The 72,089-nt window shown below is 35.5% G+C and overlaps 1 long non-coding RNA gene and 1 pseudogene across 1 annotated transcript; both read left to right on the top strand.

Moving 5' to 3' along the window:
- The first annotated feature begins 15,057 nt into the window (after positions 1–15,057).
- LOC116274202 lies at positions 15,058–45,763 on the top strand. Its single transcript, XR_004182801.1, has 3 exons — positions 15,058–15,490; positions 37,878–38,026; positions 43,999–45,763. It is a non-coding gene; the product is annotated as an uncharacterized LOC116274202 (long non-coding RNA).
- A 12,046-nt stretch (positions 45,764–57,809) lies between these two features.
- Positions 57,810–70,332, top strand: LOC116274201 (annotated as a pseudogene).
- The last annotated feature ends 1,757 nt before the right edge of the window (positions 70,333–72,089 follow it).

The raw sequence follows: 72,089 nt of genomic DNA, 5'->3' as shown, positions 1-72,089 counted from the left end.
TTTGCAAATGACATGATTGTATATGGAGAAACCCCATTGTCTCAGCCCAAAATCTCCTGAAGCTGATAAGCAACTTCAGCAAAGTCTCAGGATACAAAATTAATATGCAAAAATCACAAGCATTCTTATACACCAGTAACAGACAAACAGAGAGCCAAATCATGAATGAACTCCCATTTACAATAGCTTCAAAGAGAATAAAATACCTAGGAATCCAACTTACAAGGGATGTGAAGGACGTCTTCAAGGAGAACTACAAACCACTGCTCAGCGAAATAAAAGAGGACACAAACAAATGGAAGAACATACCATACTCGTGGATAGGAAGAAACAATATCGTGAAAATGGCCATACTCCTCAAGGTAATTTATAGATTCAATGCCATCCCCATCAAGCTACCAACGACTCTCTTCACAGAATTGGAAAAAGCTGCTTTAAAGTTCATATGGAACCAAAAAAGAGCCCACATTGCCAAGACAATCCTAAGTCAAAAGAACAAACCTGGAGGCATCATGCTACCTGACTTCAAACTATACTACAAGGCTACAGTAACCAAAACAGCATGGTTCTGGTACCAAAACAGAGATATAGACCAGTGGAACAGAACTGTGTCCTCAGAAATACTACCACACATCTACAACCACGTGATCTTTGACAAACCTGAGAAAAACAAGAAATGGGGAAAGGATTCCCTATTTAATAAATGATGCTGGGAAAATTAGCTAGCCATAAGTAGAAAGCTGAAACTGGATCCTTTCCTTTCTCCTTATATGAAAATTAATTCAAGATGGATTAGAGATTTAAATGTTAGACCTAATACCATAAAAACCCTAGAAGAAAACCTAGGTAATACCATTCAGCACATAGGCATGGGCAAGGACTTCATGTCTAAAACACCAAAAGCAACAGCAACAAAAGCCAAAATTGACAAATGGGACCTAATTAAACTAAAGAGCTTCTGCACAGCAATAAAACTACCATCAGAGTGAACAGGCAACCTTCAGAATGGGAGAAAATTTTTGCAATCCACTCATCTGACAAAGGGCTAATATCCAGAACCTACAAAGAACTCAAACAAATTTACAAGAAAACAACAACCCCATCAAAAAGTGGGCAAAGGATATGAACAGACACTTCTCAAAAGAAGACATTTATGCAGCCAACAGACACATGAAAAAATGCTCATCATCACTTGCCATCAGAGAAATGCAAATCAAAACCACAATGAGATACCATCTCACACCAGTTAGAATGGCGATCATTAAAAAGTCAGGAAACAACAGGTGCTGGAGAGGATGTGGAGAAATAGGAACACTTTTACACTGTTGGTGGGATTGTAAACTAGTTCAACCATTGTGGAAAACAGTATGGCGATTCCTCAAGGATCTAGAACTAGAAATACCATTTGACCCAGCCATCCCATTACTGGGTATATACCCAAAGGATTATAAATCATGCTGCTATCATACACATGCACACGTATGTTTATTGCGGCACTATTCACAATAGCAAAGACGTGGAATCAACCCAAATGTCCATCAGTGACAGACTGGATTAAGAAAATGTGGCACATATACACCATGGAATACTATGCAGCCATAGAAAAGGATGAATTTGTGTCCTTTGTAGGGACATGGATGCAGCTGGAAACTATCATTCTCAGCAAACTATCGCAAACACAGAAAACCAAACACCGCATGTTCTCATTGATAGGTGGGAATTGAACAATGAGATCACTTAGACTCGGGAAGGGGAACATCACGCACCAGGGCCTATTATGGGGAGGGGGGAGGGTAGGGATGGCATTGGATGTTATACCTGAAGTTAATGACCAGTTGGTGGGTCCTGAAGTGTTGATGGGTGCAGCACACCAACATGGCACAAGTATATATATGTAGCAAACCTGCACATTGTGCAGATGTACCCTAGGACTTAAAGTATAATACTAACAAAAAAAAAAAAAAAAAAAAAAGAATTTTAGCCTCTATGTTCATCAGGGATATTGGTCTGTAATTTTCTTTTTTTGTTATATCCTTTCCTGATTTTGGTATTAAGTTGATGCTGACCTCATAGGATGAATTAGGGAGAGTTCCCTCTTTCTCTGTCTTGTGGAATAGTGTCAAAAGGATTGGCACCAATCTTCTTTGGATGTTTAGTAGAATTCTGCTGTGAATTCGTCTGGTCCTGGACTTTTTTTGTTGGTAATTTTTAAATTACCATTTCAATCCCACTACTTGTTATTGGTGTGTTCAGTGTATCTAATTCTTCCTGATTTAAGCTAGGAGAATTGTATTTTTACAGTAATTCATTTATCTTTTCTAGGTTTTTTATTTGATGTGCATAAAAGTTTACATAGTAGCCTTGAATGATCTTCTGTATTTCAGTGGTGTCAGTTGTAATATTTCCTGTTTCATTTCTTAATGAGGTTATTTGGATTTTCTCTCTTTTTCATTACTCTTGGTAATGGTCTTTCAATTTTATTTGTCTTTTCAAAGAACAGGCTTTTTGTTTCATTTATATTTTTGTTGTTGTTGTTGTTGTTGTTGTTGTTTCAATGTCATTTATTTCTGCTCTGATTTTCATATTTCCTTTTTGCTGCTGAGTTTGGATTTGACTTGCTCTTGTTCCTCTAGTTCTTTGATGTATAACCTTAGAAAGTCTGTTTGTGCTCTTTCAGTCTTTTTAATGAAGGCATTTAAGGCTATGAACTGTCCTCTTAGCACCACCTTTGCTGTATCCCAGAGGTTTTGATAGGTTCTGTCATTATTGTCATTCAGTTTGAAGAATGTTTTAATTTCCAACTTGATTTAGTTTTTGACCCAATGCTCATTCAGGAGCAGGTTATTTAATTTCCTTGTATTTGCATGGTTTTGAAGGTTCCTTTTGGAGCTGATTTCCAGTTTTATTCCACTATGGTCTGAGAGAGTGCTTGATATAATTTCAAATTTCTTAAACTTAATGAGGCTCATTTTGTGGCCTATCATATGATCTATCTTGGAGAAAGTTCCATGTGCTCTTGAATAGAATGTATATTCTACGGTTGTTGGATGGAAAGTTCTGTATATATCTGTTAAGGCCATTTGTTTTGTGGTATTTGTTTCATGGATTCAACAAAGAATCCATTGTTTCTTTGTTGACTGTATGTCTTGATGACCTGTCTAGTGCTGTAATTGTTTTGTAAATTTGGGAGCTCCAGTGTTATGTGCATACATGTTTAGGATTATGATATTTTCCTGTTAGACAAGGCCTTTTTACCATTATATAATGTCCCTCTTTGTCTTTTTTAACTACTGTTGCTTTAAAGTTTGTTTTGTCTTCCGTAAGAATAGCTACCCCTGCTTACTTTTAGTGTCCATTTGCATGAAATGTCCTTTTCTACCCCTTTAAATTTATGTGAGTTCTTATGTGTTAGCTGAGTTTCCTGAAGGCAGCAGACAATTGGTTGGTGAGTTCTTATCCGTTCTGCAGTTCTGTATCTTTTAAGTGGAGCATGTATGCCATGTGTATTCAATGTTAGTATTGAGATGGGAGGTACCATTGCATTCATCATGGTATTTGTTGTCTGTGTACCTTGGTTTTTTGCTTTCTGTTTTTGCTTTTCAAATTGTATTTTTGTTTTATAGGTCCTGCCTGACTTATGCTTTAAAGAGGTCCTGTTTTGATGTGTTTCCAGAATTTGTTTCAAGATTTAGAGCACCTTTTAGCAATTCTTGCAGTGGTGGCTTTGTCGTGGTAAATTTCTCAGCATTTATTTGTCTGAAAAAGACTGTATCTTTTCTTCATATATGATGCTCAGTTTTGCTGGATACAAAATTCTTGGCTAATAATTGTTTTGTTTGGGGAGGCTGAAGATAGGACCCCAATCCCTTCTAGCTTGTAGGGTTTCTGTTGATAAATCTGCTGTTAATTTAGGTTTTCTTTCATAGGTTACCTGGTGTTTCTGTCTCACAGCTCTTATGATACTTTCCTTTATTTTAACTTTAGATAACCTGATGACAGTGTACCTAGGTAATGATATTTTTGCAATGAATTCCCCAGATGTTCTTTGTACTTCTTGTATTTTGTTATCTAGGTCTCTAGCAAGGCCAGGGGAGTTTTCTTTGATTATTCCCCCAAATATGTTTGCCAAACTTTTAGATTTCTGTTCTTCTTCTGGAAAACCAATTATTCTTAGATTTGGTTGTTTAACATATCCCAGACTTCTTGGAGGCTTTGTTCATATTTTCTTATTCTTTTTTCTTTGTCTGTGTTGGATTGGGTTAATTAGAAGACTTTGTCTTTGAGCTCTGAATTTCTTTCTTCTACTCATTCAATTCTATTGCTTAGACATCCCAGAGTATTTTGCATTTCTAAGTGTGTCCAATGTTTCCTGAAGCTTTTATTGTTTTCTGTTTATACCATCTATTCCTTTGAATATTTCTCCCTTCACTTTTTGTATCGTTTTTTGCATTTCCTTCCATTTGGGCTTCACCATTCTCTGGTGCCTCCCTGATTAGCTTAATAACTAACATCCTGAATTCTTTTTCAGGTAAATCAGAAACTTCTTCATTGTTTGGATCCATTGCTGGTGAGCTAGTGTAATTTTTGGGGAGTGTTGAAGAGCCTTGTTTTGTCATATTACCAGAGTTGGTTTTCTGATTCCTTCTTATTTGGGTAGGCTCTGTTAGAGGGAAGGTCTAGGACTGAAGGCTATTGTTCAGATTCTTTTGTCCCATGGGGTGTGGTAGTGGGATGTAGTACTCTCCCCAATTTCCTATGGATGTAGCTTCCTGTGAGCCAAATTGCAGTGATTGTTATCTCTTTTCTGGGCCTAGCCACCCAGCAAGTCTAGCTAGCTCCAGGCTGGTGAACTATCTGTGGGTCTCTCAGCTGTGGATACTAGCACAGTATTTGGGGTGTCTCCCGGGTCCTGCTGTGGGTCCTCTTGGGATGCTTGGTTTGTTCTTTCAGTCATTCTGGAGCTAAAATTCATGATATGAGCCTCTGCACACAGCTCTGTCTGTCTGAATTGAAGCTGCAATCTAGTCCTGCCTCCCGTCCACCATGATGATCTTGCTTTGCTTTTTTTTTTTTCGTTTACTGTAATGGTTTTCAAATTTATCTATGTTGTTTCATTAATAGGTTGGTGTTTTTAATTGCCCAGTAGGATTACATTATATAACTATACGATATTATGTTAGTTAATTCAATAATTGATGAGGCATTAGATTGCTTTCAGTTTTAGACCATTGTGATTGAAGCAGTTATGAACATTTAAGTACAAGTCCTTATTTGAGCATATATCTCCATTTTTTTGGAGTAAATAAGTAAGAGTGGGCTTAGTGAGTGTATATTTAACTTCATAAAAGACTGGGAAAGAATTTTCCATGGTGTTTGAAACATTGTAAATTCCCACTAGAAATGTATGAGAGTATCAGTTGCTACATTTAATCATTAACACTGGATATTTTCTTTTTAATTTTAGCTGTTGTAGTAGGTGTGTAATGTGGTTTTAATTTTGCATTTCCCTGTGACTAATAATGTTAAATACCTTTCCATATGCCTATTTGTTGTTTATAGCCTTCTGTGAAACGCCTATTCAAATATTTTGCTTACTTTAATTGGTTTTTACCTTCTTATTATTGAGCTACAGGTATTTTTAATGTACTCTGGTTACAATCCTGAATAAGCTATATGTTGTTAAAACATTTTTTCCCAGGATAAGGTTTGTTGTATTATTTTCTCTAAGATTTCTTTTGAAGAGAATTTTTAAAAATTCAATGTGGTCAAAGTTATCAATTTTTTATTGTGTGGTTCATAATTTTGGCTTTACCTAAGGACACAAAGATTTCCTACCAGAATTTTATTTTCAATAAGTTTTATAGTTTTAGTACTTACATTTATATCTAAGAGCTATTTCAAGTTTAATTGTTTTACATGGCATGACATAGAGAAATAAGACATTTTTGGCATACCAATATATAAAGTTATTACAGCAATATTTGTTGAAAATATTTCCCATTTTCTATTGAATAACTTCAGCATCTATGTAAAAAATTAACAGACCATCTACAATAGTCAATTTTTGAACTCTGAATTCTGTTTCCCTTATCTACATATCTATCTTAATCAATATCCAAACTATTTTGATATGTGTAATTATAGTGTATAATCTTGAAATTAAGTCCTAAATCTTTGGAATTTTATTCACAATCATTTTGGCTATTTTGAGTAATGTATTTCCTTACAAATTTTAGAATCAGCTTGGAAATTTCTGAAAAAGAAGCTTGCTGGTATTTCTATTGTGTTTCATCGGTAGATCAATTTGGAGAGAATTCACATTGCATCTTCTAATCTATTAATAAAGATTTATTAGGAATGTTAAAGATTTTCTCACCAATGTTTTGTACTTTGCAGCATACAGCTCTAACATGCTTTGTTAAATGTATCATTAAGTTTTTTATACATTTTGATGCTATTATCAGTGGCACAATTTCAACCTCAAATTTCAACATTTCTTGGCGAGTATTTAGAAACACAATAAATTTTTGAACATTGACCTTACACCTGTGACATTGAAAAATTCACTTATTAATTCTCGTGTCTTTTTTGTAAGCTTGTTTTATTTTTCCACATAGATTTTTATTTTTGTCTGTGAAAAAAGTTTTACAACTTCTTTTACAATCAGTGTGCTTATATTTTTCTTGTCTTATTAAATTGGCTAGAAACTCCAGTGCTATGTTGAATAGGAAATGTAAACAAAGGCATCCTTGTCTTACTTCTCATTTTAGGGCAAGAACACTCAGTCTTTCATCAATAAATATATTAGTTGTAATCGTTTCTTATATGTCATTTATCAGCTTGAAAATAAGTCTTTCTATTTCTAGTTGGCTGCTAATTTTTATCATAAATGTATTGAAATTTGTCAGATTTGTTTTGGTATCTTTTAAGATAGTCTTTTTTTTTTTTCTTTTTTAATCTATGACTGTGGTAAATTACACTGAGTGATTTTTCAAATGTTAAACAATTCTTACATTCTTGGACAAACCCCATTTAGTCATAGTGTATTATTCTTTTTGTATGTTATTCAATTTGATTTAAACAGTTTTTGGAAAAGAAAGTTTTGGATCTACGTTAATGAAATATATTGGTCTCTAGTTTTCTTCAATTATGATGTTTTTATCTGATTTTGGTATTGAGGTATTGCAGGCCTCTTAAAATGAGGTAAGGAAGTCTGTCTCCTTCACTTTTCTAAAGAGTTTCAGTAGAATTGGCCTTATTTTCTCTTAAATGTCTGATAAAATTTATTGCTGAAGCAATCTGTGCCTCCCGTTTCTTTTTTTTTTTTCTTTTTTTTAATGGGAGAGACTTTTAAATGATATTCAATTTCTTTAGTAAACTGGGCTATTCATGTTAACTCAGTCGTATTGAGTGAACATTAGTGGTTTGTATCTTTCATGGAATTTGTCTATCTTTTATACATTGTCAAATGTATTAGCTTTGCATAATTTTCCCTTATTTGTCTAATATTTATAGATCCATATTGAGGTTCTCTTGCTTTATATTATTTTTTTGTCTTTCCTATATTTTTGATCAGTTTGAAGTTTGTCAATTATACTGATCTTTTCAAATAACCAGTTTCATTTAATTTGATAAGTATATTTTATTACAAGTGTGCAAAATAGTTTTTCAGCTCTATGCTTATTTGTGCAGCTTCCTGGATCTACAGAATTATAGTTTCAGCAAATATGGAAACAAATTATCCATTACTGCTTCAAAAGAATAAGCTGATTCAATTGTAGGAATCACTTTGTTTCCCTTTTCTTGAGTATCATAGTCCTGTGCCTTCTGTTCAATAGCTGAAGACTGTTGTTTCTTATATTTTACCTAGTTTTCTAGTAGTTGAATAAAAGAAGGTAAATTTTGTCTTTGTTATTCTGTCTTGATCTATAATGGAAACTTTAATCTATTTACATAAGTCATAAATATCCAATTCTAAAATCTTCCTAAAGACTCTAAAATCTGGTTAGTGTAGAATCTGTGGAACATCTTAAGGATTCCATTTGAGAAATCTAGATGCTAATCAATTCTACAGCTATTTCTATTATGCAATCTAATATTTAATATAGAATGTCAGATTCGAAAGGATATTTATAGTACACTAAATTATTTATCTTTATGTAGTATTCTATGAAGACTATTTTAATTGGGGATTTTGGATAGATTTTGAAAGCTTTGTATCTTTTCTTTTATACAGAAGAGTTTGTACTTTATACCATTTATAGTCTGGTGTGTTTTGGTGAAAATAAGGTTGTCATGCTAAGTGTAATCTGAAGGATATTCAGAATAATCTTTCTCCCTTAACCTTAGAGTTGATAAAAATCAACTATGTGTGTGTTTATATATATACATATATACATATATATACACACACACACACACACACATATATATATATATGAGATCAGTGATTTGGCAAATTAGCAATCTCCTTATTTATTTTAAGTATTTTAATTTCTGTTTGAATAATCATTATTTATGCCTGTGTGTGTGTGTGTGTGTATACACACGCATAAACACAAACATATTCTGCTTTCTGTATATCCTTCTAATAGTTTCAAATTTTTTGTTTTTATATATAATTATTTAATCAATCTAATATTTGAGTCTGTTTGTATGCTGTTGTTGTAGGGATCCAAGTATTATTAATGTGGATGAACAATTGTCTTTGCATCCATCATCCAATTACTTATGCCTGGTCTTTCACATATGAAGTCCACACACATGCAGACACACACACACTCATATATATTTGGCTTGATTTCTAGGGTTCATTTTGTGTTTATCATTGGGATACTTGTAAATCAATTTAACAAATTAGTAATGTATAGTAAGTCTAGAGATACGGTTGACAAGCCCTTCCTCATTTTTTTAGTCATTTGAATTATTAGGCAATCGTGATAGCATAATGAAATTAAAATTTTAACAAAAGAGAAAACCTAACAAATTTATCAGTTATTTAATTTCATTAAAGCTAAACTATAACTAAATGAGTACAAAAATAATTTAAAAGTAGCATTTAAAAAACAATCTACATAATTTAGAGACTATGTTGAAATAATTTAAGATTCAGGACAAAATAGTATAAACATAAAAACAAATACTGCCCTACTAATTGGTGGTCATCAAGGTTATCATAAGAAAATTACAGTGATCCTCTCTTATTAATTTTTCCAGTTCATGTTTCAAGTTGCTGCCCTTTTAGTCTATCAGAAGTAAAACAATCAGGTCACTGTAAAAAGTAAGAAGTCTCAATTTATTCCTAAACCCTCCATTTTTCTGATTCTAGTGTGCTTTTTAAACATGACTATTAGTTCATTTTATATTTATAATTTTAGCTTAATAAAAGTACTTGTGATTCCACATACTAGTTGACTCAGTATTTCTGCTTTATTTACTTTGCATATTCTGTTTACTCTGCTTTGTGTATCACTTACGTATCATTTCCAAAATCAATCCATGCTTCAAAACCCAGTTTAAATGTTAGCTTGCCTGTCACTCCATGCAAAAATATCAGCAATCTCCTTTGAGTCTCTGTTTAACATTTTCATCCTTTATATCATAAATGTATTAGTTTCTACCTTGTATTATTACTTATGTGATAGCTTAATCGCTTTAATTAGACTTCCTGTTCTTCAGAAGCCTTACTTATGTATGATGCTTTTTTATTTTGTTAACATGCTGGTTTTTATCATACCGTAGGTGATTTACAAGTATGTGTTGAATTAATATAAACTAGGGATAAGATTTGTCAAAGGATATAGAGAAGAAATAGTAAATAACGACAAAAACAAGGAAAGGAGGAGGTTTTAATCATTTAAAAGCGAAGACAAGCTATCATAAAGAACACCTGATGATTGAGGATAGATTAAAATGATATAAAATTTTTCTTTACATATTTTTCTAGGAGGATAAGGATAAATAAACCCCTAGAATTAATGGCATCCACTCAGGTGATTAGGAGTTCAGAACTGAAAACTGGAAACTGTTATACAAAATGATAAATTGTCATTATAAATGACCCCTGTGTCAGAGAACAAATGTGACTGGTATAAATTAATAGAAATAATGACAATTACTAAAAAAGCTATTGTAAAATAAAATAGTAACACCAAAAAAATACCCAATAATAGTTAACATTTACTGAGGGGTTACATACCAATATGGACATGCATGTGCGCAAACATATACACACACACTCAGAAGACTCTCATAGAGTAACTGTTCACAACCCAGTGACAGGACCTTGAAATTGTTATAGGTTGGTCTACTCCATGTTGGTGATTCCCTAATCATATCTCCAATCTGGCTGTAGTTTTGTCCCCAAACTCTGAAATTAATTATCCAACTGTCTGTTTGATATATCCATTTGAAGATGTCATTTGGAAAAGTGTCAGGTGTCTACTCATGATCAGTAAATATTTACTGAATCAAGAAATTAAAAGAATGATATTTGCAACCAAGTATCATTTATTGTTGGGATGAAGGAAAATATTCCAATGTAACTAATTGCAATAGTAACTTAAATGATAACAACAATGTAATGATTTTAAAGGATGCTGCAAATCTGCTTCCAAAATTCAGGGACCTGTCCTAATAATAAGCTCAACTAAAATATGATTTGATAGCACATTAAAACAATTTAAAGACTATATGGAAAATGTTTGTAGCAAGCATAATATTAAATGTTAAAACACTAATCTTATTTCCATTAAAATCTGGATGGAGACAGTGATATCCTCTTGAATCACTGTCATTCAGTTTTGTTTTAGAGATTCTAAACAATGCAATATGGAAAAATAATCAAATAAGGAGAAAAAATGTTAAAATGTGAGATATGAATAACATGTATATGGCAAAAAGAAAAAAAGAAATGGTATTAAAACCATTAGCATTATTAGGAGAATATTGCAAAGTCAGTGAAACAAGCTATATATAGAAAAATTTTTTTAAGTTAAAATAACAAATTAGGAAATTTTGATTATGAAAAAATAGCTAGGCATTATAATGTCCCAAATAAAACTAGATATATTAAGAAGTAAATTTACTAAGTTACTGGATACATATGAAGAAAACTATAGAAGTTTGTTTCAGGATACCAAATAAAACCTGCACATATATGGAAAACATGCCACAATGCTGTACAGGAAAACTGAATATTATTCAAATATTTACCACATTATAAATTAAATACAATATATTAATTCATACATTCATTGATTTAACAAATTTCCTAAGTGCCCACATGTCTTTGGCACTAGGTATACAGGCATGAGAGAGATGGACAAGATTTCTTCCTCCCAGAGCTTACATTCTAATGGTACAGAGAAAAAATAAACATATAAACAAGTTAACTTTTTTTTTAAGGTAGTAGTAAGTGTTGTAAAGAAAAAGAAACCAAAATCACGCAGGAATGAGCCTGATGGTGGTGGTTGGCTGGCCTTTTAGGTAAGCGGCCAGGGAAAGTCTCTGTGAAGACTACCTTTCAGGAGAGGCATCTAAGCAGTCAAGGGTCATTCCAGGCAGCAGTCTGAAGAAAAAGCCTCTGTTCAACAAGATCAACAAGTGCAAAGCTCTGAGGTCAAAGTATTCATGGTATGTTAGGGGAGAGCAGAGCAATAACAGTGAAGCAGTGTGAACAAGGGGGATAGTATGACAGGAGATGAATTTTATGGAATAATGAAAAGAAAACCCATGTAGGACCTGTACACACATATCAACCATACATATGTAATATGCAGTATACAATATTATATGGAATATAACATATATACTATATGGTACATATATAATACATACATATTTTACATATATGCATATGCATATATGTGTTCTATATAACATATATGCATATATGTTAGAATAAGTGAAAATTTTTTATAAACATTGTATACAATACACATTGTAGTTAAAGAGTGAAGATTTCTAAGAAATACCTAATATACAAATATACAGTTCATTATGGAGAAAGGGTAAATGGACTATAAACATAAGAAATTTAAATTATTTAGTAGAGAAATAGTAATCAAAACAATTATATACTGTTTTCAACAAAAGTTAGGCAAATTAAAGAATGAAAACATTAAGTGCTAAAGTCTTTTTGGAAAAACTATTTATTTGCCTCCAGCAAAATCTATGTTTTAGAAACTATCCCTAATAATTAAATTATATATGAGGATCTGTTTTCAAAGATGTTTATTCAATATTTTATAAACAACACCCTCTTATCCATTGGCAAGATTTGAATAAATTACAGTAGTATATTTTTAACAAAAAAATGCTAATTGAATGAATAAATTAATTAAGAGAATGAATTAATCCTATATGAATTAACTTGTAGAGAACCATATATATCACTAAGTAAACAAGCATGTTAAAGAATTATACATACTACATAATGCCATATATTTATGTAAGTTAAATCTTTATGTGTATATTTGTTTTAGTAAGAGAAAAGTATGGGTGAACCTACACAGAAAGTTATTTGCTACCTGCTAGGTAAGAATTTTGTATTTGAGGAGAGTTGGTGGTTTATTAACTTTTAAAAATACAGCTCTGTGGGGTTTTTTTCTACTGGTTCCAGTGAGCATTCTTTTTTATAATTTTATAAAAATTCAATAAAAGAAATTAAAAAGAAAGTACTGACATTAATATAGGCTTTTCTCTCTAAAAGTCATAAAGGATTCTGGCTAAACCTTCTCCTTCTCTGTAACCATCTTCCTTGTCCCTGATATATACCAAGGGATAGTATGGAAAATTTGCTGTTCATGCAAGCAATAAGTGAGTATATTGTAGAAAAACTTAAAATCATGTTCAAAGCCACTAAAAGTCAGTTGGAGTATTACCACCATGAGCTGGCAATTCTAAGCAATATTAGGGATAAAACGACCATCCCACAGGAATGCTTACTATCCGCCCCCCAACCTCCACAGTTACCACTTTTTTGTGTTTTCATTTCAGCCATGATCGTTGCTTTAAAAAATGGAATGGAAAATGCAAGAAAGCCAACATTTTTACTCTCTTCTGGTCTTTTTTGTTGTTGTTGTTAACATATTTTGTTTTCTAGAGCAATTTTATGTTCACAGAAAAATTGAACAAAATGTATGGAGAGTTCCCATAAACTCCAGTTCCCACAAAAAGACAACCGTTCAATCAACATCCTAGACCATAGTAGTACATTTGTTATAATCAATAAACCTGCACTGAGACAACAACATTATCATCTAAAGTCCAAAGTTTACATTAGGGTTCACTCTTGGTGTACATTCTATGGGTTTTGACAAATGTATAATGACATGTATCCACCATTGTTGTATAAAATAGTTTCAGTGATCAAAAAAACCCTCTGTTCTCCACCTCCTTCCTCCCTAACCTCTGGGACCAATGATCCTTTTATTGTCTCCATAGTTTTATCTTTTCCAGAATGCCATATAGGTTGAATCACACGTAGCCTCAACATTTGACTTCTTTCACTTAGTAACATGCATTTAGGGCTCCTCCATGTCTTTTCATGGCTTGATAGCCCATTTCATTTTCTTGTTGAATAGTATTCTATTATCTGTATGTACCACAGTTAATAATTAGGTAATAAAATAATTAATAATTAGTTTATCTACTGAAAGACATCTGGGTTGCTTTCAAGTTTTGGCAATTATGAACACAGCTGCTATAAACATCTGTGTGCAGGTTTTGTATGGACATATTTTCTTCCTGAGAGCAGGCCCTGCTAAGAACAGAATACTCTCACATGTTTTAAAATGGTTCCTTTTCCCCTTTCCCTGCTGAAAGCACTAGATGTTTCTCCAATATTCACTATGAGAACCAAGGCAAGCTCCTGGAGGTGAAACTCACCCAAGTTGGGGGATGCCCATGGACTGCGTCTCCCTGGAGTTTTTATCTCTTAGACTTGTCCACACTGAGCCTCCAGCAATTCATCAATTACAGATTGTCCTACCGTAGCACTGGTTCCCACGGAAATTTCAGAATGAATTTCTGCCCCACTAAATTGCATTTCTCTGTTTCTATTTATCCCTTCAGTTTTCTGGGCAGTGGTTTGTCCTGTGACTTCAATTCTCTGATGAAACTAAAAAAAGTTGTTGATTTTTTATTTTTCTTGTTGTTGTTAGGATGGAGGAGTGACTTATAAGCTTCTTACAAAATACTATTTACACTCAATATACACATAAATGTTCTCAAGTAAATCAGCCTTCATGTGATTTTGTGTGATGTATATTTAAAACTAATTTGTGAATTTGAAAGAAAGAAAAAGATTTCTTTACCATTGAGATGTACCTGCTGTGTAAAAATTTGTTTTTGAGTCATGTGAAACTGAAGGGATAGCATTACTCAGATAAATCTATAAACACTCAGAAAATGTTTTTTTCAAATTCCATTCATATCGTGTTTATAATATTAATCCTTAACTGATATAAACCTCTTCTTGGAATATTAAGTTTTATTTTTCCCAACATTAAAACATTGTGTTAAAATGAATTTTGGAATAAGAAGCCAATGGGATGAACACACAATTGCAGCTTTTCTAGGAGAAAGTTGAGTGCTGATCTTTTTTGCCACTTCTATTTAGTTCCTCCCCTAAGATGGTCCCTGAGGCACCTTTTCAGAATATCTATGGATCTCCAGAGAAGTATTTTGGTATTTTGCTGCAGATAAAATGTATACCATATACAAGAATCACTTCAGTTAAAGTATTCTAAGATTATTTGCAAAACACTGAAATATTAGCAATAGCATATTATTCTAATAATATGAATATGACTATTTTTATTGTTTCAACTAGAGATTGTGGTCAGGAGACATTTACTCAGATAACTGACACGGTTTAAACTCTGTGATAATCAATATATTGTACATGACAAAATAATATTTAACAAATTTATAAAGATGCATGTTTCACCATAAATCAAGTACAGTAGCTGCCCACCCCTTGTCTGTGGTTTCAGTTTCTGCAGTTTTAGTTACTTACCCACAGTAAACTGTGATCCAAATATACTAAGTGCTAAATTCCAAAAATAAATAATTAGTAAGTTTTAAATTGCCATTCTGAGTAGTGTGATGAAATCTCAGGCTGCCCTGCTCCATTCTGCCCAGGATGTCAATCATCCCTTTGTCCAGTGTATCTAGCTGTATACACTACCTACTTATTAGTCACTGACGTTGACATCGACACTGCTCCTAATACCCAACCATCGATATTGTCATGGCTTGATGATCCAGGATTACCCGAAACAGATGACCCTCAATCTGACAATCATCAGAAAGTCAATAGTAGCCTACTGCTACGGTGCAATGCCTATGTCATTCACCTCACTTCACCCATCACAATGCTTATGTCATTCACCTCACTTCATCTCATCACAATGCCTGTGTCAGTCATTCACCTCATTTCATCTCATCTCATTGCATTTTATCATCTCACATTATAACAAGAATTGTGAGTACAGTACAAAAAGATATATTGAGGGAAAGAGAAAGACCACATTCATATAATTTTTATTATAGTATTTTGTTATAATTGTTTTATTATTGTTGTTAATTTCTTATTGTGCCTAATTTATGAGTTAAACTTTATCATAAGAATGTGTGTAAAAACAACAACAACATAGTATATACAGTGTTTGGTGTCATCCAAGATTTCAGACATCCACTAGGGGTCTTGAAACATATTCCCTGCAGATGAAGGGGGACTACTATATATTAAAGATTGCATGTTATATAATATATGTTGAAAGATAATATAATGTATTTTAGGAAAAATATATACTGTACCAAATTCTTCCTTGCAAAATAATTTTTACCCCCACACTATAAAACACAGAAAATGTTTAGTGAAAATATTTGAAAATGTAGTACAAACCAGAAAGGCAAATGTTCCTCCAGTCTCAGTCTGTCAACTGTGTTTTAAAATCACCCGAGTCTCATTAAGAGGGTTCATCTATCATATTTCTCTAATCTCAATGCCTCCTTACTTTATTTTATTGTTAATTCTCTCTCTCCTGAGGGAGAAGGCTGGTATTAAAAATCAGAAAATAATTGTCCTGAATCTGACTTTCATTTTATTTTATAAGATGCAAATAAGCATAAACCATCTACAATCATAGCTCGTCATATGCAGTGGTTTCACTAGGATTCATTGTTACAGAAGGATATTTTTTAGTCATGTAAATTTCTATTTCTTTATATACACATAGCTCCTAGAAATAAGACATGCTCAAATTAAAATCTCTTTGTCTGTTCATTTGGTTACTGGTCCTTTATACTCTCTCCAGTCATTCTCTCACTATGTCCTAACCTGCACATAAAACAAAACCTTTTTTGGCCCACATGCTCCCACTTGCCTTTTTGACTTCTTGACATGGAGATTTCTGCCTCTATGTTTTAGTTTCTGTGTCTGTGTCTTACTGTGCCATTTCTTCAGATTCCCTTTTTGGCTCTATGAGCTTGGTCTTTCTACTTGGTTTTGCTTGGGTCTCTGGTTTTTGTCTTCCTTGAGGTCTTGGGTCAGAAACAACTAATTTTATATCTCATGAATCTTAGATTCAAATGTACAACTGCCGCTCTCTTCCTTATCCTAGCATCCCTCAGACATATTATACTCAGAATGTCCAGAACCAAATCTAATATCTTCCTCTCTGATTCTGCGCTCTCACTGTACTTTCTCTCGTGGCAACATCCTACCAGTTGTATTTGGTTCCTTCTTCTGCATTACTACCATTCATAATGGGGCAACCCCATGTTTCTGTCAAGCCAATCCTCAACATTTTCTTCCAGCTGTTACAGATTAGCTTGATCAATATTCCTTCATTTCTGGTTTTGGTTCATTTTATTTCAAAAAAGTAGAGATGACTACGGTTATTTCAAATCCAAATTATTTAGCATGAACTCAGTTCTTTAATATATTAACATGCATTTTTAAAAAAGTTGTAGATGTCTTTGGGTTGTTATTTTAGAAAACTGAGCATTCCCTTTAGCCAATAAACAGGTGGATTTTAATAGCACTACCCGAACATCATGATGGCACATGTTTGCCTGAGTTTAAAACAAAACGCTTCCAGATTGTGAGAGTATTACCAACCTTTGTTTTTCTCATCCATATTTCATAGAAAAGTTACAGCTAATTCAATTGTATAGACCAGCATACTATAATATTTTGAAGGCAGTAAAATTTGTTTGTATGTGGTTTTTAATTTGGTTCTGTTGTAGTTTTTACATCTGTGTGGAAAGAGAAGCCAGATGGTCAAGGTGGGAGAGCTCGTGTTTCTTAGTTATCTGTGAGAAACCTTAAAGTAGCCTGACTAAATAAAACTGCTTTTCTCAGATATCTTTTTCTTCGTTTTCCCGTTCCACTGCATAGGCCAAATCACTATGAGGCTATTTGACACATGGAAGAATTTTCTCTGACTAGGGGAAGGAAATAGTATTCATCTGAACTGGAAGGGAGTTGATTTGCTGTTCTATAGTGTTTATAGAGCATAGGAAAAATTTAATAGTCCAGGGATTCTATTTACCATGACCACCTCCAGAAAAGCTGCTCAGACTGGTTATTACCACTTTTAAGTACCTTTTCTTCTGAAAATCAAAGGTGCCAGATACAGAGCTTTATATGGTAGTGCATGCAATACATTTAGGAATGTGAGAAAGAAAATGGAATAAAGCACAAAAGGAGATGACTGATGCTTGTAGGGAGCTCCCATTTAGGTGACATCAGTTACAGCAATCTGTGCAATTAAGCTCATTTTCAGATAGCACAGAAGGCACTAGAGTTTTCCTTTCTTCTTGATGGTCAATCAGAAAAGAAAAGAATGTGCTTATTTTTGATTAATTAAAAAAGAAACAAACTTGGTTGGGCAGAGATATGGATTTTTAAAACCCAAAGAAATAACTTTCCGTCATTGCTTTCAAAGACTAGTAAAATGTAATATACAAGTTTGTCACTGTCACAGATTTTTGAAGAAACCATTACACTGGAAAAAAAGTTTGACAAATATTTTGTGTACTAACTAATCTCTTAGAGTCTTATAAACTTTAATCTAGATATAGAAGCTTTTCTTTTAGTTTTTGTTGTTTAAACAAGAAATTAATGATGGAATGTTAAAGTATAATTTAATCACTGGATTAATCTTTATAAGGATATGTATCAAAATCTTTAAACATGCTAATGCCTCTCTTTTTCCTATCAACTTACTCTCTTAGAGATAATATAATGTTTATTCTCTACAGTCTATGTATTATGCCACATAAGTACCTTACCTAGGAGCAAATCCATTCTTAATGCAGTAGGTAGAGTCCTATGCCATCTTTTTTTTTTAAAAAAAAAGGAAAAGCAGCTTTAAAAACTCTATCAGCCATATTCTTACTCAAACTATGAGATGACTTATAGAGTTCCTGGCAGTGTTCCTTGCTCTCTATCTAATTATTTTTCATTAGCCTACTCTGCATTTGCATTTATCTCCTGATCCAATCAACAAAACAATCTAAACTTTTTAGCCTATTTGCCTACTTTCTCATAATGGTGTTTTCTCCATTTCCATTTTGAGTATAGTCAGTTAACAGACTGGTTTCTTTTTAATAGGTTTTAAAAATCACTTTATTATTAATATGCCTTATGGTTCATATAACATGAATACTGTATGAATGTAAAATGAATTCTTGAACTCATTATATATGTAATTTATTTTAAAGTTGAAAACTTCGTTTGGTAAATCATCATCTGGTTATTCTGTTTTACTCTTGCCATTAGTATTGAATGATGATGCTTGGGATTTTTTTTCTATATGAATAAAGGAAGAAGAGTATTTGATTATGGTAATATATGATTAAGAATTTATATGCTTTTTACCTAATTTAAATATTAAAATCATCAAATTAAAATCATATACTTTTAACATTTTAATTTATGAAATGATAAACCTCTTTTATAATTGCCATGAAAATGAAAAATGTTCATTTAGTAAGGTTTTAAATATAATCAGATTTTGATTGTAATAATGTCAAAGTAATGTCTGGTTAAGGCTTCCCCAGAAGATAGGGTTAAATTCAGTGGCTATGCTATTCTTGTGACCTTTTTCAGATACTGGAGATAACTTAGTCATTTTCCATTTCTCAGCTATAGTATTTCTTTTGAATGTTGTGAACTTTTTAAAAATGTCACTAAAATGTTAACTATTTTTTTTCTTCACACATTTCTCGGTTTTGACTATAGTAGCTTGGGTACTAGAAAGTCTATTGCAAATATCTTTAACAAACTCTATAACTATTTCTCAACTTATAGGTAATCCTATTTCACACTTGAATGCATGATATATGGCTTCCAATAATCTATGATCCAGTTTCTGAAATGACATGGAGAAAGATCACTAGTTTCTTTTTCTAATATTCATTAATTTACCAAATTATTCAAATGACTTATTTTTTTGTTCTTACATTTCTGCTATGTTTACTTACGTTTTGGATGATTTTGATAAACTCTGTGAAGGTGTGAATAATATAACCATAAACGATGGAAGAAACTCACAAAAGAAAAATGTAATAGACTTAGTCATCTAAAAAGTTAAAACTTTTATATGAAAAATAAACACAACATCCACAGAAAGAAGTAGAAATAGGATATTAGTAAATGCCACAGATAACTAACAAGTGTTGATCAGTTGCTATGTCCCAAGCCCTCTTCTAAGAACTGCTCATTCCCATTAATGGAAAAGGAAGCTGAGTACCTAGCCCCATTCACAAAACTATTAAGAGGCAGTGCTTGACTCTAAATGTAGACAGTATAGTTCAAGAAAACATACTCATCTTAACCATTATCACTAAAAGTTAAGTGATTAGGGCATATCTAGATATTCAGAAACAAAACTGATGCAGATGTATCCTAACTTCTATTAATTACACACTCATTAAGGCTGTATAAACACAAACATTTCTATCTCAGACAAATAGCCTCTGTGGCCTTGGTGCTACGAGTTGGATGTGGCTGGATATTTGGAACAGGAAAAATTCAAATGATGGGCTTGAGTAAATCATAGGCATGGATATACTCTTTATTACCTTTTGGTGTTATAATACATAGATAGAAAGGATTTATTTAAAACCCTGGAATCTTATAGAAACAAACACAAAACTTCTCTGTAGGGCTATTTTTGGTTTTGAACAAATTTTTCTTTCCTAAACTCTGAAAATGAGTTAACAACAACAACAACCAAAAAGTTACAAACCACTGTGAGGAAGAATAAACACATGTAAACAACAGGAGATTTAATATACTCGAGAACATTACAGTGGACCTCCTGTTTCTGTGGGTTCCTTATCCACAGATTTAACCAACCACGGATCAAAAATATTGGAGAAAAACACCAAAAAGTACAATTCAACAGAAAAAATGATACAAATAAAATATACAGTATAATAACCATTTATGTAGCATTCACATTGTATTAGGTATTATAAGTAATCTAGAGATGATTTAAAGTATATGAGAGGATTTGCATAGGTTATATGCTCATATGATGCCATTTTATATCAAGAACCTGAGCATCTGAGGATTTTGGTATCCACTGGGGTTCCTGCAACCAATCCCCTATGGATACAAGAGAAGACTGTACATGATAAAAGAATCTGATAAGAGATTATGAAATACATGATTAATATGATTAAACAAATGATATAATAGAACACAGAATGAATAATCGGGAAAGCATATATACACAAAGAACAGATATATTTTTCAAATATCCAAATAGACTTCTGGATTCAGCTGTAATATATAAAGAGCTTGAAAGTCATCACTCTTGTCTTTACAATAAGAAAAATCTGGACAAAATGAAAAATAATGACTTCACTTGGACCCATCTAAAAACAAGTTGCAGTAACAGCCATGATTTTGAAATCTGAACAGAGACAAATGGAGATTGATACAGCAAATGAGATCAGGAGTTGAAACCACTGGATCCATCAACTGGGAGGAATACAATGGTAATTTTGACAAATTGCTGGAGGCTGATCCAGAACTAGCTTGGGAATTAGAAAGCTCCAGACTTTCTAACCCACATATTCACATGCTTCCTCTCTAGTAGCTCACCCACAAGTTCTTGTAGCGTGAATCCTGGAAACGTTCCTTCAAAGGAGAGAGGAGTAAGCATTATGAAGTAAGACTGTAACCTTTTCCAAAATAAAATTCTACTCTCTGGGGGAAAGAACTTAACCTAATACAATTCTGAAGCTATTCCAACTGAAGAAAACAGAGGCACAGAAAAAAATAATGACTTTTTTTAAGGGTGCATGTGTTGAGTACTATAACTGAGTGGACATAAATACGATTTTTTATGACTGTTGATATATACCTATGCAAGAATACATTTAGATTTCTTGCAAATATTCTGATAAATAATAATTCAATTCACCCACTATTTATCCCCACTATTATATGGTGACATGTACCAGGCAAGTACCAGTGATAGGGTAAATAAGCATGTAAAAATATAAGGAACATTTGGGAGGCCAAGGCAGGCAGATCACCTGAGGTCAGGAGTTGGAGACCAGCCTGGGAAACCTGTGTCTACTAAAAATACAAAAATTAGCCGGATATGGTGGTGTGCACCTGTAATTCCAGCTACTTGGGAGGCTGAGGTAAGAGAATCGCTTAAACCCAGGAGGAAGAGGTTTTAGTGAGCCAAGATCACACCACTGCACTCCAGCCTGGGTGACAGAACTGGGTGAATTGCTGGTGAGGTTGAAGAACAACACTGACTATAACAGAATTAATTCCAGCATGAACAGTGGCACCACTACTAGTTTGGAAGATAGTTTGGCATCTTCCAAAGTATTAAGTCATCTCTAGATTACTTATAATACCTAATGCAATGTAAATGCTATATAAGTAGTTGTTATACTGCATACTTTTATTTGTGTCATTTTTTACTGTTGTATTGCATTTTTATGTTTTTCCCCCACATATTTCACAAACTTTGTATAAAATTTCTTACAGAGCTAAATGTATCTTTACTGTACAATCCAATGACTATGTTCTTAGGTGTTTATCCAACTGACTAGAAAACTCATGTCCATATAAAAACCTTCATGCAAATATTTACAAAACTTTATGCAAAATTGCCATAGACTTGAAGAAACCAACATGTTGTTCAGTAGGTGAATGGAAAATCAAATTTTAGTCCATCTGTGTAATGGAATACTACACAGCAATAGAAAGGAGTGCAGTATAAAGTCACAGAAAGACCTGATCTACTAAATGTAATATGGTATCAAGATGGGATCTCAGAATAGAAAAAGAACATTAGATGAATACTAAGGAAATCTGAAAAAACATATGGTGTTACTAAACAGTAATGTATCAATATTGATTCATTAGTGATAACAAATATACTAATGTAAGATAATAACAATAGGAGAGGCCAAGTGTAGTGGCTCATGCCTATAATCCTGCCACTTTGGGAGGCCAAGGCAGGCAAATCACCTGAGGTCAGGAGTTCAAGACCAGCTTGGCCAACATGGTGAAACGCCATCTTTACTGAAAATACAAAAATTAGCCAGGCATGTTGGCAGACACCTCTAATCCCAGCTATTTGGGAGGCTGACGCAGGAGAATCACTTGGACCTGAGAGGAAGACGTTGCAGTGAGTCGAGATCACACCATTGCACTCCACCCTAAGTGGCAAGAGTGAAACTACTTCTCAAAAACAAAACAAAACAAAAAAAACAAAAAACAAAAAGCAAACAACAAAAACACAATACGAGAAAGTGGTATGGTACATACAGAAACTCTCTAATATCCTTGCTACTACTTTTCTATAAACCTAAAGCTATACCTAAATAAAATGTTTATTAAAAGCTAATAAAACATCTGAAATTTATATATAAATGTGTATAAATTCAGTTAAATAAAAAAATGTAGTGACTGGGCACAACTGAGCAAAGAAGTAAAGGTAAATGTGAGGTATCAGTTACAGTACAATTCAAAAAGATAAAGAGATGAAAAATGTAAAAGACTGCTTGAAAGCTGGAAAATATTTCAGAAGAACAAGGTTAACAAAAATAAAACATGAAAAAATTATAATTTACCACATTTGCATATAGAGTAATGGTGAAAAATTATGTGATCATCTTAATAGATTCAGAAATAAAAGAATAAAATTTATGCTCATTGTAAACAACAATTAACAAAGAAATATAAGGAAATATATAATCAGATAAAGAAATTTTTAAAAATTATAATGGTGAATTATTGAAAGCTTTTTCTGCCTGTGCCTGGGAAGTCAACAGGAATGCTAGTTATAACCACTGCTATTCAATTCTATACTGGAGGTCTTTGTCCATACAATAAGGAAGAAATAAAATTGCAAACATCTGTTGATAACACATTTTGAAATTTAAGAGTCCAAAATAATCTGCAGGTAAGTTATATGAAAATAAATGAGTTTAGCACAGTCGGTGAACAAAAATAAATTAAAATTTATAGCTATCAGCAACAAATTATTGGAAAATAAAAATTAAAAATTTCATGCCAATGATATAAAAAAGAATACCAAAAATCTAACAAAAGATGCACAAGACCTCTAAACTGACAACTACAAAAAATTATTGACCAAAACTAGGAATTACATCAATAAATAGAAGAAGGTATTATGATTATACATTCAATATTTTATGGATGCTAGTTTTTCAGAAATTAACCTTTAAATAAATTCAATGTAATCCCAATTAAAAATATCAGCGGATTGTATGTGTGTGTGAAAATTGACATGCTGGTTTAAAAATTTATATGAAAATTTATATAGAATTTGATCATGAAAGCAATTATGAATAAGAAAATAGCCTAGAGGATTTACATACCAAATATTAAGATTTATATAAAACTACTATAAGTTAGGTAATATGACATTGACATAAAAATAAAGAGACAAATGAGAGAGAAGAGCACAAGTAACAAATAGAGCCATAGATATGTAGGACAATGGAAAGTTGGTCTTATCAATAACCAGTGCTTATTCAACTGGGTTTCCATATGGGATAAAAAGAATCTTGAGTGCTATCTTATACTACATACAAAATTGATTCCAGATGTATTGTTGATCTAAGAATGAAAAAAAAATCAAGATTCTAGAAAAGAAGAAGTAGGAGACTATCTTCATGAGGTTGTTAGATACTTCAAGAGGACATAAAAAATGCTAACTAATAATACAAAGATGATATATTGGATGACATTAAATAAAGAGCATCTATTGATTAAAAGATACCATTAAAATGAATGGAAAAGCATGACACAGAGAAGAGTGAAGATATCTAATTACAGATATCTAGAAATGAATTTAGAAATGAACTTCTAAAAATAGATTTAAAAGAGGCAGATAGTCAATAAAAATGGACAAAGACTTGAACAGGCACATTAAAAAGAAAAGATATGCAAATGACAAGTCAATATATGAAAATGTTCTCAACTTCATTATAAGTGATAAATTAAAACTACAGTGTCTTTGTTAGTCAGTTTGGGCTGCTGTAACAGAATACCAAAGACTGGGTGGATTATAAACAACAGAATTCTTTTTCTCTCACAGTTTTGGAGGCTGGAAATCTGAGATCACTATGCCAGCATGGTTGGGTTCTGGTAAGGGCCCTCTTCTGGGTTGCAGACTGCTGACTTCTTGTTTTCTCACATGATGAAAAGAAAGCTAGCTAGCCCTCTGGCCTCTTCATATAAGGGCACTTATCCCATTCCTGAGGGCTCGACCTTCATGATCTAATTACCTCCCAAAGTTACCACCTCCTAGTAACATCAGATTGCAAGAGGTAGGATTTCAACATACGAATTTTGGGTGAAGAACAAACATTCTGCCCATAGCAGTGTTATACTACTTTATTCCCGTTAGCATGGCTAAAATGTAGAAAGAGAGAGAGAGAGAGAACGAACCAAATGTTGGAAAAGATGTGGGGAAAAAGGAAACTCTCATATGCTCTACTTGGTAGATTCTGTAAAACTAAATATATGAATAATTTATGACCCAACAGTTACTCTCTTTTGGGTATATAACAAAATGGAATGTGTAGATATGTGCACCAAAAGGCATGTGCAATGATGGATAGAAGCACTATTTTTAATAGCTAGAATTGGAAACAACCCAGAAATGGTCGTCAGAAGTAGAGTGGATAAAATACATTGTGGTGTATTTATAAAATGGAATGAAGAGGAGAACTGAGCATGAATGTTATATGCAACCACACGGATCCATATTACAAGCATAATGTTGGATGAACGAAACCAGACTCAAGAGGAAATTCTCTATGTGATTCCATTTATCTAAAGTTCAATGTTAGGCAATGGTGATCTAATAATAGTATTAGAAGTCAAGTTTCTTGTGGCTGTTGCAGGCTCAGGAGTGCATATGGGCAGTTGTGACTGGGTGTGGGAACGTAAGAGCGTTTTGGAGGACTGGTGACACTTTGTTTTTGATAGGGTGTTGGTTACATAGCAGTGTTCATTTTTTGAAAATTCATTAAATTATAGTTACTTGTGCAATTTTCTATATGTATGTTACGCTTTTAATAAATGTTTACTTGAAGAAATACATGAAGAATAGTTTAAGAAGGTTAAACATGCCTAATAGCAGTACCAAGTAAAAACAGAAGAAAATGGAGAAGAGATGCACAAAATAATCTTAGCTGAGATTGTCCAGAAATAAGCGAAGACCTAAAGTCTCCAGAATTACAAAAAAAAAAAAAAAAAAAGGAAAATAATTCAAGTGTCTGTGTCAAGAATAGATCTAAGTACTATATAACCAATAGACAAAAACAGCTTCCGGGAAGCTAGATAAGAAGCAAAGCAAAATACACAATAAAATATATAATATGCATATTGTAATAAATAGAAAAAATTAAAGCAGAGAAGGAAGCTATCACATGTTAGGTCTGAGGAGCAATGTTGAAATATTAAATGGGGCTTCCAGGGAAAACCCTACTGAGTATAAAGGGACATAATATAGGGGTGCAGATACAGGAAAGTGGGTTGATGTAGTGGCGGGGCTTGATGGAAGAAGAGAAAGTGAAACTTCCTTCTACAGGCATTGTGGCTAATTCTCTATAGTTAAACCATAATTCAATTACTAATTACCTGATTGTGAGGTGAATGCCCTGGTGTTATATAAAGACTCTGTAGAGCTTTCATAAGTGAAGCATAATGTTGCTTCCACTATCATTCTCTAATTATCTGAAAGAGTGAAATATCAAAGAAACATAACAAGACTGACAGACAGGAAACAGAAAATGCTTCTCTCTAGTATGTGCGGATAGAGTTTATACAAATAAACTCAGTGATTAGAAGGACCCAAGCAACACAGTAATATAGATTTTATAAAACTCAAAGTGAAAAATAAATCTGAAGCCATATAAAGTAGAAACTGACATTGTTCACAAGAAGCATCCTTTGAACTGCATGATACTGGATTGAGTAGAGGACTTTGGTTTCTAGGGAAGATGAATTGTAACCAGAATATTAGCTAAAGAGAAGATGAACACTTGAATGTCTAGAAAAGTGACTTCGTGTTTAGAGTTTAAATTTTGTTTCAACATTTATTTTGAAAAATTCAAATATTGAAACATTAATTGTTAATATGTTGTATCATTTGCACTCTTCCTCTCTGCCTCTTTATGTGGGTGTCTCTCTCTCTCTCAGTCTCACACACTGATACACACATTTATAAATTATTATTATTGTTGGAGAATATATTCTTAGGAGATATATCATGTAACCGTTTGAATCTAGCAGATATCTTTTACACTCAAATACTTTACCATGTATCTCCTAACAATGAAGATAATCTTCCTATATAACCACAAAAAATGATCAAATTCAGGAAATGTTTTATTGTTACAATATTATTATTATTATCTAGAATATAGTCTTTATTTTAAATTGTCCTTATGATATTCTTTTTTTTTTTTTTTTTTTTGAGACGGAGTCTCACTCTGTCACCCAGGCTGGAGTGCAGTGGCCGGATCTCAGCTCACTGCAAGCTCCGCCTCCCGGGTTCACGCCATTCTCCGGCCTCAGCCTCCCGAGTAGCTGGGACTACAGGCGCCCGCCACCTCGCCCGGCTAGTTTTTTGTATTTCTTAATAGAGACGGGGTTTCACCGTGTTAGCCAGGATGGTCTCGATCTCCTGACCTCGTGATCCGCCCGTCTCGGCCTCCCAAAGTGCTGGGATTACAGGCTTGAGCCACCGCGCCCGGCCGTCCTTATGATATTCTACACCCAGAATCATCCATTGAATTTAGTTATCATGTTCCTTTAATATCCTTTAATCTAGAACAATTGCTCAGTCTTTCTTTGTCTTTCAGGGACATCAACCTTTTTGAACCTATTTGGTAGGATTAGTTTCAGTATTCGTTGATTCTCTGTCCTAACATGTGTGTGTCTAATCAGAACTACAAAAGTTAACCGGTCGTTATCCTCTCATCCTTCTTTGACAGGGAACAATGTAATGATTTTTTTAAAAATTTCCCATTGTGCTTTGAAAAGGCATTAATCACTCCAGTGGAAAAATATATTTAGTTGCTATTCTATCAAACATATGAATTAAAACACTTTAATAACCTCTTGTGACTGAAACATTTTAAACAATGTGTTTTTCTTCACATAATTAATATATACTATATATTTATAATTTCAGTGAGAATTGTAAACCACGGAAAATTAGAATATATTCATTTTGCCTTTCATTTCATTATGAGTTTGAGAAAGAAAACATACAGCTTTTTAAACATGGTATTGATTTTACCTCAGTTATAATTCATATTTCAAACTCATTCATCATAATTTCAATGAAATGACAAATGAATTGTTCTTTAGTTCATATTAATTTTAAACCAATTTTGCATCCATAGAACACAGAATATAAAAATTCTAAGTGGACATTAGGCACTCTTTGCTGCAGACAAGTACTTTCAGATACTTTTGTATTCTGAAAGCTACAATTTGAACACGGTTTCAATGCAGATCAAATACACTTAGGACCCATCTTGTATTCATTCCTATTTTCAGGTGAAAAATGCTTTGAATACAAAATAACTGTTTTCATCTCTCTAGTAAGAATGCTAGTCTTTTTTCTTCTCCCACTTGCACATGATTTAAGAGAAAGTAAGTTGTTAATTGGAAAATGTTTTTGCACAGTTATGAACCTCTGATTATGTGCTGTCATCCATTTCACTTTATTTTTTTCACCTAACGGTGTAATGAGTGTTAAAGTTTAGTTCTTTCATCATTGGCACCTCTTCGTCATGGTTATTTAAGCCATTAATTTTTTCTCTAGGTTTCTTTTAACATCACCCCATTCCTCAAATGCTCTGCAGTTTAAAATTTCATGCTTAAGTTCCAGATTTTTAGTCTTTTCCAAACCCAAGCTGTCTCTTCATATACTTATCATTCTACTTCCACGTATTATTTGCAGCAATGGTGATTTTAACCCTTTATTTTTTGTTGCAAACTGTTAAAAGACAAACTTAGGCACATTAAAATGTTAGAGGTTTTTTTGTTGTTTGTTGTTTGTTTGTTTTGAGCAAACAGTAATTCGGGACTTGGACAGCACCAGACCAGAAGTAGTTCAGAACTCCACCTAGGGAGTGTGAGGTGAAAATTTATATAAGGTGTTCATGGACGCAAGACAATGAAAATACTTGCTTGGCTAAAGGGAAATGTTCCTAGTTAAATGTTAGTTGGTGGCCTATGCCTAGTTAAGCTTCAGTCTTGTTTCACTGTTTACACTGAGTTGGGTTTGGTTTGATTACATAGGCACTGGAGTTGCCTCAGCATAATGGCCTCCTAATTATTTTTAAGTTTTGGCAATTATGAACAAGATACCTGTAAGCATTCATGTGCAGGATTTTGAGTAGACATAAGTGTTCATTTCATCTGGTTAAATAACAAAGAATGTGATCACTGGATCATATAGAAAGAATATGTTTAGTTTTGTTAAAATACTGACAAAATACTTTCCATAGTGGCTGTGCCATTTTGTATTCCCACCAGCAAGGAACAAGAGTACTTTTGCTTTTCGTCCTCACTACTATTTGGTATTGTCAGTGTTTTGCTCTTTGATCATTCTAATAGGTAGGTAGTGGTATCCCATTGTTGTTTTCATTTGTAATTCCCTAATGACATATGATGTGGAACATCTTTTCATATGCTTATTTGCCATTATATAATCTTCTTTGGCAAGGTATCTATTCAGGTATTTTACTCATCTTTTTTTTTTTTTTTTTTTTTTTTTTTTTTTTGATGGAGTCTTGCTCTGTCACCCAGGCTGGAGTGCAGTGGTGTGATCTCCGCTCACTGCAAGCTCCAACTCCTGGGGTCATGCCATTCTCCTGCCTCAGCCTCCCCAGTAGCTGGGACCACAGGCGCCCGCCACCACACCTGGCTAATTTTTTGTATTTTTTAGTAGAGACAGAGTTTCACCATGTTAGTCAGGATGGTCCCGATCTCCTGACCTTGTGATCCACCCACCTCGGCCTCCCAAAGTGCTAGGATTACAGGTGTGAACCACCGCGCCTGGCCCTGTCTTTTATTTTGTTATTGTTTAGTTTTAAGACTTCTTCATATATTTTGTATAACATTCCTTTGTCAGTAATATGGTTTGGCTCTGTGTTCCTACCCAAATCTCCTGATGAATTATGATCTTCAGCATTGGAGGAGGGGCTTGGTGCTTGGTGCTTGGTGGGAGGTAATTGAATCACAGGGAAAGGTTTCCCCCTTGCTGTCCTCATGATAGTGAGTGAATTCTCATCTGGTTTTTCAAAAGTGTGTGGCACTTTCCCTCCTTGCTCTCTCTCTCTCTTCCCTACCTGCTGGCCATGTGAAAATGTGCTTGCTTCCCTTTTACTTTCCACCATGATTGCAAGTTTCCTGAGGCCTCCCAGCCATGCTTTCTGTACAGCCTGTGGAACTCTGTGCCAGTTAAACCTCTTTTCTGTATAAATTACCCATTCTCGGGTAGTTCTTTATAGCAATGTGAGAACAGACTAATATAATTAAATATGTCTTTTACAAATATTTTCTTGGTGTCTGTAGCTAGTCTTCTCATTTTCTTGACAGTGTCTTTTGCAGAACAAAAGTTTTTAATTTTAGTGAAATACAATTTGCTTTTTCATGGACCATGCCTTTGGTATTGTTGTATGTAAAATGTTGACATGGGAAACATTTCCTTGTTCCCCTTGCAGGGTGTGCAACAGGGGGAGTGGCTCACTTCTTCAGTGCCCCACTGCTCAAACCTCTGGGAGGAGAATGTAGATGGGCAGTTTGTGGGGCTCCATCTGCATAGCAGTGTCTAGGGGGGAATGCTTAAAGCTCCTGAAGCCTCAGTGGGCATGTGTTACAGTGTGCCCTTTCCGTTTAGCCATCCATATGTGGCTTGTGTCTATAAGCTCAATTAGACCCTCTGCCTCATTGCAAGGACAGAGGGCTTTCTGTATCCTGGGCTACTTGCCTTGGTGTACTGGAAGAATTATATCACATGTGAGCTTGGAGAATGAATGTAAGGTTTTATTGTGTGGAAGTAGTTCTCAGCAGATGGGAGAGCCAGAAGGGGATGTAGTGTGAAGGTGGTTTTCCCCCGGAGTCAGGCTGCTCAGCAGCCGGGCTCTCCTCTGACTGCCCCGGCAAACTCCATGTTGTTCCATTGGTGGATGGCCTGCCAACATCTGCTGATGTCTGCTGGTGTGTTCTTCCACTGGTGTGTTCCTCTTGACATCCAGCTGCTTGTGTCTCCGCCCACTAGGGTCTCGGGGTTTTTATAGGCACAGGATGGAGGCATGGTGGGCCAGGGTGGTCTTGGGAAATGCAACATTTGGGCACAAAAACAAATGCCTGTCCTTACCTAGGTCTGTGGGTGGAGCCCTAACCATGGGCCCTGCCCTTCTCTTCCCAGCCCTTCCCTGCCTCACTCCTATATCGATGTCGTTGCCAAATACAAGGTCATCTAGATTTTCTTTTGTGTTATCTCCTAGGAGTGTTCTGTTTTTGCATTTTACACTGAGGTCTGTGATCTCTTTTGAGCTAATTTTTGTGAAGGTTGTAAGATCTGTGTCCAGATATTTTTTTTTTCTATCGATCTGTTTGTTTCTTTTTTCCACCAATAAAATACTGTCTTGATAACTGCAGCTTTATAGTAAGACTTGAAGTACTGTAGTGGGCATTTTTTCTATAGTAAACAGTAGGCGTGTTTTAGAACCAAATATACCAGCTTTATATGTTTGTCAGAGCATTCTATTTTTTCTATATTAGGCATAATTTCTAAAACATCGTCAGGAATTCTTTCTAGACATTTTGAAAGACTTCACTGACTTTCTTATTATATAAAACAGCAATATAAATATCATCTCAGATACTTCTTTGTATATAGTCAGGATATATTCCTAAGACAAAATTCTAAGCATGATATTCCTTTGTATTTTCTTTTAGTTACTCTAATATTCCAGATTTTTAAACATTTAAACATGTAACTTTGCATGGGCACATAACATGAAGATATATATATATTTATTTTTACAAATGCAAAACTGATTATTCCAGTACTGGCAAATTTTGAATCCCTTTTCTGTTGATTAAAATGCCAGCTTACACACTAAATGTCTATTTTAAGCCTGGCAAGCTTCTTTTTCATTAAAGTTACCACCTGTTTTTAAGCTTAAGCCATGTTGTTTTAAATACTATATATTTATATTGTTTTATAATGTGTGGTACTATCTCAGTTTTCTAAATCTTTCTAAGAATGATCTTCAATTTAGTCTCCTTCAGATCTAGGAGCCTTTGGGGAAGAGTATAGGGAGAATGGCTGCAGGGAATAACTTAAGAAGAGTTTCATTTCTTTCCTGTGCTCTACATAAAGCCTGATCCCTCCACCTCTCTTCTACTTCTGTAGTGCCCAAATTCAGACATCCTAGTATCTCCTTTTGGTCTGATTCCTATGTCTGAAACAAAGTTGACTATGCTTACTTCTAAGTTGGTGCTGAGCATGGTGCCAGGACTGAAACCTGGGACCTCTCAATACTACTCGGACTCCAGTATATTATTCTCAATGATACCACACTAATTCCTCATTTTTAGAGAATGGCAAACTTTCAACTTCCTGAAGTCAATATTTTTTCTTGGAAGTTATTTGGGATGGGAAACAGAAGGCCTGAATTCACTCTCTTACCCTCCCTTCAGTCCATTGCTGTCCCTGTTATGTCAAGCAGTAATTCTTTGAAAATTTCAGGAGATTAGTATCCTATTGTCACAGGATCTTTGAAGTCTTGCTTTTCTGACCTGAGACCTCTGGCTGGTGGTGCCTTTGCCTGAGTTTTTCTCAGGCTCGCTGGGCTGGTTCTGCCCACTCAGCCTCACAGGCTGTGCTCAGCTCACTCTACTGGCCTGGATCCCATGCCTGCCAAGGAAGAGTCAGGCATGGAGCAGTGAAGGATGTGTGAGCAAGTGTGGGCTCCAGATTCTGCACAGTCAGACATGCTGGCTGCTGTAGCGGGGTGGGCAGCTCCAGTGCCAACATGGCTGTCAGCTCTCTGTGAGGCTGCAGCTGGATCAGGTGTACACAAGCAGCTTCCCCTGCTGGCTCCAGGACATGCAGTGGCACCTGGAAGCTTGGAGATGCCAGGTACTGCAGGACTCCAAAGAGGGAGTCACAGCTCTGACTCAGGGATCTCCCAAGTCTGGGATCCCTGAAGGGTCGCAGCTCTTCTCTCCTTCTCTTTGTCCACAAGGTGGTGAGCAAGTGCACGTTTCAGCCCTGTTTGTGTTCTAGCTCTTTTAACTCCACCATTTAGTGGGTCCTGAGTTCTTGCTCTGTGACCAGGAAGAATGAGGTACACAGACAAGTGGAGGATGAACAGGATGAACAAGATGAAGGGAAGTTTTATTGAGCAATAGAACAGTTTGCGGGAGACCCACAGGGGGTAGCTCCTTTCCACAGCAGAGGGTTCTGATGAGTGTTCAGCTCCTATAGCAGAGAGAAGACCCTGGATTGGGAAGCTCCTCTCTGCAGGCAGGTCATCCCATTGTCTTCCCTGCTCTCAGCAGAGAGGAGACCCTGGAGTGGGTTGCTTCTCTCTACAGCTGGTAGTCCCGGTGACTCTGCAGGTCTCTGAAGCTCTCAGCAGATAGGAGGCCCTAGAGTGGGTAGCTCCTCTCCGCTGTTGGTCATCTTGACATCTCCTTCTATCAACAGTAAGGGTTGCTCTTCTCTGCAGTTGGTTGTCCAGTTATCTGCTCATGTCTGGCTGAGTCTGGGGCTTTTATGGGCCTCAGAGGGAAGGCATTACATGCCAATTTGTCTATGGGCAGCCATGGGCAGGCCCAGAAAAGGCACCACAAGTTCCCACTCTGGTTTGTGGGACTGGCAGCCTGACCCAGCCTTGAGGCTATTCCTGGCCTAAAAAAGGTGAGGCCTTTGTGGAGACCTGCCCCATTCCACCCAGGAATCTGTCTGCCTCCAGCTGTCCTTCATGGTGCCCAGGCTCCACCTGACTTTGCTCCAAAATTGGAGAAGGTGCAGAGAGCAGGGAGAAGCCAGGCAGCAGGAGCAGGCCTTCTGAGCCTGTGAGGGCATGAGGGTCTTCCTGGGTCTCCAAGTGTGTAGGGATGTGTAAGTCTGCAGCCAGGGTTTGGGCAGCTACAGCTGCAGCTGTGCCTAGAGGTGGTGGGGCTCTTGCCTGCTCTATGGAGTGGGAGACCTGTCTCTGCAGCTGCAGTTTGGGTAGCTGCAGTGGCACCCGGGGAGCTTCTGCCTCAACTTAGTGGGGGTAGGGCTCCCACTTGTCCCCAGCTCCTACAGGCTCCATGGAGTGTGCAGCCCTGGCCGCACCTCCCTGCTGCAGCCTGTCTGATGGCAGTCTCAGGCTGTCTGCAGCAGCTGCTGCCATCACTATCTCTGTTCTTCAACTTTAACACATGATTTTCTCTAATTGTATGTTTTATTAGTAGTTTCCATGGGAATTTGAGTAGGAAGAATTCTTGATGGCAGTAAGAGAGAAAAACAATATCAGATGGAGAGTCTCTCAATTCCACTACATTTTATTCATAATTTATATATATCTGGATTTGTCTTATAATCCTTCGCAACTCTTGGAATAAATCACTCCTTTTCACTTATTCTGATACCTCCATATATACTCTAGATCTTATTTCCTTCTGTATTCTCTGGCACATTTCACTATCAGTTATTTCTCTCTCAAGTACAAGGTAATCCCTGTTGTCTTTTAGTTTCTAATATTTTCTGTTAACAAAAGAAAAATAAAATTGTAAGAAAGATCTCTATTTCCTATTTTTGAAACTAAATGTCTTAAAATGAAGTTTGTTGCTATTCTACCTCCTCCCTTCCCCTCCCCTCACCTCGCCTTCCCTCCCCTCCCCTCCTCTTCCCCCTCCTCCCCTCCTCTTCCCTCCTCTCCCCTCCCCTCCCTTCTCCTCTCCTCTCCTCTCCTCTCCTCTCCTCTCCTTTTCCCTTCACTTCTCAATATTCTCCAGTATGGATTATATGCATTTTAATTTACCTCAACTAAACTAATTAATATCCATTTCTCTTAATATAATGGGCATATTTCTGTCCACTTCACTTTTCAGTAGTACTGAAATCTTAAAACCAGACATATACATTCACTTCTCTTGGCTCTCCTAACATACCACTCTCTGATGTTCTGATCTCTTTTATAGGCTCCTACCCCATATCTGGCTATGAATTTGAGAGTTCATAAAGTCTTGAACCTGAATCTTTTTCTCATTCTATAATCTCTCAGTAGTCTATTTGTAGATAACCCACACATTTTCATTTTTTACCCATACTTCCCCCTCTGAACATTGGTCTATAGTGTCTTTCCTGCCTCCAGAAGGTAATTCTAACCTGAAAAACATCTTGATGAGTAACTCTTACTTAAAAATATGTATATAAATAAATATTAATAATTCCTTTTGAAATTAGTAGTACACAATTATTTTAGTAAATAAGTGCATGTAGGATATTTAATATTTATATAATAAAAACATTAATGTAAAATACAATAATAAGTGATTTTACAAAAGCAATAATCTCTTACCAACTTTGTAATAAACTTTAATGGCCTCTCATTACTTTTGTCATCACCAGAATCCTTAACATGCCCTACACGGGTCTATGGCATCATCCCTCATGAGGCCTACCTTGCTCCGTGCCACTCTAGGCTTATTAGCGTTCTTTCAGTTACTACAACATGCTACAGGATCTTTGCCTGTGTTGATCTCTGAGTCTGGAGTGCCTCCCCAACCCTATTCCCCACCGTTGCCTGATTAAGTCCTGTCTTTACTTCAGATTTCAATTCAATTGTCATGTCCTTATTGAACCCTCTGATCTCCTTTACTTGGTCCATTCTTCTTATTTTGTCTCTATGTACCTCTTCTTGGGAGTTCTTATCAATGTTTGATTTTATATGCATTTTATGATTATCTCATTATTGGTAATAGATTTTATGAAACCTGGGATTATGTATTTTTGGCTGACAATTTTATTATTAGATTTCTGTACAGTGTCTGATATATAATAGGCACTTGATGTTCACTCATGGAATAAATAAAAGGAGGAGGGAATAAGTGGAAGTTTCCCAATTTTCCTTCTATAAATCATGAAATATTTTGGATTATGACTAAAGCTTGGGGGTAATTTTATGAATGTTCATTTTTTCTTTTGTAATATTTTTCTAAGCGATTTGACTTATATGTATATTTCTCTTTAGTTCCATAGTTATTCGATAGGCTCTTTTTAGATTTTTTAATGATTGAGGGACTACCTCACAAACTTTCTTCAGTTCCAATTTTATATTTTTTCTGAAACTTAATTTTGTTCATATTATAAATAAGTATTGGTGACTTTTTACAATATAGCTTCAAATTAATGCTACTTTCCTTTAGGATATGTTGTTTGCATTGGAATTGTGTTTCTGTTTGTTTATGCTTTTAAAAGAAGGCGTCTGTGCAAAACCAAAACTTCCCAACAGTAGGACACGTGGATTGCCCTGGCTCTGTGCTCTCACCCTGATCATGGAAATACTATTCCTTTTAATTTTATCCTAATGATATGCTAAAATAATCTACCTCAATGAACTTTTACTGTGTTTACAGACTGCTGGACTGAGGGCAAATTCTAACTGCCCTATTTACCACTGCCCTAATTATAAGAATAAAAGTTTATTTTTAATTAATTTGATGTAAATATTTACTCACTGGGAGACATTACACAAGATGATGATGAGGAGGAGGATAATAGTAATAGACACATATGGTTTTGATAGGCCATGCTTGATATGCTTTATACATTATTAACTCATGTAATCCTCATAAAAATATCTTATTATTTTAGCATCTTCTCTTTCCAAGTGTAAAGACCAAAGCACCTAGCAGGGTACGGTGTTGCATACCTGTAGTCCCAGCTGCTTGAGTGGCAGAGGTGGGAGAATCCCGGGCTTGAGCCTGTGAGACTGAGGCTGCAGTGAGCTGAGATTGAGCCACTGCACTCCAGCTTGGGCAACAGAGTGAGACCCTGTCTCAAGAAAAACGACAACAGCTACAAAACCAAAGCACAGAGATAGTAAGTTGCTTAAGAACACATAGAAAGCAGATAGCAGGAGTAGGGTTTCAACCAATGAAAGGCTCATGCTTTTGACCACTAAGCTATATTGCCTTTTTAAGATAAAGGACTACTTTCCATACTTTAACTCAATTATTATAACCCCTAAACCTACATAAAATAGATCGCTTTGACTCCATTTGAAAAGTGATGAAACCTAAGTTCAGAAAGGGGAGGTAACATTTTGAAGTCCACAGACATTGAAAATGTCTGAGTCAAAATTTCTACCGAGATATATGAATTATCTTTCCACATGAAGCTGACTTTAAACCTGTAACTCTCATTCTATTACATGAAGACAGGCAATGAAAAACTGTAAATCTAAGAATGCAATATTCTCAACTTGTGCCTACTAAATATGTATCTCAATTTCTAACTTTTTAATATATCCTATTATATGACGTTCTTGTGGAGGAGAAGATTTAAAAAAGAGGATCATTGATAATAGCTATGTTAGGACTAATACATATCACATAAGAGGCACTCAAATAAATATTGATTGAATGACTATTCCATTAATTCCATTCTTCAATCAGCTCCTTTTTGCAAGAAATTTGGTGGACAGTCCTCAGAGCAATAGAAATAAGAGTTTGTTTTAGTTTTAAAAGTTCCTTTGAATTTTTGTCTTTCTTGATGTTTTCATTGGTATGTTGAATGGTGAATGTAAATTGACTTTATCTTGTTACTGCATGTTAATAGTTGGAAAATAGGCAGATAATATGCATTTAACAAACATTTGTTGAAAGAATAAATGCTGAGAGAAGACACATCTGGAAAGTCAATATCTGCTTTCATTGGAAGCAAGATTTATTTTGGGAATAAAAATTATTTGATATTAATACATGCAAAAATGTACATATTGCTTTTTTTAAAAGAAATTTTAGATTTCATCAAAGGTTTTTGCCTCTACCAAATATATATGACTTTTAGAAGAATATTAAACATGTATTAAGTTCATGACTTATAACTTTTATATATTTTATTTTATTTTTTACTTTTATATATTTTAATATACTTATGTATGTTAGCCCTAGGAATCCAAACATGTAAGATATCAATAAATGGTTTTGGTAAGTTATTTTATGTTAATGAGTTCATTATTGAATAATGTAAAATAATATTTCAAAGTTTATGAATGATACAATTAAAATATGCTATTCTTTTTTTTAATGTCCACAGCTCAGTCCGTTTTTAAGGCATACTGTTCTGAAGAGAACATTTAATGTAACTCTGCCAAATTCTTTCTTCATTGATAGAGAAAAGACTTCCACTCTAGAACAAAAAGCCAAACAAAAACACCAAGGAGGCAAAATAGAATCTTCTAAATGGTGAGTGTATCAGTTCGTTCTCTCACTGATATAAAGAAATGCACAAGACTGGATAATTTATAAAGGAAAGAGGTTTAATTGACTCATTTTCACATGACTAGGGAGGTCTCAGGAAACTTACAATCATGGTGGAAGGCAAATGAGAAGCAAGTACCTTCTTCACAAGGTGGCAGAAAAGAGAAGGAAGAGGAACTGCCAAACACTTATAAAACCATCAGATCTCATGAGAACTAAGTCACTATCATAAGAACAGCATGGGGGAAACCACCCCCATGATCCAATTACCTCCCATCAGATCCCTCCTTTGACATGTGGGGATTATAGTTTGAGATGAGTTTGGGTGGGGACACAGAGCCAAACCATATTATTCTGCCCCGGGACCCTCCCAAATCTTATGTCTTTTTACATTGCAAAACAAATCTTGCCTTCCCAAACTCTTACTTCAGCATTAGCTCAAAAGCCCATAGTCCAATGTCTATCTGAGACAAGGCAAGTCCCTACCACCTATGAGCTTGTAAAATCAAAAGCAACTTAGTTACTAAGATACAGTATGGGGACAGGCACTGGATAAATGCTCCCATTTCAAATGGGAGAAATTGGCCAAAACCAAGGGGCTATAGGCCACATGCAAGTCTGAAAGCCAACAGGGCAGTGATTAAATCCTAAAGCTCCAAAATAATCTCCTTTGACTCCATGTCTCACATCCAGGGCATGCTGATGCAATGGGGAGGGGACTCCCACAGCCTTGGGCAGCTCCTTTACTGACTGGTGTTGAGTGCGTGCAGCTTTTCTAGCTGCAGAGTGCAAGCTGTCAGTAGACCTACTATTCTGGGGTCCGGAGAAGGTGGCTTTCTTCTCACAGCTCCACTAGGAAATGCACCAGTGGGGACTCTTTGAGGGGCCTCCAATCCCACATTTCCCTTCCACACTGCTCTAGCAGAGATTCTCTAAAAGGGCTCTGACCCTGTGAAAGAATTCTGCCTGGACATCCAGGCATTTCCATACATCCTCTGAAATCTAAGCAGAGGTTCCCAAACTGCAATTCTTGACTTGTGTGCACCCTCAGGCCAAACACTACATGTAAACCACCAAATCTTGGAGCTTGCACCCTCTGAAGCAACAGTTTGGACCATACCTTGCCCCTTTTAGCCACGGCTGGAGCTGAAGCAGTGGGACACAGGACACCATATCCTGAGGCTGGACACAGCAGTGGAAACCCTGGTCCCAGCCCACAGAACCATTTTTTCCCTCCTAGGCCTCCAGGCCTGTGATGGCAGGGGCTGCCACCAAGGTCTCTTGATGTGCCCTGGAGACATTTTCCCAATTTTGTTGGCAATTAACATTTGGCTCCTTATTACTTATGCATATCTCTGCAGCTGGCTTTAATTTCTCCCCAGAAAATAGATTTTTCTTTTCTACCACATGGTAAGGCTGCAAATTTTTCAAACTTTTATGCTCCACTTCCCTTTTAAATATAAGTTACAATTTTAGATCATCTCTCTCAAGTTCAATGTTCCACAGATTTCCACGGCACGAGGAAAATTCTGCCAGTCACTTTGCTAAAGCACAGCAAGAGTGATCTTTACTCCAGTTCCCAATAAGTTCCTCATCTCCTTCTGAGACCACCTCAGCCTAAACTTCATTGTCCACATCACTATCAGCATTTTGGTGAAAACCATTTAACAAGTTTCTAGGAAGTTCCAAACTTTTTCTCATCTTACTGTCTTCTTCTGAACCCTCCAAACTGTTCCAACCTCTGCCTGTTACCCAGTTCCAAAGTTGCTTCCACATTTTCAGGTTATCTTTATAGCAGTACCCCACTTCTTGTACCAATTTACTGTCCAGTCTCATACTGCTATAAAGAAGTACCCGAGACTGGGTAATTTATAAAGGAAAGAGTTTTAACTGATTCACAGTTCAGCATGGCTGGGGAGGCCTCAGGAAACTTACAATAATGGTGAAAGGCAAAGGAGAAGCAAGTACCTTCTTCACAATGTGGCAGAAAAGACAGAGGGAAGAGGAACTGCCAACACTTATCAAACCATCAGATCTCATGAGAACTCAGTCACTATCATGAGAACAGCATGGGAGAAACCGCACCCATCATCCAATCAACTCCCACCAGGTCTCTCCATTGATACATGGGATTTCAATTTGAGATGAGATTTGGGTGGGAATACAGAGTCAAACCATGTCAGTGAGTACACCTGTCCTCCCCGAGTTATATGGTTACTACATTTTTACAATCCATAAATTAACTGCCATAAACAATCTCTTGGTCAGGATATATTTTTCTGTCCTCAAAGCAATATATTTGTATCCCTGTTCTAGAAATTGGTTGTGTTTATGGCCCCAAGGTGTAATTAACAGATTATAATAGAAGACAATCTGCATTATTCTAGAGATAAGTGCTAATCTGGTCAGGAATAGCCAGTACATGATCTTTACATTTTTATAAAGTCTGTTTTTCATTTGCCTTTAATAACAAGATAAAATAGTTACCTTAATCAGGTGAGTTGCTTTTTAATTAACCTATCTTTTTAATACAAATAAATTTTTGTAATATTATGCTTTAGTCAGTTGTTGTAGGATTATATCTTATTTTAGCATGTAGACTTTTTTGGTCAAATTGCATTATGAAGCAGTTTTGAATTAAAAGTTGGTATGCTTAACAGAGACGGGGTTTCACCGTGTTAGCCAGGATGGTCTCAATCTCCTGACCTTGTGATCTGCCTGCCTCAGCCTCCCAAAGTGCTGTGATTACAGGCGTGAGCCACTGCACCCAGTCTACTTAGGTTATTTTTATTTTGATTTACCCACATATTTAACTCTTTCATTGTTCTTTCCTTCTCTCATTTCTGTGCTTCTCTTTAGATCATTAGTCTTCTGTCTAATGAACTCCTTTAAATATGTATGTTTGCACAGGTTTGCTGTTGATGAGTTTTCTCAGTTGTTTGGCTGAAAACATCTTTATTTAATTTCCTTTTTTGAAGGATATTTTTGCTGAATAAACAAGTATAGTTTGGCATATTTTCTTTGAGCATTTACAAAATGTCATTCTATTGTTTTCTGCCCTCCATAGTTTCTAATGAAGTGTCTTTCCTTTGAAGATAATGTCTTTTATTTATCTGACTGCTTTTACAACATTTTTATGCATTTAAAAAAAGGTCAGTTTTACTCTAATGCTTTTAGATTTTCCTACCTCATGCCCCAGTTCTCCTTGGTGTTTGTTAATGCTCTGGATTGTGTGTGTTGATGTCTTTCTATTGGCTCTGAAAGTTTCTCACCGATTATCTTTTCAAATATTGCTTCTTTAACATTTCTCTCTTCTCTTGTTATACAAATACAATTACAGATATTAAATTGTCTCGTGTCTTGTATGCTCTTTTGTATATTATAGATTCTCTTTAGTTTTTGAACTTCAGTCTGTATATTTTATAATGATCTCTCCTTATTTCAAAAATCCTCTCTTTAACTGTTTAAACACATCTATTGCATTCTTAATTTAAATGTTAACATTTTCAGTTCTGTAATTTCCATTGGGTTATTATTTATAAATTCCAGTTGCATAGTGAGATTCTTGATCTTGCTAACAATTTTGTTCAGCATTTTATTCTTTGTTATTTTAAAATCTGTGATGGATATCTCCAACTCTAATTCACCTTTGTATCTGCTTATATTATGTTTTAGTTTTCTGTTTTTTGATTCTGACTTCTGACATGCCTAGTAAGTTTGATCACATGTAGAATATTGCTAATGAAAAATTATAGATATAATTTGATGTTTTGTCTCATATTTTCTTCCTTCAGGGAGGATTTCCTTTAGATTTTTCTCAGGTACCTTAAATATGGGGCAGACCTGCTTTTCCATTATGGGGTTGTGCTTGTCCGGAGCTGAGTTTCACATTTTTGTTAAGAGTTGATATAATTCTTGTTACCTATGTTTTTGGAGTATAACTTTCTTTTATTCTATTTGTAATAAGAAGTCAGGGATATTAACTAGAGTCCCTTCTCCAATTTTTTCTTCTTCAATCCTGGGAAACTGCCAAATACCCTGTTTTGCTGCCCATACCTTTAGCTGCTACTCTTGACTCCATTTGATATCCTGTTAGCCCTATACCAGATAAAATTTAGCAAACGTCTTAAGGAGGAACATGACACGATGCTAAAATTCCCTTATTCTTCTCCCTTTTTCTTTGTAATTTAGTTTCTTGACATCCTGCTTTCTTAAACTACAAGTTTTATCTTTAGACATCCCAATAAGGCCAAAGTCTTAGCTTAGGTTTTTATCTGCCTTGTGGCTGTCTTCTTGGTCTTTTGGCCTTGTGCTATTTAGAAACTAAAAGATTTCTCAAGGGAAATGTAAGGCTCACCTCAGTATTACGCCTGCCTCACTATTCTCACCAAATTTCTGGCCCCTCAAAACCTGGTTGTCTGTATAGTTTTCCATTCAGTTAAATAGGTTTAAACAGAAATAAATTCTATAGATTTTATGTATTGCATGGCCTGCAACAAGTTATTCTTTGCCATGTCTGAATTTCTTTACCAGTTTGTCAAGCTCCTTTCCTTTCATCTCTCAATTTATGAAATCCTATATCTTCAATGAATAGTTACAATTAAAAAAGAATATATCCTAGATATGAGGTATCCTGCCATGTAACTATTTGCTCATAATTCTATAAAAAGCACACACCATTTTTAAGGAAATATATTTATTTATTAAACGTACTTGCAGATTTATCTTTTGAGAATTACCATTGTCACATTAGAAACTAAGAATATGTTAAGGTTGTATGTTTCATTATTTAACTATTTTTTCATGGTGTCACACAAAAATAAGCCCTTAGAAATGCTTTAGTATTCCAGGCATGCTCACTCACATTCCAAGCCCTCTGTTAAATAAGCCTTCGGCAGGCAAAGCCAGACTAGCCCCCTGTCTAACTTTGCCATTACAGATGGACACAAAGTCCCAATTCTATCTTTTCTGTTTCTACACTCTCCTATTATTACCACTGAAGACCCTCAAAAAGCTACCAGAGTTGCATTCAGAATTATTCTGCATTTCAGTAAATATGATGTCATTTGGAGTCTCCCTACTTTAATTAACTTTAATTAAAAACAATTTTATTCTACAATGAGAGAGAAGTTTAATGCTTGGCTGAGCTACTACACCAACTCTAAAGAAAATGAGTGAGTTAACATGTTCAAATAGCTGTTATCAGCTCTAATTATGTTTGCATGAAGGAAGAACAAGCTAGATAACAGAAGAGTGTTGGATGATTGAAAATGGGGAAAGAGTAACCATATGAATAAAAAAAAATGTAGTAAAAGTGATACAGCCAGAAAAAATTCTCTGCAATTCACAGGTTTGCCCTTGGGTTAAGCCTCATTTTCTTCAACTGTTCCTAGCCATAATGGACATCAACATAAAGTATTTTCATATAGGTAGTCTCACATACCTGAAGCTTAGTGAAAAAATGGTATTTCTGCTAAGATAATATCTAGTAGAGCCTCTAATGTGTTACAAGTTTATTTTATAACTAAATTTGTTGTAAAAGATTTTTATTCTCAAAATACTTGTCAGTGGAGAAAATAGTGTATTAAATTATATTGTGAAAGTTTTAACAGCTTATTTGATTTCTATTTCTTTTTTACTCTGTCAGTAACATTTTATCTTATTAGACTCACTATTATCATGATGTAATGTCTAAACAATTGAAGAATATATACTTCTATATATGCCTTTAACTACTCAAATCTTCAGCAGAGTCAAAAGGACAATAAATACAGAAGCCAGAATTATGTCATAATTCTGACATTAATTTGGTTAAAAAAAAGAGTATTTTGTGAAATTTTATATCTTTTTTATTGGAAGTACCTTAACTAGAGAAGCCATCTGAAAGAGTATTTTGACTTAGGTGGAGAAGTACAATAGAGATACCACTTACTGAAATAGCTTTTCTTTTCCCACAGATATATCCAAAGGTAATATCTATTAATATAAAGGTAAGCTGATACTTCTCTCACAAAGGAGTACTTTCATGTTGATGATGTCCTCCATCAGCTGCTCACAGGAACATCATTGCTCTTCTAACATCTAGAGATAGAAAAATCTGTTCTTACATGATATTTGTTTTTTTTCAGAAAAATTTTCCTATTACAAAAGCAGTATATATATTCATTGCATTCTTTCTAAGCATATACTACTGATGCATCCATATAAAATATAATGCTGAATAAAGACATCTGATGAAAAGCCTTTCTTTTTTACTTTAGAGTCTCATTCTCTAACCAGAGAATGCAATTACTTTCCAAATACCAGGCATGCTGAAACAAAGTGAACGATGTTGTTATGCATATGTGGTATTCCCTTGACTTATTTTCTTACTCTTCATTTCTCTGAAATGCTAAAAGTAGAATATAAAAATCATAAAAGGAATATTCAGTATGTTTTACTTTGTATAACTTTTATGTGCAAATAGGAAAGCAAAGAAAAAAATGATTAAACTGTGGCAATATACTGAATTATCTTCAATAGCCTACATATTTGGGGAAGATGGGTAAATTTAAATATCACATCCCAAAACTTTTGGCATTAATGCTATTACATTAATAGCAATGTTAGTAAATGTTAGTAAATGCCATTTACTAACATGTCATTTACTAACATGGTCTAGTAAAACAAATTAGTTGGAGATAAGGATTTATCAATAGTATTTAATGTTTCTAGAGGAGCATATCCTCTTTGAAATTTTAACAAATGCTATGGAAACCTCATTGATGAAAGTGGATTTATGCAAGCAATCTAAAATTAACATAATTCTAAAAGATTCAAGTGCTCCTGAAATTTTCAATGTATTCTGATTTAAGAAAACTGTATCTAAAATATCTCCATTAATGTGCCTAAAATCAATCATTCAAGATTGGAACAATAAACACCCCCCAAATGGCCAATAAATACTTGCTTTTCCATTGAATTGGATGAATTGAATTGAATTGAATTGGGAAAACAGCACAGAACTGGTGGTTGATGGAGAGGAGACTTTGAGCTCATCTCCTAGTTACATAACCCTAAACTAACTAGTTAATCACCTAGTTCTTTGTTCTATAGCTCCAAAATGAAGCAGTTGGTATATTAGACCAGTAGATGTCAAACATAGAGGATGTTTCACAATTACCAAGTGAGGTGGTAGAATAACACAGTTTTCCAACATCTAACAACTCTCCACCTAGTATTGCCTGTACTCTGAAATGGGTCCTGAAGCCTGTATTTTTCTATAGATTTTTATGTGATGTAGTTAACCTCTAGGTACATGATCCCCAAGGTTTCTATCATCCCTATAGTATTTATTTTGGAAATTACCTTTTTATGTGTCATATAAACCATGCAAAATGTAGTTCTTGTTGCAGAAAACTCAGACAACCAAGAGTATTTGATGTGCATTACGTGTGTTGCAACACCCTTGCATGTATTCTTTAAAAACAAACAAACGAACAAACAAAAAAACCTTATGGGATGATTTTTACTTTCTTATTTTTAATTCTTTTCCTCTATAATATATTACATAATATGCAAAACCTGTTCATGAATAAAGAATAGAAAAATGAAAATTCAGAACGTGGGAGAGAATTGCCAGTCAACTTTTAAGACAATGTTTTAATTATTCAGTAGAATAATTCTTATGTCTATAATCTTCTTACATATTAACATTTTCTAAACCAGAACTAGTAAAAATACATAAATTTTCATACTACTGTTATAACAAAATAATATAAACTTCTTGTCACTTAAAAACAAAGTTGAGAATTCAATATGTGAACATTGCATGGGAAGCATAATTATTTTGAAATTTTTGAGAGTAAATAATCTTGTTTTTAAAATGATAGCCTTTCTGTAATATTAAATTAATAATTTTAAGAGAACTACAGAAGAGATAAGCAGAAAAAATACAATAGTAAAATAGAAAAGGCATTATATTTATGTATATATATACACACACACATATTTATCTCTTTGGAAAGATGAGTAAAAATATAAATAAAATCAAACAACATGAAAGACTATGAAAACATTATATATTATTAAAAATATGAATAAGATAGAGGGTCTTAGACTATTAATCTTTCTCTGGAACAAACTTACCACAAGAAGCAAGAAATTGTTGAAAGAAATCTGCCTGGAGTCAGTAAAGCTTTCAAAAGACATTTCCTCTGTGAAAAAAGAGCAAACAATTCTGAAGTTGGAACATGTTGAGGCAAAGAAAACTCAGCTAATTGAACTAAAAGTGACATTATTGATAAGAGGGAAATTTAACAATTTATAAAATACAATCGATGATGTAGCAGTTCAGCTTTAATAACACAGAATTCACAGGGAAACAAGTAATAAAAATAATGATTAAGTTGGGATGGTTAGGAGATCCCAGATATGCCCCATTTTGCATTCCTAATCATGTCCGTGTAGACTAGTCACTGGCAATTAACTTTTGTAAAACTGGAAGATTTCCCCTTTTTCAAAGGCTTGGAACCAGAGATCCCAAGGGAGTTAATGATTTACCCATTCTCTGAGAATGTATTCTGCAGAACACAGTGATTGCTTCAAATTAGAAAGGTTGAAAGGGATGGCTAATTTCCATAACTTTGACAAAAATGTTTGTAAAAATACTGAACAGCTGCCTTCTTCAGCTCAAAATTCAACACAACTAAAATAGTATTATACTGATCCATTAATATATTTTATTCCCAGGATGTTAGTCTGTTTTGCATAGTTATAAAAGACTATCTGGACTGGATGATTTATAAAGAAAAGAGGTTTATTTGACTCATGGTTCTGCAGGCTGTTTAAGAAGCGTTGTGCTACCACCACCTTCTGGTGAGTCCTCAGGAAGCTTACAATCACGGCAGAAGGCAAAGGGGGAGCCAACAAGAGAGGGGGCAAGAGAGAGAGGGAGGAGGTGCCATACTCTTTAAATAACCAGATCTCCTGTGAACTCTTTACTAAGGGGAAGGCATCAAGCTATCCACAAGGCATCCACCCTCATAACCCAACACCTTTAAAGTTCATATGGAACCAAAAATGAGCCCCCATTGCCAAGACAATCCTAAGCCAAAAATCAAAGCTGGAGACATCACACTACATGGCTTCAAACAATACTAAAAGGCTGCAGTAACCAAAATGGCACGGTACTGGTACCAAAACAGAGAGATAGACCAATGGAACAGAGCAGAGCCCTCAGAAATAATACCACACATCTACAACCATCTGATCTTTGGCAAACCTGACAAAAATAAGCAATAGGGAAAGGATTCCCTATTTAATAAATGGTGCTGAGAAAACTGGCTAGCCATATGTAGAATGCTGAAACTGGATCCCTTCCTTATACAAAAATTAATTCAAGATGGATTAAAGACTTAAATGTTAGACCTAAAACCATAAAAACCCTAGAAGAAAACCTGGGCAATACCATTCAGGACATAAGCATGGGCAAGGACTTCATGTCTAAAACACCAAAAGCAATGGCAACAAAAGCCAAAATTGACAAATGGGATCTAATTAAACTAAAGAGCTTCTGCACAGCAAAAGAAACTACCATCAGAGTGAACTAGCAACCTACAGAATGGGAGAAAATTTTTGCAATCTACTCATCTGACTTGGAACCAACCCAAATGTCCATCAATTTGGACTGAATTAAGAAAATGTCACACATATACACCATGGAATACTATGCAGCCATAAAAAAGGATGAGTTCCTGTCCTTTGTAGGGAACCATCATTCTGAGCAAACTGTTGCAAGGACAGAAAACCAAACACCGCATGTTCTCACTCATAGGTGGGAATTGAACAATGAGAACACTTGGACACACGGTGGGGAACATCACACATTGGGGCCTGTCATGGGATGGGGGAGGTGGGAGGGATAGCATTAGGAGATACATCTAATGTAAATGACGAGTTAATGGGTGCAGCACACCAACATGGCACATGTATACATATGTAACAAACCTGCACGTTGTCCACATGTACCCTAGAACTTAAAGTATAATAAATAAGTGAATAAATAAATATAAGCAGAGACACTTAGTAAGCCTAAAAAAAAAGTTCAATGCTGAAATTTATCTTCTCAGAGTTTAAATATGTCTTTAATCTGATAGCAAAGTGATTTATAAAAAAGACATTATTCCAAAAATAAAAGTTATCTTATTTTAAAATTAATCTTGTAGATTGCTTTAGAAGTCAATAGGATCTGTGTAATCTATAGGATTATGTGGAACATGACACAAGCCTATCTTCTTAGAGAGTAGTTCTTACTTGCCTAAATTATTATTGTTTTTTAAGCAACTGTGAGGCAACAAATTGAGCATAGCATTAATCATGCTGTGTTTTATGTAAAAATAATGATGTATTGCATGTTTTTTGGTAAGGGGTCACAGAGCAAATTTTTAGCAGAAAATTACTCATCCAGATTCTATGCCTAAAACTTCACTCTCAACTAAAGCCATGAAGTTGATAACTGGGAATAATTTTTCTTGCGTGTCAAATAAATGTAACTGCTGATCTTAGAGCAACAATGAATTTAACAATTTAAAACTTTGTGCAAATAGATTATTATTTTATTTTATTTAAACCACAATAAAAAAGTTTTTATTTAGCAGGAAGTTACCCAGATTCTATGACTAAAACTTCACTGTCAACTAAAAACATGAAGTTGATACCTCGGGATAATTTTTCTTGAGTGTCAAATAAATGTAACTGTTGATCTTAGAGCAACACAGTAGTTTACTAATTTAAAACTTGGTGCAAATAGATTATTATTTTATTTTATTTAAACCACAATAAACCAGTTTTTAAATTTAACAGTTGATAAGTACTTGTTCTATTACAGTCATTCTCAATGTAATTAATTGTATAAATTCATAGAATTTCAAGATTCAAGGAATTTTTACAACTTTAAGCTGTCAGACTACAAACAAATTTTGCAATGATGAGATGTGGGCCAAACTGAAGAACTATGTAACGTTTTTCTGAAACTGCAGACAGTGAACATAAATGTCTTTTGTATCTTTGGTGTGTTTTGTTTTTTAAAAAATACTTTTCTTTAGGTTCGAGGGTACATGTGCGGGTTTGTTATGTAGGTAACCTCGTGTTATGGAAGACTGTTGTACAGATTATTTCATCACTCAGGTACTAAGCCGAGTACCCACTAGTTATGTTTTCTGATCCTGTCTCTCTTCCCCTCCTCCACCCTCAAGTAGGCCCTAGTATCTGTTGTTCCCCTTTTTGTGTTCATGACTTCTTATTATTTAGCTCCCACTTATAAGTGAGAACATGTGGTATTTGGTTTTCCTTTTCTGCATTGGTTTGCTAAGGATAATGGCTTCCAGCTCCATCTATGTTCCTGCGAAGGACATGATTTAATTCTTCCTTAATGGCTGCATAGTATCCCATGGTGTATATGTACTACATTTTCTTTATTCAATCCGTCATTGATGGGCATTTAGGTTGATTCCATGTCTTTGCTGTTGTGAATAATGCTGCAGTGAAGATTCACTTGCATATGTCTTTATGGTGGAATGATTTATATTCCTTTGGTTATACACTCAGTAATGGGATTGTTGGGTCGAATGGTAGTTCTGTTTTTGCTCTTTGAGGAATCACCACACCACTTTCCACAAGAGTCAAACTAATTGACAGTCCCACCAACAGTATATAAGCATTCCTTTTTCTCTGCAGCCTTGCCAGCATTTGTTATTTTTTGACTTTTAATAATAGCCATTCTGACTGGTATGAGATGGTATCTCATTGTGGTTTGGTTTACATTTCTCTAATGATCAGTGATGTTGAGTTTTTCTTCACATGCTTGTTGGTCGTATGTATGTCTTCTTTTGAAAAGTGTCTGTTTGTGTTCTTTGGCTATTTTTTAATGAAGTCCTGTTTTTTTCTTGTAAATTATTTGAAGTTCCTTATTGATGCTGCATATTAGACTTTTGTCAGATGATAGTTTGCAAATATTTTCTTTCATTCTATGGGTTATATGTTTACTTTTTTGATAGTTTCTTTTGCTGTGCAGAAGCTCCTAAGTTTCATTAGATCCCATTTGTCAATTTTTGCTTTTGTTGTGATTGCTTTTTGGTGTCTTCATCATTAAATGTTTGCCCATTCCTATGTCCAGAATATTGCCAAGGTTATCTTCCAGAATTTGTAGTTTTGAGTTTTACACTTAAGTCTTTAATCCATCTTGAGTTGATTTTTATATATGGTGTAAGAAAGGAATCCAGTTTCAATCTTCTGCATATGGCTAGCCAGTTGTCCCAGCACAATTTACTAAATAGGGAGTTCTTTCCCCATCACTTGTTTTTTTCAACTTTGTTGAAGATCAGATAGTTGTAGATGTGGCATTATATCTGGGCTTTCTATTCTGTTCCATTGGTCTATGTGTCTGTTTTATTTATCCTTGGTGTTTATATAAACACAATATTATAAAGTCTTCAAAAGGAAAGTCTTCCTTTTATATGTCTTCATATTACCCAAAATACATAGCAGAATATTTTGCATGTTACAGTCAATCAGTCAATATATGTTGATTTGTTGAGTTAAATTTTGCTCATGACAAGTTGTTGGCAACATAAGAAATGCTGCACAACAAAATAAGATGTTTTCTTATTGCTCAGGCTAAATATTATAGCAATTTGGATGAAGCCCATCAGAAAAAATATATATATATACTATATATACACAAATATTATAGCAATGTTATTGGAAGTATTAGGCTACTCTCAATGTACATGTTAGTAGAACTCCTTGCAACTTGTACAGATGAAAAAATCTTTTCATATGTGTTTGCAGATGATTAAGTTAGTATGTGGTCATTAGAGTGGGTCCTAATCCAGTATGACTGCATCCTTATTAAAGGGGAAATTTGGATACAGAAACATACACACATGGGCAACACCAAGTGAGGACGAAGGCAGAGATCAGGGTGTCTTAGTGTTCCTGAAGAAAAGAAACACTGAAGATTGCCAGAAAATGCCAGAAGCTGGGAGAGAGAATGGTACAGATTCTCCTTAACAGCCCTCAAAAGGAACTGACCTTTCCCATATCTTGATCAACTCCTAATCACCAGAACTACTAAACAGTAAATTTCTGTCATTTAAGACACCACCCAGTTGTGGTACTTTGTTATGGCAGCCCTGGAAAACTACTATGCTATGAATCATAAACAACTTAAAACTTGGATATAGCTACTTAGGCTGTATAAGAATGGATTCCATGTTTAAACTTTACAATGTGCTTTCTGTGGCAAGAATACATGTTTGTGATTCAGAGTCAACAACAATCTCTAGGAAATGTCTGATTTGGTAAAAGTAGACGAAAAAAAGCGTCTGTGTATAGAACAGGATTAGAAGTGAAAATGGAAAAGAACTATAGATGAACTGGTACAGTAAAATGATCATAGAATTTTGCCCTTTCCCTCTTTCATTTTTCCACTTTTTTCAGTTTTATTAGTATTTCTTATTTTATTCATCAATAATAAAGTGCATATAAATTATATTTTCTTATAGATGGGAGGAGGTAAAGGGAATACCTTTATTTACTTCCAGTAACATAATTTTAAAAATTGAAAGTCATATCGTTTAGATTATACATAAACATTTTTTAAACTACTGTATTTAATTAGCTTGAATCTTAATTCTATACTCCCTAATATCTAAGTCCTTCATTTTTTTTTTCATTTTTCTTCAATATTCTACTATCTCTGATGCATTTTCTATAATGTTATGTTGGGCTCTTTGGAAAATAGCCTCTGGTACATAGTTTAACATGAATGTTTTTAAGAATCTTTGAGATCAACACTAAAAATGGAGAGGGAGGAAGAAGGATTGAGCAGAAGTTGAGCAGTAATACAAACTCAACAGCAGGCTCAGTCAATCCTAGGGGGCACTCTGGAGACAGACTGGACCTTCAGAGTTGTTCTAAATTGGGCTAAGATAGGTGGCCTTTATACCTTTGCCTAGATCAGTCACTGGATGTAGGCCATCCAGGAATGAGTGTGACATAGTGCAAGGTGGCTCTCTGCAGCTGAGTCAATCTTTTGAAAGCACTGACTGTTCAAAGCTGTCAGTCAACATCACTCTCCACCAGCTGAGGCTGTAAGTACTTCATTGAAAGGAACCTCAGGATTGCATTACAATGTCCACTGGATGGAAGAATGAATATCCTCCTGAGTTTATCTCACCTTAGTATAAAAGGTGTTCTAATAATCTATGAAAATTTTTTTAACATTGGGATCATTTCAATTACTAGAAGAAGGATGTCATATGTAAAAATTTTGTAAATGAAAAACCATTTCCTGAAAGAAATAATCATCCACTAATTTACATTTTTAGTTTTAAGATACCCAATCTATTCCCATGTTGACTTTGCTGGAGGCAGAGTTCACCTTTAGGTATAAATGCCCTCTGAAATTTTGAGTGCTAAATGATTTTCTACATTGGTGGATGTTGACCTGAACTTTCCTTTTTTATATACTTTAAGTTCTGGGATATATGTGCAGAACGTGCAGGTTTGTTACATAGGTATACACGTGGCATGGTGGTTTGCTGCACCCATCAACCCATCATCTACATTAGGTATTTCTCCTAATGCTATCCCTCCCCTAGGCCCCCACCTCCCAACAGGCCCTAGTGTGTGATGTTCCCCTCCCTGTGTCCATGTGTTCTCATTGTTCAACTCCCACTTATGAGTGAGAACATGCAGTGTTTGGCTTTCTGTTCCTACAATACTTTGCTGAGAATGGTGGTTTCCAGCTTCAACCATGTCCCTGCAAAGGACATGAAGTTATCTTTTTTTATGGTGACATATTCTTTATCCATTATATCATTGATGGGCATTTGGATTGGTTCCAAGTCTTTGCTATTGTGAATAGTGCTGCTGTAAACATACATGTGCATATGTCTTTATTGTAGAATGATTTATAATCCTTTGGGTATATACCCAGTAATGGAATTCCTGGGTCAAATGGTATTTCTGGTTCTAGATCCTTGAGGAATAATCACACTGTCTTCCACAATGGTTGAACTAATTTACATTCCCACCAACAGGGTAAAAGCTTTCCTATTTCTCCACGTCCTCTCCAGCATCTGTTGTTTCCTGACTTTTTAATGATCACCATTCTAACTGGCGTGAGATGGTATCTCATTGTAGTTTTGATTTGCATTTCTCTCATGACCAGTGATGATGAGCATCTTTTCATATGTTTGTTGGCCGCATAAATGTCTTCTTTTGAGAAGTGACTGTTCATATCCTTCATCCTCCACTTTTTGATGGGGTTGTTTGTTATTTTCTTGTAAAATTGTTTAACAAGTTCCTTATAGATTCTGGATAGTAGCCCTTTGTCAGATGGATAGATTGCAAACATTTTTTTCCCATTCTGTAGGTTGCCTGTTCACTTTGATGACAGTTTCTTTTGCTGTACAGAAGCTCTTTAGTTTAATTAGATCCCATTTGTCAATTCTGGCTTTTGTTGCCATTGCTTTTGATGTTTTAGTCATGAAGTCCTTGCCAATGACTATGTCCTGAATGGTATTTAGCCTAGGTTTTCTTCTAGGGTTTTTATGGTTTTAGGTCATACATTTAAGTCTTTAATCATCTTGAGTTAATTTTTGTATAAGGTGTAAAAAAGGGGATCAGTTTCAATTTTCTGCAAATGGCTAGCCAGTTTTCCCAACACCATTTATTAAATAGGGAATCCTTTCTCCATTGCTTGTTTTTGTCAAGTTTGTCAAAGATCAGATGGTTGTAGATGTGTAGCATTATTTCTCAGGCCTCTGTTCTGTTCCATTGGTCTGTATATATGTTTTGTACCAGTACCATGCTGTTGTGGTTACTGTAGCTTTGTAGTATAGTTTGAAGTCAGGTAGCATGATGCCTTCAGCTTTATTCTTTTTGCTTGGGATTGTCTTGGCTATGTAGGCTCTTTTTCAGTTGCATACGAAATTTAAAGTAGTTTTTTCCAATTCTGTGAAGAATGTCAAGGGTAACTTGATGGGGATAGCATTGAATCTGTAAATTACTTTGGGCAGTATGGCCATTTTCACGATACTGATTCTTCCTATCCATGGTCATGGAATGTTTTTCCATTTGTTTGTATCCTGTCTTATTTCCTTGAGCAGTGGTTTATAGTTCTCCTTGAAGAGGTCCTACACATCCCTTGTAAGTTGTATTCCTAGGTATTTTATTCTCTTTGTAGCAATTGTGAATGGACGTTCACTCGTGATTTGGTTCTCTGTTTATCTATTATTGGTGTATAGGAATGCTTGTGATTTTTGCACATTAATTTTGTATCCTGAGACTTTGCTGAAATTGGTTATCAGCTTAAGGAGATTTGGGGCTGAGACAATGGAGTTTTCTAAATATACAATCATGTCATACGCAAACAGAGACAATCTGACTTCCTCTCCTCCGATTTGAATACCCTTTATTTCTCTCTCTTTCCTGATTACCCTGGCCAGAACTTCCAATACTATGTTGAATAGGAATGGTGAGGGAGGGCATCCTTTTCTTGTGCCGGTTTTCAAAGGGAATGTTTCCAGCTTTTGCCCCTTCAGTATGATATTGGCTGTGGATCTGTCATAAATAGCTCTTATTATTTTGAGATAGGTTCCATCAATAACTAGTTTATTGGGAGTTTTTAGCATGAAGGGTTGTTGAATTTTATCAAAGGCCTTTGCTGCATCTATTGAGATAATCATGTGGTTTTTGTCATTGGTTCTATTTGTGTGATGGATTACTCTTATTGATTTGCATATGTTGAAGTAGGCTTCCTCCCAGGGATGAAGTTGACTTGATCCTGGTGGATAAGCTTTTTGATGTGCTGCTGGATTCAGTTTGCCAGTATTTTATTGAGGATTTCGCTGTTCATCAGGGATATAGGCCTGAAATTTTGTTTTTGTTGTTGTTGTTGTTGTTGTTGTTGTTGTGTCTCTGCCAGGTTTTGGTATCAGGATGATGTTGGCCTCATAAAATGAGTTAGGGAGGAGTCCCTCTTTTTCTATTGTTTGGAATAGTTTCAAAAGGAATGGTAGCAGCTCCTCTTTGTACCTCTGGTAGATTTCGGCTGTGAATTCATCTGCTCTTGGGCTTTTTTTGGTTGGTAGGCTATTAATTATTGCCTCAATTTCAGAACTTGCTATTGGTCTATACAGGGATTTGACTTCTTCCTGGTTTAGTCTTGGGAGGGTGTAAGCATCCAGGAATTTATGCATTTCTTCTAGATTTTCTAGTTTATTTGCATAAAGGTGTTTATAGCATCATTTTATGGTAGTTTCAAACACTAGCAGATCGGCATGATAAAACAGCGTATAGCAACACCAAAAACAAACAAACAACAACATCAAAAAAAACTAACGGGTCACTTTACTACTACTATTAAAGGGAACTTAGCCTTAACAAAAAGTTATTTTAAACAACATGCCATTTTTGCCATAAACCTTCATCTTTTTTACTTTCATTTATCTATGAAAGTGTTTTACATAGTTACTTCACACCACTGTGTAGGGACATCAGGTACTACCAGTATCATAATTAGATACGTTATAGGTTCACAATTATGTGGTTTAAGCTCCCTATACATCACTTACTGTGTTTATGAAGCTCTTAATTTGAAATCTGATTCTACCCAGGTTTTTGTCTACTGTATTTGGCCATTAACCATCTAGCTCCTAAAGTTTTTCTTTGTGATCAGTCTTATCCCTGAAGCAATCTATTTCTGCCTTCATTCTTTTTCTTTATTGCTAGAGAATTAAATTCTCATTTCTATCCTTTCTAAATCATAAAATTAGCTCTGAGCTAGATTCTTTCCATGGCATTTGGTCATTTCTTTCTTATCTCTAAGATTTTAAATGTTTTATAAATAATCTTTGCTTATTGATCAAATTTTCTTAACACTTTAGGACCTAAATTTCATATATTTGTTTTCTTTGTGGTGGTAGATTTTCTGGTGCTCTGGTTTTAGCTTGTGTGTAAATACTATAAAGTTTTGACTAATAGATAGCAGAGAAGGCATACAGCCTCACACACACTGAAATTTTTTTGCACAAGAAATATCTGCAAGTTTTAGAGTGTTAAAATAGACCTTTGAATATTTTTAAAACTATTCCTGTTAATTCAAATATGTTTTTCTTAACTCCTAGATTTTTAAAAAAAATTTATCCAATGATTCGTAGGTTTGGTCTGGCGGGTTTATTATTTATCCACCAGACAGACAATGTTTTGTTGACATAAAAAATAGTCATTCTGAAAGCCAGTGTACATTATGATTATGTTGGTCACAGCCAGAGAGTTTTTCTTAAATACACTTTTATTGTGTGAAAGAGATATATGATGACAGATATAATATTAATTTAAATAAAAATATAAGAAAATATTTCTCTTCTTTTTAAATACAGTAGTTTTTTTTTCTACTAGCCTACTGAACCCAAATTATTAAGCCATTCTCTACTGTGCTTGATTAGTTACTATAATGTAAATTGATTCATGAAATTAATTCAGCAAAGTTGCAAAACATTAGTTCGCCATACAAAAAAATCAGTTGTAATTCTATATACTAGCAATTAACTATCCAAAAAGGAAATTAAGAAAACAATTCCATTTATACTAGCCCAAAAGAGTGAAATAGAAGGAATATATTTAACCACAAAGTTATAAGACTTTTGCATTGGCAACCAGAAAACACTGCTTAAAGATATTAAAGAGGACTAAATAAATAGAAAAATATACTGTGTTCATTGATTTGCAGGCTTAATATAGTTAAAATAGTAATTTTTTTTATTTTTTTATTTTTTTTGAGACCGAGTCTCGCTCTGCTGTCCAGGCTGGAGTACAGTGGTGCAATCTCACCTCACTGCAAGCTTCACCTCCCAGATTCACGCTATTCTCCTGCCTCAGCCTCCTGAGTAACTGGGACTACAGACGCCCGCCACCACGCCCGGCTAATTTTTTGTATTTTTTTAATAGAGACAGGGTTTCACCACGGTCTTGATCTCCTGACCTTGTGATCTGCCTGCCTTGACCTCCCATAGTGCTGGGATTACAGGCATGAGCCACCACGCCTGGCCAATAGTAATATTTTCTAAAATAACGTTCAGATTTACATAATCCCTATCAGACTTGCAATGACCTTTTTTTTGCAGAAATAGAAGAGCTTATTCTAAAATTCATATGGAATTGCAAGGGACTTCAAATAGCCAAAACAATCTTAAGAAGGAAGAATACTCTTACAGAACTTCATTTGTTAATTTCAAAACTTACTACAAAGCTACAGTAATCAAAAGAGTATGGTATTGACATAAGGATAGACATATAGATCAATGGAATAGAATTGAGAATCTTTGAACAAACCAATACATGGTCAATTGATTTTTGACCAGGGTGCCAATATCATTCAATGGGAAAAAGTAGTCTCTTTAAAAATAGGCTATTTGGTGCTGAGACAATTGGATACTCTCAAGCAAAAGAATGAAATTGAAGCATTTTCTCGTACAATATACAAAAGTTAAGCAAAAAATGGAACAAAGACCTAAGTGTAGGAGCTAAACCTATAAACTCTTAGGAGAAAACAGAAATAAACATTCATGACCTTGGATTTGATAGTCTTAGATATGACACCACAAATACAAGCAACCAAAGAAAAAAAATAGGTAAATTGAGCTTATTCAAAAATTGAAACATTTGTACATTAAAGGACAGTATCAAGAAAGTGAAAAGGCAACTTACATAATATGAAAAAATATTTGCAACTCATATATTATATAGGGTCTAATATCCAAAATACATAAAGAACCCTTACAACTCAACAACTGAAAGACAAACAATCCTATTAAAAATTGGGTGAAGTACTATGGGGGCTCCAGAGTAGGACCAGTACTGGTCTGATAGTGTACTGGCCCTAAAATAGCATGTGGTTTATCTCCCAGGGGTTTGGTGGAGAGGGAACTACATTGTTGCAGGTATGCATGACACTTTTGTAAAGTGGAGGCCTGGTCAATAGGTGAGGCAGGCCTGGCAAACAACCCTTCTATCCACCCCGTGATAGGCAGGCCTGTTTTTACTGTTACCAGTAAAGCAGTAGTTACGGGTTTAACTTGCTGCAAGACTTGTATACTCCTAGGATCTGTTGCTTAGTTGGGGAATGGTGGATTTTAGCATCCTTCCATAGTTGTGATCAAAATCCTAGGGGAACTGCTTTCCCTTGATGAACTTGTCAGAGGGACCAACTGGTTCACTCAGGGATAATGATCCCATTTGTAGACATTGATATTCTGGGAAGAGAGGAACATAAGACTTTTTCCCTGAGTCATTAGTAAATTAACCTTCTCAAATGCTTCCTCATGTTTTTTATTCCAGCACCCACTAGATCCCTGTTCTACTAGATGGTATAGAGCTAAATATAGAATGAAAGCCCACCAGTATCCCAAAAGACCTAGGAAACTTTGTTACTGTTTAACTGTTTTAGGTGTGAAAAATTGTTGTATTTTTTCAATTACTATGCTTGAGATAAGGCACATCTTACCTGACTAAGTGACCCCTAGGAAATTCACAGCTGATCCTGGGTCATATATCTTTTGTGGTTCAATGGCTCCTCCTCTGGATTAGAGACGAGTGCACAAGGCATCAAGGTGTTGCTCTAGCAATGACAAGTGTTTAGAGGTTAGCATAATATCAGCAAGGTAATGAAACTGTTTAACAGAATGTGGCATTGGGCTGCAAGTTAAATCTCTAGCAATTATTCCATGACAAATAGTGGGGTATGTAGATAACCCTGGGGCAACACTTGGAATGGCCATTGGTGGCCACTCCAAGGAGAAGCAAATTGGTCCTGTGAATCAGTGTATAAAGGGATGGTAAAAAAGACACTAGCTAAATCTACCACAGCACAAATTAATGTTCATTATGCACCTGTGTCCACTAAAGGTAAACTTCTCTGCTTGTTTTTGGACTCCAATAGATTTTGGATGCCACATGGGGCCTCCAGTTGCCTCCTACTGCTCACACGTGAAGGCAACCTTGGCCCCAAGCCTAATCTGTAAGCTGAGGTGGAGTACACCCCTGGAACACAGAGACTGAGATTCTTTTAGGTATAGTTCCTTTTGCTCCTTCTACCTCTTTTTTCTGATGGGACACTAGTAAGGAATCATTTTCACTATCTAGTTCCAGAACACTTTCGTCACCCCAAAAGAAATCCTGTAGCCATCATGTAGTCACTTCTCTTTTCTCCTTACCCCCAAACCCTGAAAATGATTGTTTAACATGGTGAATATAAAAAACGCCACTGAGTTGTACACTTTAAAAAAGTTAAAATGGTGAATTCAATGTTATTAGTCAACCTTTGAGTCTCAACTGAAATTTTGGGCCTTAGACTGTAAGGTCAAGGTGGCTGGCCAAGAAAAAAGAAAGAAAGAAAAAAAATTCAAAAAAAAAAAATGCTGTTCAAAATTGATAATTTACATTCTTTTAAAGTTTAGTTTCTCCTTAAAGTAGAAGCTTCTTGCCAAACATTTGCAATGGGTGTGATTTTATCTTAAAAATCCAAGTAAAAGAACGTTTGAGGACTCTTCCCCTTTTATTACATATAATAGCGTATGATGATAATCAATTTGCTTATTCTTTCAGAAAGTTATTTAGCTCAGTAGATACTAAGAGGTGCCACCAAATAAAAAAATTCTATAATTGATTTAAAAGCAGTGATTTGGATCATACAATTAGGTCTAATTATTGTATTTATTTTATTAAATTGCAAACTTACTAAAATAACATTGGCATATTCTCTGTCATAGATTTGTGGTAGCTGTATCCAAAATTGTTACTCCTCAAACAATAAATTTCATCTGTAAGTCTTTTTGCCAGTAGAATTCTAGACCTGAATGACATCAATTTAAATAGGTTATTACACTGATTCTAAACTCTTCTGCCTCATTGTAGTAAAAACTGGTCCAACTCAAAAAGGCCACATCAACCCAGCAGCTTGCCTTGAAAGTGCAATCATGCTCTCTAAGCACTAGTAGCACAATCATTGATTTTAGAATCAATGGGACACCAAGGTCACACTAGATCTCTGCTTGGCAGCCGGAAAATGGGTTAGAACATTTTAAACTTTATAAAATCAAAGCAAGTAAACATTAAATTACATAAAATCATATCTGTTTTGGCTGCTTGTATCTTAAAGTCAACTGAAAGCAGACATGAAATGCCAACATTCAACTTCAGGAATTTGAGAACTAGCCAGCCATCCCTGACCTTATAGTCTAATGTCTGATTCCAATTGAGAGCCAAATGTTGATTTCTTCTAAAGAACTCTTTTTTAGATATTTCATTTTGAAATTTTTATCAGTTTTCAAAAACTGGAATCCTGGGTTGCAGGCTGAAATATGAGCGTATTCCCTCAAAACACTCACAGCAAAAAGCCCAGCGTTGTTTTATAAGCAACAACTTGACAAATGCTGAATTTATAGCTGTGATAGTAGGTAAAATATGCTTGGTGGAATAAATGCTAAGTGGCAGTTTGATCTCATCATTAAGTGACAAGGTAGAGATATTAATTTTTTCAAATTCATATGGATTTAGATGAGATCATACTAAGTAACAGAAAATTTGTTCTTTGAATTTTTTCTAAGCAACTCCTGGCCCCTTAATGCCCTTCCACTGATGCTTTTAACAGGATTAACTTGTGAAAGTAGTGGCAGATTGTAAAGAATATTTGCCCTTAGTCTTTATGATATAGTTTAGGAGAGTCAATGTTAAGTTACAATGTATTTTGTTTTACTTTTGTAGACATCTCTAACCCTGAATAGCTAAAATTCTAGCACACTGTACACAATTTGTACTTAACTTTCTTTGTCACTTTAATTTTTTTTGACAGATGGCTGTTGCCAAGAATCAGCTTGGGTGGGGAGCTAAAGTTCCAAGAAATATAAGAAGTTGCATGCATAGCTGATATCCCTCAGGTTTTTTTTTTTTTTTTTTCCTGCACTCCAAATGATAAACAGAGACCTGAGCCAGAGCTCCTGCCTTCTGGGATGGCCCTTACCAATGACGGCTTTGTCTCTTGACTGAGTCCCAGGTCCCCAGTCTGTAAATCAGACATAATTTTGTTTGTCATCCCCTTTACTTCACCAAGGGATTTTAAGGATTGCAAAACCACATAGCACTTGACAATACAAAATGCTATAGTAATGGTTAAAATGAAGAATTACCGTGTCCTGCCAATGAGTAATCTACTCTCAGGGAGTAAGTTAAGCATCTGGGATGTGAATTAACTCTCTCCCGCCATCAGGGCACCATTTTTAGCTGAAGGCTGGAGGGTATAAAAATGTATATTATTCCTACATGAGGCCAAAATACTTCTGCCCTTCCCACTATGCTAACATTGTATAACTAAAAATTTACTAGAAGATATTAGACAGTCTTGGCAAAGTCTAAAAATTAAGTCTAGAAAATTATTATAGCTTAATATGTAATTATCGAAGCAATCGCCAATGTTTATTCCTTTAAAATAAAACAAAATGAAATCTTTTCATTCTTTCAGGTTTTCCTCCCTGAAATCACCAAAGACTGAAAGCATGAACAATAATATTACAGTTTTCCTTTGCAGCTCATTATAGCTTTATGATTTATGAATTTATACAAACTTATTTTTATTCTATTAAATTATTATCACTACAAAGTGATATGTGTTCTTTACATTTACAATATATTTTCTAAGTTAATAATCCATTTATCTTTGTTAGCTAAGGCTGCTGTGACAAAATACCACAAACTAAGTGTCTTACACAACAGAGAGTGTTGTCTCATGATCTAGAGACTAGAAAACCCAGATCAAGTTGTTGACAGAGTTGGTTCCTTCGGAGGCCTGTGAAGGAGGGTCCGTCCAGGCCTCTTTCCTAGCTGCTAGTGGTTTGTCTGCAATCTTTGAAGTTCCCGAGTTTCTTCTCCATCACCCTGATCCCTGTCTTCATCTTCACATGGTGTTCTCCCTGTGTGCATGCCTGTGTCCAGATTTCTCCTATATGTAAAAACACCCAACATAATGGATTAGGGACCCACCTTACTCCAGTATGACCTCATCTTACATTAACTAATTACATCTGCAACAACCCTATTTCCAAATAAGGTCACATTCTGAGGTAGTAGAAATTAAGACTTCAAGTATGAATTTGGAGAGGGGAGACATAATTATAATCATAGCATAATTTTATTAACTCTAAATTAAATGTATTGATGTAACAAAAGACCATAACTGATTACAGTTAAATTTATATTTGAGACCGTGTTTATTTTTTGACAGTCCACATGACTTTTTAGATTTTAATCGTATCTCCTTTCAGATTTCCCTCCTCATGTCTATAGTGTTCTCATTGATTTCACTCAGGTGTCTTAGGAAAGATGCTCTTCTCTATGCCTTTTAGAGTAATTTCTGCATTTTTAGGGTCCATACTTCCATTACCATTTTGGGGGTTAGCACTTAGTACATGTGTTATGTATTATCTATTCACTCCGAAATTTGTACATTCTTGAAAGCCAGGCACTTGAAGCCAAGGTTTTAATCTGTCTGGCAGTAGATATATAATTCTGGACCAGTGAGTTTCTGTATATGTAAATAAATTAATAATGTTTTAATGGAGTTTTAGAGAGGATTAAATAAGATACTGAAAATAAAGTAGGAAACACTCGTAGAGTAATGCTGAGACTTGGCTCAGGTAATTTTCTTGTTTTTATTTCATTATTCAAAATGGCCAAGTGTTATCTGCAAATTGTATGGAAAACTATGCAACCCTTTTTCCAGGTCATTTAACAAAATTTACATAAGATTGTGTCAGTTTTTTTTTTCTTTTTTAGGTTGCTATACCAAATGCTCCCTTCTCAAAATTTCAAATAGCTTTAAAGAACAAAGACTTTTTTTTTTTTTGCTTTATCCTTTTTTCTTTTCCTTTTGTATTAGCTGTATTTCAGCTAATAATACAATTAATACAATACAATAATTGTATTAACAAATACAATTAGCTGTATTTCTGCTCCTGTCACACATTTTTTCCTTATTCCAGGATCCAGGCTGAAAATGGAGCCTAAATACCTTATTGAAAACGTCCTATCTTTGTGACAGAGGAAAGGAGACCAATCCAAAACCAACAGCGTACCTTGCAGCTTCTCCTCACAACTGACATACTATTTCTTCTATTCACATTCCTTTGGTTAGAGCAAATCATTTGAACAATTATGGTGTAAGAGATAGGGAAGTATATGCCTTCCATAGAAAGACACTGAAATTCACATGATGAAATGTAGAAATGTGTAATCTTCCAACAAGGGAGGAGGCAGAAAATAATTTGGAACATAACACAGCCTACCATAAAAACCAGTCACAATTCTGATACCTGAAAAACATCAATATTAGTAATTTTCTCTTCATAGGTGTGCCCTTTTATTTCTACTTAGGCTTTTTTTGTTGTTTGTAATCTCTTAGAAAAACAATAATTGTAGTGTTGAAATGACTACAATTCTTTGACCTCATGGAAGCCTCTTCAAAAAACATCTAATCAGCATACTTTCATCCACATGCATGATTACTTTCTTCAAACTCCTAAAGCAACATAATGTTTCCTTATATAGAGATTCATATTGACTTTCCTGTAATTTATATCCGAATAATTAGTGGTCTGTTAGACATCTTTTGCTTTTGCCTACTTTGGAAAACTTCCTGACTTTTGGTAATAGTGCCCCATTTAAAAAATTACCTGTTAACAAAAGTAAACCAAAAATAAAATTCTTAGGATCCTCCAACCATCTGAATGGACTTTCTCCTGGGCCAGGGCACTCTAAAATTTAACCTGAAAGCTGGTTCAGGCCATGATGGGAAATGGGGGGTTAGACATGCCTCATTTACCCTCCAGCATTAACATCAACACAGACCTTAAATCTGATTTTAAAAAAAAATTTACAATCTATTTTCTCTGAAGTGTGCTACCTGGAGGCTTCATCTGCACGATAAAACTTTGGTCTCCACAGCCTTTTATCATAACCCAGACATTCCTTGCCATTCCTTTCTATTGACAATAACTCTTTCAACCAATTGCCAATGAGGAAAATTTTGAATCTACATCTAAGTATGACCTGGAACCCTCCCTCACCCCCATTCTCCCACTTCAAATTGTCCCGCCTTCTAGACTGGACAAATGTACTCAGGATCTCCTGAGGGCTGTGTCACAGGTCCTGGTCACTCATATTTGGCTCAGAATAAATCTCTTCAAATATTTTACAAAGATAGACTCTTAGTATCAACAGCATTTTCAGTCTTTGTGTCTCATTTGGGTATTCTGCACTCTAAAGAGTCACAATAATTGGTTCTTAGGCAGATAGATGACTCAAATTGAGCTAATCAGAGCAAACAGATGTGAGCCTTACAACTTTTATAGGAACTATGAGGAAAGACTGTCTCTCTCAGGGGGTTTATTAACTACTAAGATTCATCCCTGGAGCTACTGGTGACCCTCTGGCCACCATGAGAATATAGCTTATATGAGAATACTTCATATCAGAGAAAAGAATTACTGACAGTGGAAGAGAAAATGAGAAGATTAACAGGATTGTTTAAGTACCTAGATACAACCTTAAATGAAGCTCAACCTCCTTAACTTCTATTTTTTGCTTAAACTGATTAGATTTCTGTCATATGCAACCAAAATGGTCTTGACTCATGTATTCAATTTTCTAGCTTTTTTCCAGATTATCAGGGAGATGTGAATATATGCTTCCTGTTTCGTTCCACCCTCCCTTTCCTTCTGTAAGATTTTTTATTTGATCAAAGTTGTATACAACTGTCTTTTATTCTTCACTCCTTTTATATAAATTTAGTATAACCAAAAATTATTAAATAAATCTATTTAATAAGTACCTAAGAAAATTTTATTTCTGATCTTCATGATGGAAAGAAATAAACTAATTTTAACGAAAAAGTATTTGCTATATATTATATTCAAGCTCTGAGAGAGTGAAGTGGCAGTATGGAATCAAGGAAAAGAATAGAATTTGGAATTGTAAATCAAAGAAAATGACTGAGGTGAGTCTCCATCATTTTAGAGGTTTATTTCATCAAGATTGAGGATATGCCCAGGAAAAAGGAACACAAAACCACAAGAAACATCTCTGATTCGTGCTTTTTCCAAAGAGGGTTTTGGGATATATATACTAAAAGGGAAAGGACAAGCAGTAGGGGAAAGAAGAAGGAAAAGAAAAAGGAAGGGTAGATAAGGTAGAAAAAAGGCACAAACAGTTTCATTTCTTTTAGTCTTTGATCATTTACTGAATCCACATTTTACATGTACGAGGAGGAAGTGGGAAAATAGTTATGCATTTCTCTGGTACTCAGTGAATTTTTCCAGAAGTCAGCACAGAGCAGAAGAAACTATCATATGTGCATTTGCCTCAGGTGAGTTGTGCACAGGGGAGGGTTGACTTGTAAGTCCTGTCCTTTGTCCAGTACTTGTGAAAATAAGCTGTTAACTTACATTGTCAGTGTGAAATTCAACAGAACTGTTTTAGGGAAAAGACCTTGAGGCCCACAAGGAATTGTGAGCAAATTGTGAGACAGGTATGTAGCCTTTTATCTTTGTAGCTATCTATTTAGGAAGAAAATGCGAGGCAGTTTTGCATGATGCAGCTCCCAGATTGACTTTTTCCTTTGGCTTAGTGGGTATGTGGTCCCACGATTTTATTTTCCTCTCATAGAATTAATGAACGTGAGTTAGAAATCTGGTTCGTGTACTTATTAGCAGTGTGACCAGAGGGAATGATTTATACTTCATAGATAAAGTCTTAATTTTTTTATTGGGGATAATACTAGAAATTTAACAGCTATTGTAGTGAGCAAATGAAATAGTTTTTGTGACAAATAATATAAAGTTTTATAAAAATTACCACTATTCTTACCACTGGACCAAAGTGTAGTCCTAGGATTAGGAGCATTTACTTTACCCAGGAGCTCTTTAAAAATACAGATTCTCAGATCCTGTCCTACTGAGTAAGACTTTTAGAGTGGTGCTCAGGAATCTATATTTTAAGGAGCTTTCCATGGAACACTTGTGAGACTTACAACTGAAAACCATAATCTTAAACTGTCTATATGAATAAAAGAAGCCAATCACCTGGATTTGCTATGATCTATGTTGGTAAGTAGCATTTAGTGAACTATAAGAAGTCCATGTGCCAATAACCTTCTTTCTAGCCACAAAGATAAAATGGACACAGATCTTAAAAATTCAATGCATAAGATAATGGTAAATGAAATACAATAAGGCATAATATGTATAATTATCAAACAAATGATATACTATGAGATATGAAATTAAGAAGAAAAGATAATTGCACACTACAATTTTCTGAGAGGAACATATAATCTGAGGATAAATTCATCAAGCTATAGACAGACTTTTGGGGGGGGGTTAAGTGAATGCAAAGGATTCCAGTTGAAAGAATTACGGTGAAAACAACATAGATGGGCAAGGCTAGGAATAAGTTCAGCATCACTGGAATGTAGAGTGCTTTGCAGGAGAAAAAAAAACAAAACCAAAACAAACACACACACACACACACATGAACTCTTTCCCATCTGCATGGCTGGTGAAAAAGTTGAGAAGCCAGATACTAAAGAGAAGAAACCCAAAGCCAAGAAGGCTGATGCTGGTGCCAAGGTAAAAAAGGGTATCCTCAAGGCTAAAAAGCCCAAGAAGGGGAAGCCCCATTGCAGCCGCAATCCTGTCCTTGTCAGAGGAATTGGCAGGTATTCTCGATCTGCCATGTATTCCAGAAAGGCCATGTACAAGAGGAAGTACTCAGCTGCTAAATCCAAGGGTGAAAAGAAAAAGAAGGAGAAGATTCTTGCAACTGTTGCAAAACCATTTGGTGGTGACAAGAACAGTGGTACCTGGGTGGTTAAACTTCACAAAACGCCTAGATATTGTCCTACTGAAGATGTGCCTTGAAAGCTATTGATCCACAGCAAAAACCCTTCAGTCAGCATGTGAGAAAACTGTGAGCCAGCAACACCCCCGGGACCATTCTGATCGTCCTCACTGGACACCACAGGTGCAAGAGGGTGGTTTTCCTGAAGCAGCTGGCTAGTAGCTTGTTACTTGTGACTGGACCTCTGGTACTCAATCAGGTTGCTCTACTAAGAACACACCAGAAATTTGTCATTGCCACCTCAACCAAAATTGATATCAGCAATGTAAAAACCCCTAAACACCTTACTGATGCTTACTTCCAGAAGAAGAAACTGTGGAAGCCCAGACACCAAGAAGGTGAGGTCTTCAACACGGAAAAAGAGAAATATGGGATTACACAACAGCACAAAATTAATCCGAAAGCTGGAGATACACAGATTTTACAAAAAATCAAAGCTATTCCTCAACTCCAGGGCTACCTGCAATCTGTGTTTGCCCTGACAAATGGAACTTAGCCTCACAAATGGGTGTTCTAAACGTCTTAAGAAGAACCTAATTAACTATCTGACCAAAAAAATAAGAAAAAACACAAGAAAGGAGCTTGGGATAAACTAAAAATGGCTTTTGATAACAAGAAAAATTCAAATGATGTTTTTAGCAGTAAGGAATGTATAGTGGGAGAATGGACTAGTGAGAGTACACACACATTAGAACATCATGGTGAAAAGCATGGTTCAGATAGTTCTGCCTCAATTTGAACCCTAAATTACTATTAACTACCTGTTAAATTTAACAGAAATGTAACCATTCTGTGTCAGATGTACAGTGGGAATATATTTGCATATACAGGTTGTTGCTCAGTTGCAGTTATCATAATCCATTCTGGATAGTTTAAGCATGAAGAGAGTTACGCAGAATGTTAAGTGACTTTTGGAAGCACTGGAAGAAGAGAACGGTCTTTATAATAAATGTTTTAAAATGCTGCCCAAAGCCACATTGCAGAACTAGACCACCATGGAAAGAAACGTTTGCTCCTGCCATGATTAGGAAGCTACTGCCATATTGACAAGTCACCACTACATCTCTCAGGTCCAGCATCACAAAATCTCTGCCATACCCTACAACAGGTAAATGGGGACTTCGAGTTCTGTATGTCTCTTGACTTCATTCAGTTCTAATTCAAGTTTTGCATGAACACATGTGAACAATGCACAAAGTGACATCCGCAACCTGGACTGGAATAGTCTGGGTAATGTGGCATTTAGCTTGCCTACCTCAGCCCAGGAAGGCACGTTGGGAAAAAATTAGAATAAACTTTGAAGGAACCAGTCTACATTATCATCTTCTAATTCCCAGAATTACTGTGAGTACTAGATTCAATTCTCTGTATCAAGCTTTCGGGATGACACAGAATATGCAGCATATAGTAGATGCTCAGGAAGTGGTAGCTTATAAAAGATTTTAGGATCACAGTTTTGAATAAAAAGAAAAAAAAGCAATGGAACCATTTAGAAGACAATTTCTGCAGTTTAGAGTAGAAGAAATAATGACACAGAATGAAAATGAAGGTTGTACATATGAACAAATGAAGAGATACTCATGATATTTCAAGGGCATCATGGACCGGACTCCATGACAGAATGTTAACTGGTAGTTGCAAAGCTGATTGTTCAGATTGCTAATGATTTTCAGTATGAGGCTACTTGTTTTATTTCAGGATGGATGCTGGAAAGGGAACCAAATCAGTTTCAAGTGCCACAATTGATTGTCCATAGCCATTTTGTGTTCTCAGAACTGAAAATTGTTAGGACAGACATCTGAAGAGTTCGTATCAATTTGGCATTCTCTCTGAAACAGTAAATCTCAATAAATATGCCCTAGATGGGTCTTTTGTAACCTAAATGGGTCCTAGATGGTTTGTTTGAATACTTAAATAGTGCTTACCTGTAATAAGAAATGAAATTAATACACTTTTTAAATTGTATAAACTCAAAATATCTCCATTTTAAGGTAGAAGAAGTTATTAGTAGAAGTACTTTAGACCTACTTTCTGCAAGGGATTTATTTCCCTGAAACATGACTACTAGCAAGACCAAAAAATGTGTTAAATCCAAATGCTCAGTAGGACATCCAACTTAACCATGTCATAAAATCTTCTGAAACAATCATTCACTTAGCACCTTGTTCATGTACTTAGTACATGAATAACGGTCGTTTTCTCTGATGCCTAGTCAGAGTCTTTGGCTCTCAATCTTCTGCTGACTTCTATTTAGAGCTTTTTCTTTTTTCCTTTCTTTCATTCACATACAAACAGTGCAGGCTAGTTAGCTTAAGTAATGGCTTTTACTGATCACTGATTTCTGTCTGCCTCAAGGATTGTTTAGTTAGTGCTAAGTACACTTAGTGCATCTGGTTACCCTGACTCATCCTCTGAAGAATGCTGATTCCTCAGGCATGTCTTCAAGACGATTTTTTGAGATGGTTCTAACTTCTGAACCCCCAGGTATGTGGGCCGGGTTAGAGGAGCATTACATCTTCTCACTTAAGAGCGTTCACTTTAGAAACAATGAGAAGTGAGTTTCCCATTTCTATACATGTTTTCCTCTTCTACATCGAAAAAATACAGTCAGAATTAGTTAATGATGAAAATGTTAGATGTTATGTGAAAGATAAGAAAATGTTTATATTGTGTCAATGTTATTATTTAATATAGTTATAGAAAAACATAAAATATAATACAAATAAGAAAATTAACACATATTGAACACTTCCTATATACCAGGTATCATGTGGACCACTTTGCATATATTCTCCCAGTTATTCCTTTTAACAATCATGTATGTAAGAGACTATTATCTTCATTTTATAGACAAGCCAACTGAGGATCAGAGATTAAGAAACTAGTCCAGTGTTTCACACATGCAGCTAGGAACTGCTAGCTAGGAAGCTAGCAGTTCAGGTACTCAAATCAGGCAGCCTGATTCCAGTTTCAGGGGAAATTTTGTGTGTGTGTGTGTGTGTGTGTGTAATGTGAACTAAGATCTTAATTTCTTAATGCTAATATTAAATTGATTCAATAAGCAGTTTCCTAGGAAAAGCAAATATTAAATGTCACAACAGATGGAGTGCTAATTTGTTGTCTTATTCTGCCCTTTGGATGTTTCAAACTGCTGTTTCCTGCTTCAAAATGTTGGTTAGGAAAGTCAAAGTTACAAAAAGTGAAAGCGAAAGAATAGAACCAATAAAGGGTAAGTCTATCAGAACACATTTAGGAGACTCTTCGATAAGGGAATGAAAAAGGAATATTGCTTTTCTCTAAACCTTTTTTTTTTTTTTTTTTTTTTTTTGAGACAGAGTCTCACTCTGTTAGCCAGGCTGGAGTGCAATGGTGCAATCTCAGCTCACTGCAACCTCCACTTCCCGAGTTCAATTCTCCTACCTCAGACACCTGAGAAGCTGGGATTACAGATGTGTGCCACCATGCCCAGCTAATTTTTGTATTTTTAGTAGAAATGGGGTGTCAGCATTGTTGGCTTGGCTGGTCTCGAACTCCTGACCTCACGTGATCTGCCCTCCTTGGCCTCCCAAAGTGCTGGGATTACAGGCGTGAGCCACTGCGCCCAGCCTTTCTAAAATACTTTTTAAAGAACAAGAGGTTTTGGTCATTTCTGGCAAGATGGCCAAATACGAACAGCTCTGGTCTGCAGCTCCAAGTGAGATCAATGCAGAAGGTGGGTGATTTCTGCGTTTCCAACTGAGGTACCCAGTTCATCTCACTGGGACTGGGTAGACAGTGGGTGCAGCCCAAGGAGGGCGAGCCCAAGCAGGGTGGGGCGTTGCCTCACCTGGGAAGTGCAAGGGGTTGGGGAATTCTCTCTATTAGCCAAGGGAAGCCATTAGGGACTGTACCATGAACTCCAGACCAGATTCTACACTTTTCCCACGGTCTTCTCAACCCACAGACCAGGAGATTCCCTCTGGTGCCTACGCCACCGGGGCCCTGGGTTTCCAGCACAAAACTGGGCAGCCATTTGGACAGACACCAGCTAGCTGCAGGAGTTTTTATTATTATTATTATTTTTGTTTATTTATTTATTTTTTCATACCTCAGTGGCACCAGGAACGCCAGAGAGACAGAACCGTTTACTCCCCTGGAAAGGGGGCTAAAGCCTGGGAGCCAAGTGGTCTGGTTCAGTGCGTCCTACTCCCACAGAGCCCAGCAAGCTAAGATCCACTGGCTTGAAATTGTCGCTGCCAGTACAGCAGTCTGAGCTCAACCTGGGATGCTCGAGCTTGGTGGGTGGAGGGGCGTCTGCCATTGCTGAGGCTTGGACAGGCGGTTTTACCCTCACAGTGTAAACAAAGCTGCCAGGAAGTTCGAACTGGGCAGAGCCCACCACAGCTCAGCAAGGCCACTGTGGCCAGACTGACTCTCCAGGTAGATTATCTCCTGTCTGGGCAGGGTGTCTCTGAAAAACAGGCAGCAGCCCCAGTCAGGGACTTAGAGATAAAACCTGCACCTCCCTGGGACAGAGCACCTGGGGAAAGGGGCGGTTATGGGCACAGCCTCAGCAGACTTAAACATCCCTGTCTGGCAGCCCTGAAGACAGCAGTAGATCTCCCAGCACAGTGTTCAATCTCTGATAATGGACAGACTGTCGCCTCAAGTGGGTCCCTGACGCCCTTGTATCCTGAATGAGAGACACCTCCCAGTAGGGGCCGATAGACACCTCATACAGGAGAGCTCTGGGTGGCATCTGGTGGGTGACCCTCTGGGACAAAGCTTCCAGAGGAAGGAACAGGCAGCAATCTTTGCTGTTCTGCAGACTCTGCCAGTGATACCCAGGCAAACAGGGTCTGGAGTGGACCTCCAGGAAAATCCAGCAGACCTGCAGCAGAGGGGCCTGACTGTTAGAAAGAAAACTAACAAACAGAAAGGAATAGTATCAACATCGACAAAAAGGACGTCCATTCAGAGACCCCCTCTGAAGTTCAGTGACTTCAAAGACCAAAGGTAGATAAATCTATGAAGATGAGGAGAAACCAGCACAAAAAGGCTAAAAGTTGCAAAAACC

This window comes from Papio anubis, chromosome 3 (genome assembly GCF_008728515.1).
Source record: "Papio anubis isolate 15944 chromosome 3, Panubis1.0, whole genome shotgun sequence".
NCBI lineage: Eukaryota > Metazoa > Chordata > Mammalia > Primates > Cercopithecidae > Papio > Papio anubis.
This window is presented reverse-complemented; position numbering and strand designations above follow the sequence as displayed.